Source organism: Alexandromys fortis, unplaced genomic scaffold (assembly GCF_014885135.2).
Source record: "Alexandromys fortis isolate MF-2015 unplaced genomic scaffold, M_Fortis_MF-2015_v1.1 scaffold_271, whole genome shotgun sequence".
In the NCBI taxonomy this organism is placed as follows: domain Eukaryota; kingdom Metazoa; phylum Chordata; class Mammalia; order Rodentia; family Cricetidae; genus Alexandromys; species Alexandromys fortis.
In genome coordinates, this window is record NW_026068156.1 from 1,076,945 (window position 1) to 1,149,033 (window position 72,089).

The 72,089-nt window shown below is 43.6% G+C and overlaps 1 protein-coding gene and 1 non-coding gene across 3 annotated transcripts; both read right to left on the reverse strand.

Annotated features, from left to right (window-relative positions):
• Positions 1-5,451: 5,451 nt before the first annotated feature.
• On the reverse strand, positions 5,452-51,268 carry Elavl1 (ELAV like RNA binding protein 1). 2 transcript variants are annotated; one of them, XM_050127367.1, is made up of 7 exons: positions 51,101-51,259; positions 32,666-32,766; positions 32,277-32,464; positions 22,940-23,043; positions 17,912-18,065; positions 12,535-12,760; positions 5,452-7,010 (listed from the first exon to the last, which is right to left on the reverse strand). In XM_050127367.1, the coding sequence occupies exons 3-7, from the start codon at positions 32,446-32,448 to the stop codon at positions 6,686-6,688; spliced, it is 981 nt and encodes a 326-aa protein (XP_049983324.1). In that variant the 5' UTR covers positions 32,449-32,464; positions 32,666-32,766; positions 51,101-51,259; the 3' UTR covers positions 5,452-6,685. The 2 variants fall into 2 exon arrangements, with proteins under 2 accessions (XP_049983324.1, XP_049983323.1); XM_050127366.1 differs by lacking the exon at positions 32,666-32,766 and having other exon boundaries at positions 51,101-51,268.
• Positions 44,563-44,733, reverse strand: LOC126491647 (U1 spliceosomal RNA). The gene has a single exon (XR_007589430.1). It is a non-coding gene; the product is annotated as a U1 spliceosomal RNA (small nuclear RNA).
• Positions 51,269-72,089: the final 20,821 nt, after the last annotated feature.

A 72,089-nucleotide genomic window follows, 5' to 3' on the forward strand; every position in this document is an offset into this window, starting at 1 on the left:
ACGAACGTGTCAACTGGGACCATTGTTTCCACAGCCAGTTTTTTTTTAAGATTTATTATGTATACAGTGTTCTGCCTGTATGTATCCCTGCATGCAGAAGAGGGCACCAGATCTCATTACAGATTGAACTCAGGACCTCTGGAAGGGCAGTCTGTGCTCTTAACCTCTGAGTCATCTCTCCAGCCCCAGCCAGGTATTCTTAAGAATTTAACTTTCCCACTCTTTTCAGTTTCTGTATCTCTGGATATCTTCAACTGACCATTTGTGTTTCCTTCCTGCTTACAAGGTATGTGGATTTCCTGTATACTTTTCTACATGACCAGAACTGAAGTTGAGAATCTACCATCTGTACCTCAGAGCGGGCCTTTTTATTTTGAAGACAAAGTATTACTAAGTAACCCTGGTTGGCCTGGAACTATATAGACCAGACTGGCCTCTTCCCCCCAGCCTTTTAATATATGTCTATGTAACCCTGGATGCCTTAGAACAATGCCTGGCTTTTTATTTTTTTTTAACTCAATTGTGTATGAGCATGTCTTTCATGGGAGCAGAGGCCAATTTGTGGGAGTGGGTTTCCTTCCATGTGGATCCTAGGAATTGAGCTCAGGTTACCAGTCTTAGCAAGACCTTTACACACCATCGTCTCACCAGCTCAGAAAGTCCTCTTCCTTGAGTTTTGGGAGTCTGAACTGCAGAGGTACTTACTCTCAGGTGCCCTGGCATCTCCTTTGAGCCCATGCATTCTGTTTATCTAACCAAGTCCCCTGTGTGTGACAACTCTGCAGCCTTCCTGAATGCTTTTTATGTGTATCTGAGTTTCTTGAGGCCTTTCAGTCCCTTGGTGGTTGTGGCATTTCCCTTTGAATGAACTTGGGTCCAGCCAGCCCTTCTACACTTGCGTGTAGCCAACCATTTAGAGTATGCAGTTCACACTGTTAACCCACAAGGTCTCTCTCCAGGAGGCCTGTCCCGACAAGAAACAACCTCCATGTGTATTCCACCAAACAAGCTTCCCACACCAACTCTCCACTCTTGAGTTTGTTCAACTGGGGAGGGTCTTCAACAGGCTTTTCTGAGTCTTCTTCCCAGTTCTCCAAGATACAATTTTTTTGTTTTTTTGAGACAGGGTTTCTCTGTGTAACAACCCTGGCTATCCCGGATTTTGCTTTGTAGACCAGGCTGGTCTCAAACTCCCAGAGATCCTCTTGCCTCTGCTCCCCCTCCATACTGAGTGCTGGGATTAACAGCATGCATAACCACCACCTGGCTACAATTTCTTTTCCAGACTTTAGATCCTTAACTCCCTCCAGAAAGCAGTACCCACTCCCAAACTCTGGAGGGCTTGGAGGTAATAAGGTCTCTCATATCCCAGCCTGGCCTTAAATCTGCTATGTAGTCAAGGTTGACCTTGTGTTACTGGTCCTCCCGTCTCTGCTTCTCAAGTATTTGGATTATAGCCTTACACTACCAGACTTGCTTTTTGTGGCACCAATCCAGAGGTCAGATCTTAGTGCACTCTAGACACTCTATCCAAAGAGCCACATCTCCAACCCACATGAGAGTCTGTGCTCCCAATCACATAATAAGATGGAGAGTTACACTTGCTTTCCTGTCCCCAAAGGAAACCGAGTCCCACTCCATCCCATGGCTCAAATGTGGCCATGTTCACCCCAAAAGTACGGGGAAGAGGCATTGACCATCAGGGCCCTGGGGTTCCTCAAGAGGAAGAAACATCTGGGTAGAAATGAGAAGGTGACGAAGAGACAGATACACATCATACCTGGGGTGTCCATGGGCTCCCTCTCTGCTAGGTCAAGGCTGTCGCCTGGTCCTGTCTCACGAAGGGAAGAAGTCACCTGGCACTTTATCCAGCTTTGGAATGCTGACAAGTCACACATGATCACCCCTACACGGTCGCATCTCAACGATCCCACTTCATTTATTACCAAAATATCACAGAATTCCAGTCACTGGTAACATACAGTGTTTAACACAAACCTGACACCTGCGAAGAACTGAGTATTCGGACAAACTGATTTCATTTGGAATCATCAGTTAACGCCCCGTACCTCCAAAATACGCTTTTGAAGAGCCTTGGAAACTGAATTAAAATGTCTACACAGCTATGAACAATTGTTTAATAAAACTTTTTTCATGTTTCCATTACATGTAAATATATCAATTTGGCATCTCTATAAAAACTCTGAAAATGGTGCAAAAGTTTCATTCTCTTTGAGAAAGCCATTGACAAAAAATATTCACACGTCACTAAAATTTCGAAAAATGGTTCTTTCAAAGCTTCATTAATCTGAAATCTTCTGGATTATCAAAATCTAGGTTTGCTTCTTCTTCCTAAAACACTGAAGAACATTTATTCACAAGGATTTAAAGTAGTGGGGAAAAAGGCAAACTGGGAAAAGGGAAACAGGTAAGGGCTTTGTCCCTACCTCTTTCTGAAAATTACTTTTAAAGGCTAGTTACATAAACATCCTCAAAAGAACACAATGGGATTCACTTTATTGTTGACTTTGGACAGCAGTGTCAGACTTTATTGAAAACAAACCCATGTAAAAACAAAGTTAAAATGAAAAAAAAAAGTACCTGAAAAATAAATTATTTCATATAAAACAAATCAATAACTTAAAACATACTAATATACAAAAATGTCTAGCCATCTAGTGTACAACACGGGAATCAGCTGGTAGAAGCCCTCCCCTCCCCCAAAGCAAGCCACTGTGAGGGAAAACAGCATGTGGGAAGAGAGGTGGCCTCCACCAACCAACCAGCCTTCTCTTCTGGGGGAGGGGAACAGAAAAGCACAGTCCTCTCAAAGTCTCCATCAGCCTAATGTGGATACTTGGCAGCTGGTGACTTACAAGTAATAAATAAATAAATAATAAATATTTTCATGACTGAGAAAAAGAAATTGAACCACATCAGCAAAAGGTTAGGGGAAAATGTAATACAATCATTATTAAAGGTCAAAGGCAGGTGTGGGAAGTGGCAAGTCCTTATCTAGGATGGAAATGCATGCTCTATTGCTCCCCTAAGAATGTGTCAAATCATCAATGTCATTCAACAATATGCGTTCATGACTTTGGGGTGTTCTAGGGAAGTTGGAAAACAGAATTCCTGACCTCTTGAGTGTGATAAACCACAGCTACCTCAGGTTCCAGTAGGTGAGGCAGCTCCTGGGGAGATGGGAAGGGATGGAGAAGGCAGAGGCCCCTTTCAGCTTATTCATATTGTCTTTCATCCAATAGAGGAAAGCTGGCTGCACAAAGCATCAAGAGATAAAATTGAGCTGAATCATGCTAACTGGAAGAGCTGTTATTTCAACTTTGATTCCCAAATATAACACCAGACTGGAGTAGGTCACATCCTTTCAACATGTTATGTTATAGACAAATGGCTTTTGTTTGGAGGCAAAGCTGGGCAGATAACTGCCACTGTCTTGGAGGTTCATCTATTTCTCTGACCCAGCAGGATTCCCCTCAAATCTCAGCTGGGAGACTTATCATAGCCCCTTATAGCCAGGAGGTCTAGTACCCAGCTGTGTAAGGTTCCTGAACTATTTACTGCCAAGCACAGACTCTTTAAAGGTTAAGGCAATTGCAAAGAAGACAGAACCCACTCATTACAGTGGCATCACCCCTTACCTCCCACCCCAGGGAAGTCTGGTTCTCAGTCAAGCAAGATGGTGAGCTGAGCAGAGCAACTAAGTATGGGGAGGAGGGACATACAGTCACAGTACTGCAACCAGAGGCACAGCCAAGATGGCTTGGTACATTACCTAGAAAAGTTTCAGTTAGGGGAGAGAATCACACCAGGAAGAAAACAGGTAACCCAACTAGAAGTAGGATGGCGGCTCAACAGATAGATAACCCACTACCAGGGTCAATCATACAGGTCAAGAGAACTCAGTCAAAGCCTCTTTGGTATTGGCTGAACCGTATTTCTGATGAATGAACATTACCTACTCTCTATTTTTTTTTCAACATCAGATTACCAAACAAAAGGAATGCCCTTATCCTGCTCAATAAAAACAAGATGGATTTCTGTGAAAAAGAAAAATTAAGAATAGTTTCTTGGGTAGTAACTTTTTCTCCATTGCTGGGATGGAACTCAGAGTTTCCTTTATGCTCTGCAAGCACTTTAATCACATACACCTCTGGATTCTGGGATGTCCCTTTTCTAGAGCCTATACAAGCCATCATGAACTCTGAGATGAGGCCCAGCACCTAGTCCCTTCATAGACTGAAAACTGCTTTCAGGAATGCCTTTTCAAAGCTAACTCCTTCTAGACACTGACAAAGAAAGCCTGTCAAGAAACGCACCGACTTTTATCTAGAACGCTGTTCAGACAGTGGAGACTACACACAATTTCACTCAACTTGAGGCCACCTGCAGAAGCTGGTATGATTTTCCCCTTCCCTCTCATGCTTCCGGTTGGAATGATCACTATGGAGTAAACAGGTGTTTGTGGGGTGGAGATGGTAGTGACTGAGGTGCTGGCTCTGAGCACCAGGTGCTTTAAAGACACAGTCCCTTTCAGGCCTGGGACACCTGTTATGGCTGTAGGAGTGAGGACGAAGCAGGGAAGGGTCAAATGGGCAATCCCACCTTCACTCAGAAGAATGTTGGCCTGAGAAACTGGAAATGCCTATTTTACCAGAACATTCTGGTACTATGGGGAGGAGCACTCTGTAGCAACAGAGCAGGTGACCCCTCTCTTTTTTTGGTCAGATCTGGGCGAATGGGCCTTTGGTTCTTGGCTTCAGGTTCTACAGGCTGGGAATTCTGGGAAAGAGTGAGTAGCACTTGGCTCCTGTCAGGTGGGACAAAGCCCTGGTAGATGAGGCAATGTCATCAATGGTGGGGAACACTATAGGGAAGACAGGGAAAGGAGGCACAGGGAGGGGATAGGCAGCCTCAAATTGTCCAAGGGTTTCTGACACGATGACATGCTTTAGAGATGGCTGTGCTTGTTGCTCAGTTTTCCACTTAAATAAATGAAGCAAAATAGCTAAATACGCAAATAAGTAAACAAATATATAAATGATGCCGTCATATCATGATATGATATCAAAAACTAAGTACTAGCCTGCTGTTACACACTCCAGGCTCATATCAAAGTGAAGAGCTGCCAGTTAACCGGGCTAGCCTGTTCTCATTCTCTCCACATGCTATTAAAAATCAGACCACGGTTCTGAGGGGTGCAGGGGTCAGGCCTTATCTGCTCCAAAGGCCTTCCCTCTGACTTTTCCTACCAGCTCCCAAGTTAAGAACCATTGATCCACAGCTGTGTTTCTACACCTTAGATCCAGAAATGCTTTTTAAATTTTCAGGCAAATGTTTAAGGTCTGACAGACTCCTCCCTGAATGCTGGTCTGTCTGTGCCTTCCCTAGCCAAAAAAGAAAGAAAAGGTAAAACAAAAAACAAAACAAAACTCGAGCAAAACAAAATCAAATTTAATGGTCTTAAATGCAAAAGTAAAAACAAACAAAAAACACAAAAAAGCAAAAGAAAATTAACAGAACAGAACCCCAAACGTCAAGGCAGTTATGAAGAGAACTTTGAGGGTTAATCCTTAAAACTACAAATCAAAGGTTTTTGTTAATAGATAACTGGCAAGAAGTACTTTTCTGCTGAGTGTCCATACAAAAGCAAAATTTCAAAACAAAATCTAAGATTGGAAAAAGTCTAGTGCTCACAAGGAGGGATGCGAGAAATACAATGCTCAAATGTTTCTGTGTCATTAAAAACAGAGCTGTCATTGTGCATTCAAGATAGGTTAAATGGTCTTCGAAACTCGAGAGGTTGCATGAACAACAGTATTTGATGTGTGGGCACCATGCATGCAATGTGTGGACAGACACTCAGGATGTCAGAGGAGTGGGACATCTTCAGGCATGCCTGGAGCTCAGGTCTGACTCTGGAATATACTGGAGCTGCCCTGAAACTCTTTGGTCCGTTCTCATTGGTGCCTGAGCTTATAAAACACCTTTGTGTCCTCTGGAGGGCCTGGCCAAGCCCAACATGTGGAACCCATTATCCTCCCTGGGGAGGGTCCATAGAGTATGGGCCCTGCTGCTGCTGCTCCCAACACCATAGAGCCAGGATTGAGTGGGCAGGAGGCAGCAGTGGGACCTGCTGAGGAGGGCAAATTTTCTGTCAACTAAAGCAGAAATTGCTTAAAATGGTGAGGCAGTTGAGGAAACACACTCTCCATCTGTCTAACATCTTTAGGTTAAGAACTAAAACTAAGAAGAAGAAAAAAAGATTTTTGTTTCGTTTTAAATCTGGTCTGTGGAGACATCAAATGAAACAGGTGTTAGACAGTCTTAGAAGTTAAAGCATGCTTCAGTTCCACCACCATCCAGAGGGACTGGTTAGTCAATGCAGTCTATTTAGGTTTCGGTTTAATATATACTTTAAAGGAAATAACTTAAGGAACTTAAAATTGGTCTAACATTTGTGGGATTTCAAGCATTTGAACATGTTGGTTGCATCCCAGAGTATAAAAACCTTTTGCACTTCTCATTTAGACTAAGACAAACACTTGTGAAAATTGGCGCAAAATGAGTTGTACACTAACAAAAAAGTTTCAACTTCTTCACTCTTAATTATCTATTCCGTACAAAAAAAGAAAAAAAGAAAAGAAAAAAGAAAAGCATGAGCGAGTTATTTGTGGGACTTGTTGGTTTTGAAGGAAACCTGTAAAATTTTGTCCCCCAGGCGGTAGCCGTTCAGACTTGCTATGGCCATTGCAGCTTCTTCATAGTTTGTCATGGTCACAAAACCAAACCCTTTGCACTTGTTGGTGTTGAAATCACGAATCACTTTCACATTGGTGACTGCACCAAAGGGGCCAAACATCTGCCAGAGGATCCCCTCATCAGCGTCTTGCCCAAGGTTGTAGATGAAGATGCACCAGCCCGAGGAAGCATTGCCGGGGACATTGACACCAGAAATCCCACTCATGTGATCTACACCCATAGGGGAGAACCTAGCAAACAGAGAGCACACGTTCAGGTCAAGGTTAAGGCCAGTAGTGTATCTGCACAGGAGGGGTAAGAGGGAGGAAGGATGGGCAGGCCAGGATGATGGTGCATTGATGTAAGGATACTGGGCCTCTCACTGCTCTACACAGCCAGCTCTTCCTCTAAGTTACAGATGCTCAAGGCTGGGGTACCACGAGAGTCAAAATAACTTAAAAACTTATTAGCTGTGTAAAGTAACAATGTTCACTGTGATATTTTCTCCTTTATTATCTTCTTGTCCCATCTTCTCAGATCCTGCCTTCTTCCCAAATAGCTCCTTCTACTTTCATATAATTCATCTGAATTTGTGCACCTAAGAGAAAAACATACACTGCACCTTTGGGTAACTCTAGAAAGGAATCCGGCAGGACCCGTTCTGTTAGGGTCTGACTCTGAGGTACCCAGCTACTGCCATCTGACAGCAGCAGCAGCAGCACTTCTGCTCTATGTGTGCAGCATATGTGGGGATGCCTTTAGTTGTTTCTGAGACTTTCCCCATTTTACTTTAGTTTTTGTGTGCTGGGAAAGGAACTGAAGGTGGGCACTGACCACAAGTCCAATCCCGTATCCCACACTGAAATTCTGTAAGTTTCTTCCACATGCTCCAGTGCAGCAGACAGCGCCCTTTGTGTATACAGTAGTCCATGTAGGGGAGAAAGGACACTCCCTGATTTCCCCAAGTTTAGTCCCTTTTCATTGCTTTCTTGTCCTTTTGTTTTTTCTATTTTTTCTTTCTCCCCAAGACAGGTTTTCTCTGTGTAACTCCTGGTTGTCCTGGAACTTACTCTGTAGACCAGGTTGGCCTTGAACTCAGATTTGCTTCTGCCTCCTGGGTGCTGGGATTAAAGGTATATGTCACCATGTCCAGTTTTAGTTCCTTCTCATAGTGATACTTCTGCCTGAGGCGTCAAAGTCCTGTACAGGACACAATAATTCCTTTCCCCTAGCTCTGAACTGGCTCAAACCACCCCACAAGGGTCAGGTCAAGCTCCCGAGGCCTATGAACTCAGTAGATAGGAGTATCAGTAACTTGACAAACACAGTGAGTTTTTCCCACAGTGAAATATCCACCACCACACCCATTCACATACCCACCTCCTCCCTCATCTCCCCACCATGTCCTCTATTTTTCTATTTCATTTATGTATTTATGTATTTATGTATTTATGTATTTATGTATGTATGTATGTATGTATGTATGTATGTATGTATGTATGTATGTATGTATGTATGTATGTATGTATGTATTTCAAGACAGGGTTTCTCTATAGCTTTGGAGCCTGTCCTGGAACTCTGCTCTGTAGAGCAGGATGGCCCCAAACTCACAGAGATCCACCTGCCTGTGAGTGCTGGGATTAAAGGCATGCGCCACCTCCATCCCATCTGCTATCTTACTCTACAGCTCACACTGGCTCAGGATTCGTGGTCCTCTTGCCTCAGCCTGAGTGTTAGGACAACAGGCATGTACACTATTCCTGGCCATAGTGAACTGTTAAAAAATGTGGATGAGAACATGTAGCTGCAGTGATGGATTAAGGAGAATAATAAAAGAGTAAGCTCTGTTGCCCCTCTGTAGGTATTTTTTGGGGGAAACAAACAAACAAACAAAAAATTCCCACAAACAGCTGGAGGAAAAGTTTAGGAATGTTTGAGGACATAGATAACATCTCTGGAGCAGCATACAACCAAAGAATCATCACCTGCTCCAAAATGATAACAGACTCTGGGCTGTGGGACCCCATGGCTACTTCACTTTCAATGTGATAAAAGAAGGCTTCAGGGCTAGTTTTAATATGGTGAGAAAGAACCAAAATACCGTATTTGTTTTGGTTTTAAAAACTGTGAGAGCCGGGCGATGGTGGTGCATGCCTTTAATCCCAGCACTCGGGAGGCAGAGGCAGGTGGATCTCTGTGAGTTCGAGACCAGCCTGGTCTACAGAGCTAGTTCCAGGACAGGCTCCAAAGCCACAGAGAAACCCTGTCTCGAAAAAAGCAAAAACAAAAACAAATAAAAACAAACAAACAAACAAACAAAAAACCTGTGAGAACTGGTTTCAATAGCCAGCAGTAGAATGTTGCAGTGGTCAGATGGCCTTCTGTGGTTCAGAGACAGTCTTAATGCATAAAGACTATGGTATTGTTGATGTGGGTGGTAGGATGGTACCCAGGTGCCTCTAACACACTAAGTTGAGTTGGCTTTCAATGAGAACTAGAAAATTGCACTCACTGTGGTTCCAAGTCACCTAGATTTTCATGTGGCAACTACAGTGGGCCTTTTATATCTATAGGTTCTCCATATGCATTTCATTTTGTTGTTAATTTTGTTTTTTTGTTTTTCAAGACAAGGTTTCTCTGTAGCTTTGGAGCCTGTCCTGGAAACTAGATCTTGTAGATCAGGCTGGCCTCAAACTTAAAAGAGATCTGCCTGCTTCTGTCTCCAGAGTGCTGGGATTAAAGGCATAGGCCACCACTGCCCAACTTGTTAATTTTGAGACAGGGTCTCACTATATGTAGATTTAGCTGGCCTGGAACTCACCACTATGTAGAACAGGCCTGGTTTGAACTCACAGAAAGCTATCTGTTCTGTTTCCTGAGTACTGGAACTAAGTACATGCCAGCAAACATAGCGTCCCCCCCCCTCCGGCCCCCAGCATGGTCTAATGTAGCCCAAGCTGGCCTCTGACTCCCTAGGTAACTAAGGATAATCCCGAACTTCAGATCCTTTTGCCTCCACCTTTCAAGTGCTAGAATGACAGATTTGTACTAAAACGCCTAGTTTATGTGGTGCCGGGAATGGAACACAGGGCTTCATACATACTGGGTAAGCATTCTTCCAATCAAATGATGTCTTTAGCATTCACATCTGCAACTCAACCAATTCTGAATCAAAAAAGATAATTGGGGGAGGAGGGATCCTTTGCAAAACTCCCCACAATTTTCTACCTGTTTTAACCATGGACAGACTTTTGGGTCACTACTGCCTGAACAGTATAGTATACTATAGTATACTGTTTCCATGGTAATCACAGAGTGTCAGGCATAAATCATGTGGAGATCTGCAGATGAGCTGATGTGTATGGGATCATTGCAAACATTGCTCTATTTTATATGTTGGATGATTCTGAAATGTGAGATTGGGATGTGAGGTGGTGTCCTAGAACCAGTCCTCTAATGAACCCCCCAAAATGACTATATACTGAAAACACCGAGGGGACTAGTTTACTGTCTTAAGATTCTCCTGCCTCAGCATTCCCAGTCCTGGGATTTCAGATAGGCATCTCTAGCTGAGTGCTTTTGGACACAAATACCCATCTTCATCATTCTCATTTCTTAAGGAGATCACCCTCATCATCTCTGATGGACAAAGAATCCTGTCCTGTCTGCCTGCTCTCTGTCCACCTGGGCCTGTCTTCCTTTCCTTATCTCTGTCCCATCCAAACCCTGTTCCTCTAGCATCCTCTGGTCTCGTCCCTGAGCAGCTCTTCATGTTACTGTCTGATTACTTAGTTGGAACCGCTCCACTGGCTTTAGACTCCTGAAATGGCCTGATTCTTTCCACATGCCTCCCCAGCCTGCTTTTAAACCAGGAGGTAGAGGCAGGTCAGCTTTGGAACCAGAGCCAGGCTGAGGACTCTACATGGCTATACTATGAAAACAATCTTCTCCAAGACAGTTTCTGTAGAAAGAGCAGGATCTACTCAGCCCCAATGCTTTGCTTAAAACAAAGATGAGAAATCTATAGAGTGAAGCAGAAAAAAAAAAAAACCAAAAAAACAAAAAACCCAAGCTTTTGATACCCTGACAAAAATGAAGAAAATGGCACCTAAATTTGTTTTTTTTTTTCATTGCTCCTAACGCAGTATTAACACTCTGAACTGATTCTAAGCTGGTTTTGTTCTAGCTGAGTCTGGCAACTGACATATTTTAGTAGAAGACAAAAGAATTGAGGAAAGCAGCTTTTCTTCAGGTCAGGGCCTTTAAGCAGCAGACACCTAACACTCAGCTATAAATATGACCAAGCAGCTTCAATACAGTACGGCAGCCCCAGCACATCACAAACAGGATGCAGCAGCAGCAGATTCATTTGCCAGAATTCAAGAGGTGGAGGCAGAAGGACCAGAAGTTTGAGGCTATTCTTTTTCTCTCCCCGGCCCCCAAGTTTCACTGTGTAGCTATTGCAGTTATTGACTCACTCAGGAGATCAGGCTAGCCTTCAACTCAGAGTGCCTGGAATTAATGGCATGGTCCACCAGGCCTGGCTCTAGGCTGTTCTTATCCATTAGCTACACGGTGAGTTCTAGGCCATCTTGGCCTATATTAAACCCTGTCTAAAAAGGAAAGAAAAATGGACAAGGAAGTCGCACAATCAAGGCTTGCCTTAAAGTCAGTGATCAAATGTATGAAACTTATAAATAGGTCTTGCCTAAGTACATGTTAACTGCCATCTTTTCTCACAGACACAGGTTTTTTTTTTAAACATAGTTTTAAAATATATGCATTTATCTATTTTTATATGTGTGTATGTTTTGCCTGCATGTATGTCTACACACTATGTGTGTGCCTGGTGTCCCCACAGATCAAAAGAAGGGATTGTATTCCCTGGTACTGGAGTGATACAACATCTGTGTGCTGGGAACTGAACCCACATCTTCTGGAAGAGTAGCAGTGTTCCTAACTGTTGAGCCATCTCTCCAGGTCCAAGATTAAAAAAAAAAAAAAAAAAGAAAAAAAAGAAAAAAGAAAAGAAAAAGAAAAAAAGGCACACTAAGGATCAAAGGATTGCAATTCCTGCTGAACTATTCCAGTAATATGACTTCATATTACAGGAACCAAGTCCTGGAGCACTACCAGAAGCCAGTGGAGTTGGTGCCACCTTTTCAACTCCGATGACAGACAATGCCTCAGTGGATGTACAGTTGGCCCCCTGCAGCCATGGGCTATCTGTGGACATGACTCACTATAGTCTGGATATACCTGGGAAAAAAAGAATCCATATTGTCTGGGTACAGACTTGCCATTATCCCACAGTTAACACATCACAGCAACTATTTTCACAGTACTTAGACTGAACTAGGTATTAAGAGTTATCCAGTCTATAGGAGGACATGTGTAGGTGATGTGCAAAGATCTTATAAGAGAGCTGTGCAACCTTGCACTTGGTGCCTACAGAGGACTTGGAACCCACTCTCTGACCACTGATATTAAGGGTCCATTGCAACATTTTCCTTTCCTTTGAAAATGGTTTTGCTTTGTAGTCCAAGTGGTCTTTAATTCTTGATTCTTCTGCCTATGTCTCTCTAGTGATGGAACTGCAGGTGCCTAGTGCAGACACACTTCTAATAGAGGTGAGGACAAAGCTAGAAAAATATGACTGGTAGGATAAGTCTAGCGTTCTCTGGGAAGTCCTCTCAACACAGGGCTATGTTTAGCTTGAAGGAGTAGTGTAACAGGCTATGAATAGCCTACCAGGATGTCAACCTCTGGACCCACCTGAATCTTTGCGCCTGGTGGTGCACAGGGCCTCCAAACCGCCTAGCAGGCGAGTGGTACAGCTGCGAGAGGAGAGCCATGTTTTTGTTCTGGTTGGGATTGGCTGCAAACTTCACTGTGATGGGCTCGGAGGAACCTGGGGGTTTATGACCATTGAAACTGGTAATTGCCTCTTCTGCTTCCGACCGTTTGTCAAACCGGATAAACGCAACCCCTCTGGATAAACCTTTTTAACAAACCAACAAAAATGGAGTTAGGGGGAAAAACCTTAAGGACAGAAAAATAAAACTGAGAAGCAAAAGTCAAGTCTATAGGCTGTGGTTCATTCAAACTAGGCACCTACATAATGAAATAAACTGAAAACAACTCCAAATATGCAAACAAATGAGTAAAGAAAACAATGACTAATCAAAGATTAAGATTTCAGACTCTCTTTCTAACTGAAGCAATGATTCCCTGGAGGAGCAAAGGGGTAAACTTTGCTCTGAAGTACATTCAGAAATGGGTGATGGCTGCAAACACTGAAGCGCTTGTTAAGAAAGTATCAAGGTGCCTGCCCATCTTAGTGACATCTTTGAACTGGATTTCTGAATGTGGTCTACAAGAGAAGGCTACTCCAATCTAACTAAATATTCTCATTCACATGACCAACTAAGGCTAACCTGGATGAGGATGATCCTTTTCTAGGCAGACATTTTTCAGTTTGAGGTAGGGCTGGCCTCAAACTCACATGTTGCCTATGATCTTGAACTCCTACTAATATTGTTTCTACCTCTCAAGTGCTTCAATTTCAGGTATGTGTCACTACACCTAGTATATGTGTGCTAGGGACTGAACTCGGATCCTTCTGCATGTCAGGCAACCACTCTACTAATGGCACTTTATTCCTGGTTTAGGCAAAGGCCCTTAGTGCACAGTTAACGAGTAACAATGATGGCCTAGAGTCTTCGGTGATCTGTGAAGTGAGCATGCTGTCAAATGTTCTCAAGTCTCTTCCCATATCTTGGTACTTCCCCTAATCACTTCTTAGAAGAACCCGAAATGCCATATAATTCATGTGCACAGCAGCCAGGGATCTTGTGTATTCTTTCTTCTGGGTTCAAAGGCAACATTGCAAACCCCAACAAAATTTAACCTCTACTTAAAATGCATAGCACACACTGATTTAGTGATTTCAGACCTAGCAATATGCCATGCTCTGATTCTGATATTTGAGCTCATTGCTCAACACCTGAAGGAATACCTGAAGACCAATCTTTGTCAGCAGGTGTTGTCTGTATTACTCTTACACAGCAAAATTGACAGCTTGGCTGATCCTGGAAAGCTGAACCCTGACCTAACTTCAGGCCAGTATGATTCAAAGTTGTGGTGGGTTGGTACAAGGTCACCTTTAGAATGACTGTCATTCTATTTCTTAGACCTGTGACCAAGCCGAGGAAAAGCCTGTGTCCAAGAATGGCTTCTTTAGTTTTATGCAATTGCTTTTAAATAAAAACTATCTGAAAGAAAAAGGGGATAATATCTTATGAAGGAGGTAAAAAAATTCATGTCTGATGAATTCATACTGCTGAAGATGACTGTGATTTGGGCTTTATTTTTAAATAAAAACAGATTTTTTTTCACACAGTTAGTTTTATTATGGTTTCCCCTCCCTGCTCCCTCATTCCCACTTGTAACTTCATGCTTGCTTTCTCTCATTTTAGAAAACAAACAGGGAAATAAAAACAAACAAACCATCAGGAAAAGAACAAGTATTATGAGACAAAAGTTTCAAAAATATCACTGAGTTAGTTTTCAGTTGGCTGTCTACTGTGAGGCATAGGGGCTGCCCTTAATTGTGGTTTATACAATGAGACTCCACTAGAGAAAACTAATTTTTCCTTAGTGAGATGACTGCTTGGTTAGGGATGGGAGATAATGTCCACTTCTCTCTCTCAGTTCCGACATCAGCCAGATTGGATCTGTGCAAGCTGCTACTATCTCTGAGTTCATATGTGCCTATGTCCTACGTGTCTGGAAAGCATTGCTTCCTTGGTGTCTTCCATCTCCACTGGCTCTTACTGTGACTCTTCTTCAGAAAGTTTCCTGAATTGGGCTTTCTTTTTGCTAATGTTTTCAGGATTAACAATAGAAACCAAGAACTGGCACAACTTCCAGATGTGTGAACTAATCACATTCACAATTATGAATAAAAAAACAAAAACAATAAAAAAAACCTAGTTCTAATGACTATGGATGTAAATACTTTTTTAAAAGATTTATTTATTTTATTTTATATATGTGAATGCTTTGCCTATGCATATGTATGTGTATCACTATGTGCTTGGTGCCTGTGGAGGTCAAATGAAGATATCCAATATCCTGGAAATGGCAGCTATGAACTGCCATGTGGATGCTGGGAATTGAAATTGGTTCTTTGGATGAGTAGCAACTACTCTTTAACAATTAAGCCATCTCTCCAGCCCTACATGAAGATTCTTCTTTTAGTTTCTCTGTGTAACAGCCCTGGCTGTCCTGGAACTTGCTCTGTAGACCAAGCTGGCCACAAACTTACAGAGATCTGCTTCCCTCTGAGACTAAAGGTGTGAGCTACCACTGTCTTCTATATGAAGGTTCTTAAAAGGAGATCCAGTTTTTCTTCTTTTTTTAAAGGCAGGGAGGGTCCTACCACGCAGTCCTGAGACCCATTTGCCTTGGCTTCCACAGTGTTGGGATTAAAAATTTGTGCCACCATCTTTGGTTTTGTGTGCTGTTGTTGTTGTTTTAAACATTGTATGCACACTGTATGCATACACATTCAAGTAGACGACACTCATATACATAAAATAAAAATGTATTTAAAAATAACTGTGGTGGTTTGAATGAGAATACCTCCACAGGTTCATATATTTGAATACTTAGTCCCTAGTTGTTTAAACTACCTGGGAAGGATTAGGAGGTATGACTTTCTTCAAGGAGGGGTGTCACTGGTGGAAGGCTCTTTGCCTTATGGCTATGGATCACAATCTAAGCTCTCAACTGTTCCTTCCCTCTGCCATCATGAGTTCTAACCCTTTGAAATCATAAGTCAAATTAAGTCGGAGGATAATGTAAGGAAGCTGGTTCTCTTCTTCCACCACATAGAGCCCATGGATTAAATTTTGTTTGTCAGATTTGTGGGCATGTACCCTCACCTACTTAGTCACCACGCCAGCCCCAAATGCTATTCTGTTAAGTACTTTATTTTTTTCCCCCAGTACTGGGAATGAGACCTGGGACCTTAATCATGGTATGCAGACTACCATTGGACCATGGTCCCACCCTTGCTTTTCTGAACTTTAAGTGCTTTTCATCCACAGAACATAACACAAGTCTTCCCTTTCCATACCCTTCCCTTCCCTGGGAATGTTGAGCCTCATACAGTCTTAGCAAGAGTAGCCTCTCTTTGCAGCAGAAACCCTGAAGAGCAAGTCATTATCTTTTTACATGGCTTCATCTGTGGAAGGAGGGCTAGGGAAGGGAGGGGGAGTCCCGCCACATTCTTCATGCTTAGATTGTAGTGTCCTTTGCTAAAGTGGCCGAGAAACAAAGTGAAGGCCAAGAGTAAAGTGTGAAATCATCTTGAGTTCATGGCTAATTAGGGAGAGGGGGTGATATTGTGGTATATCTCTTGGACAAAGGAAAGAGACAAAGTCCCTACAAACAGATGGGGGAGCTGACTGTAGAGGTGACACTTTCTGCATGGTGGGGCCAACTATGCCAAAGAAGCAGAGGCGGAGCCTCTAGGAAAAGTGGTATGTTCTTGGGGATGGGGTTCTGTTCCAGTTTCCCATACCCAGCAATGCTGGGTCATGACTGATATAGGAGCCATATGCGATCAAGGGAGGAGGCTCAGGGAGAGGAACCTGTGTTGGCTTGGTCACCCACAGGCCAGTGGCTCACTGCTTCTCTCAACAGGTACTTCAGGAACTACTGACAATGTTCAGTGCAAACTGGGGGTGGGAGTTTCTACTAAATAAATACTTAGTTTGCTGATCACCCAGAGAAAGGAGCAAACCTGTATGAGGGAAACTAGGCCTTTCTGCCATAGACTGCTCAGAGCAGTTGTTTATACCAGGCTATAGATCATACTCAGAGCTCCTGTGACATGTACCTGGGAAGTCTGCAGTGAGCCTGAGCTTGAGACAAAGTGAAACATCAACCCTGTGCAGTCATAAAATGTGCCACAAGTTGCTCAAACGACTGAGCCACCCAAAGCCAAGGCATGGGGCACAAAGTCTATGGAGAATGTGAAGGGGAGAAAGCAAGAAAACAAACAAGCAAATCCACACAGGTCTTGCTCAGTCTCGGAACAGACTCCTCCTTTCTGGTGCCAGCAAATTCCCATTCATATTGCGGAGATAATGGGTAATGATGCCCCCAGCTGGAGCTGTACTGGTAATGTTTTGGTTGGGTTGGGACGCAGCATGAGCGTATGTGGTAGTGCTCAGCATTTTTATGTCCAGTTTCTCCACACACAGTTTGGGGTCCAAGATATGGTCTGGGAGAGACCTGCCAAGAGGACAGGATGGCAGAGACAAGAATTTACTGCTTTCTCTGGAAAGGAGCACAACAATCATAAAGACTGAGGAAGTCCACCTGAAACAGCCAGTGGTGTTGGCTGCAGCTCACTACAAGGTGAGGTCTTGGGACTCTAAGAGGAGACACTGACACCATGTATTTGTAGTAAGAACTGCAGGTGACAGGTGAACAGCAACCTTTCCAACTATTCCCAGGGCAATGAAAGCTATCTGGGGTAGAGAGAAGACGCCAGAATTTTGATATTTCTCCTACAAATGCTAGCCTAATGCTGAGTGGCTTCTTCCTTTTATTTCTTTTTCATTTTTTCTGAGAGAGGGTTTCACTATGTCACCATGGCTGGCTTGACACTTGCTATATAAACCAGGCAGATCCCGAACTCAGATCTACCTGCTTTTGCTTCTCCAGTGCTGGGATTAAAGGTATGCACTATTAGCCCTGTCCCCCAGGACTCTTTGAATGCTGGCTCAATCCTCTAGCCAAATCATTTGAAAACTAATGTCCAATTTGCCCCCTTTTGGAGGCTAACTAATAATATCTCTCTCTCTCTCTCTCTCTCTCTCTCTCTCCCTCCCTCCCCCNCTTTTGGTTTTATGAGACAGGGTTTCTCTGTGGTTTTGGAGCCTGTCCTGGAACTAGCTCTTGTAGACCAGGCTGGTCTCAAACTCACAGAGATCCGCCTGCCTCTGCCTCCCGAGTGCTGGGATTAAAGGCGTGTGCCACCATCGCCTGGCTAATAATATCTTTCTATCTTCCCTAGAACACCTAGTTCTACACTCAGAGAGAAGCCTTTGCTGCCTATCCTAGCTCCTGTCTGTACCTGTGGTCTGATCCACAAGGACCCTGGAGTTGATGATTCGCCCAAACCGAGAGAACATGTCCTCCACATCCTTCTGAGTCATGGTCCTCGGGAGCCCGCTGATGTACAAGTTGGCATCTTTGATGACCTCTGAGCTTGGGCGGGCATAGGACACCTTAAAAATAAAACAAGTCAGAATTAGGGCTGGCATGTGGCCAAAGTACCATAGGAAGGAACCAAAATTTGGTGCTATGCAAAGCCAATGCTGTGGTATGTAATTGCACACAGGACAATATCATGCAATGGCATTTTCATGGCAGCTCACTACAGGCCAGCTGGGAGCTCAGACACCTTATAGCATTTTCTCAGTTGGTCCACAGCATCTCTAACAAGTAGAACATTATTCCTATTACACAAAGAAAAAGAGACCATAGGCCCACAGTAGTTGGGATTCAAGTTCATGTTATCTGCTGAAAACAGGATCTACGTCCCCACCTTCACAGAACTTGTGGTACTGCAGACAAAAGCTGAGACCCTCTTGGAAAGGCTGTATCAACCCTTGCCAACAAGGAAGGCACTACAAAAGCCTATATAAGAATGCTGCGCTGAGGGAGGCCCAGTGATCAGCATTTGAATGCTTGGTGCTGATGCTTGTGCTAGGAGAAAGAAAAGGAACCCTAAAGGCAAGCACCCAAAGGTTTTGGGCTTTTTCCCTGGTAGAGGCACTAGAGATAGTAGAGACCTCAAAGACCAGGGGCAGCCTTGATCTTCAGTGAGACAGTATGGTTAATAGGAGGCTTTTCTGCCAATAAAGGGCAGAATGGGACCTACAGCTGAGTCAGGAAGCTGGGTACAGAGTTGTGTTGTAAGACTTTAAGACAATTCTGAATCCTCTCAGCCTCCGTGCCATAGTGCTTCCCCTCCTCCCGTGGGAACCAAGGACCTAACAGCTACACATGCAATGTACTCAGTTCCTGAACAATTACCCATATACGTATGTTTTGATTTGGTCCCCTGGGAAACGGGGTCAAAATGACCTCTTACCCCATCTGATCTGACAACAGCTCTTCAGTCAATTATTGGTAATAGCCCTTTCGAATAAGCTAATCAGAATAGTCAAAGAACAATCCCCCTTGCTTCTGTGGCCCCTTTAAAAGTAGACTGTACCAGCTATTCAAGGTCTCTCGGCTTCCCGAATGCTGAGGGACCCTGTCATGACAGAATTAATAAAATCCTCATGCTTTTGCATCGGCTGTGGTGTGTGAGATGGTCTGTGGGGGTGACTCCTTCTCGTGTTTGGACGCTAGAGTCCCACACATACACTGTACACAGCTTTATTTCCTCAGAGACTGCTGCCCAGCTTCCCCATTACCAGGGCTGCCAGCTCTTCTAGGCTTTCCCAGGATTAGGCTAGATCAGCAGGGAGTTGCCATCTAGGACCCGTCTACCTTGCTTAGGCTGCATGCAGGATCATTTTCTCAGCTTCTGATGAAGAACACAGAGATACAGGCATTCTGAAATTGTGACTGGGCGTGCCACCAATAGGGCTGAGTTCAAGACGAGCACTATCTGTACTTTTCAGAGCCAAATGCTAAGGAAAACTTCAATGCTAATGTCAGACATTAACCACAAGAACTATTTGTCCTTTTTAGGCACTGTAAAGTTCAAAGTCAAAACTGAGTCAAATGGAGCAGCACTAGGGCATCTGGCACTGCTATGAGCACATGTCCCCTTTGAGTATATGGACACCACAAGGACCCTCTAAGTTCTCAGCAACACCTTTTCTTTAGTGTCAATCCAGTGCTTTCCTGTCCTCACCTTGAGAAATCTGTGGGTGAAATATCTATACATACATATATATACATATATTTTTGCATATTTTTTTCAGATTCATATGTTTAAGCCCTAATCCTCAGGATCATAGAATGTGACCTGGTTTGCATACAAACTTAGTTTAAGACAAGTCACACCTGGGAGGCTGAAACCCTAGTCTGATATAATTGTCCTTATAAAAAGGGAAAATCTGGGCTGGGCGGTGGTGGTGCACGCCTTTAATCCCAGCACTAGGGAGGGTTCGAGGCCAGCCTGGTCTACAAGAGCTAGTTCCAGGACAGGAACCAAAAAAGCTACGGAGAAACCCTGTCTCGAAAAATCAAAAAAAAAAAAAAAGGAAAATCTGGACCCAGGCACATACACAAAGGCACAATGTCATGTAGAGATGAAAGTAGTGAACAAGGGGATGCTTTTATAACCCAAGGAATGTCATGGATTGCCAACAAATGTTAGAATTTAGAGAAGCTTATGAAAGATCCTTTTCTAGGGTCCCTAGAAAAAAGCCAACTCCACTAACCTTGTTCTAAGACTTCAGAACAGTGAACCAGTTTCTGCTATTTAGGATATCTGGTCTGGGGTATTATATAAGCAAACTTAAAACTCACCTGAGCAAGTGGTTGTCACAGAACTGTTATCTACTTAATGCACAGCTCCCTTTCTCTCTATACTATATGTACTACATTTACCACAGACTCACAAACTGTGATTTTATCCAATTAACTCCATGAGAGTAAAACTTAGATGATCACCGTTTCTCCTTCAGCACCTGCAACAGTCAGGGGCAATAGTGGCATTCAATAAACACCTACTGAATGACTCAACCACAGTCACTGGTGATAAAAACACACATAATGAATCACAGTGCTCCAGAGATGGGGGCTGGGGATAACAAGTTCAAGGTCAGTACTGGTTATATAGTAAAATCCTGACTCAAAAAACCTAAAAAACAAAAACACAAGATAACACAATGGGTGACCAAAATGAATGTTCCATTTCCTTAGAGCTGTGTGCTGTAACTTAAGTTTCAGGCACTTATCTTCCACCAAGTGCTGGGAAGGTGCTAAACTGGTGTTAAATGCCAGGTGCCACAACATCCAATTTCAAGCCTTGGCCTTCATCCCTCCTCTCTCTCTCTCTGCCACATCCTGGGAAAACCATTTCACTTATGGGGGGGGGGGGGCGCTGGAAAGGAAAAAAAGGCAGCTTCTCATACTCTATGGGGCTGTGGTGAAGACCCTGAGATACCATGTGGAAGAATCTGGCCTTCGATCATCCTGTTAAGTGTGAGTTGTATGACTCACACACCGCTGGCAGGCCTGTAGAGCTGCACCCAAGCCTGATCAGTCTGTTTCTTCACTATAGTTGCCAGGCTGTCACAGAGAAAAGGTGGTTAGGCATAGAGGAACAGAACCCGTCACTCTGACCTCTACAACCAGAGTACAACATCAGGACCAATTAGGACACAAGAGACAATTTAGCCATAAAGAGCTGTAATCTGAGGCTGGTCAGATATAAGGTTTTAGCTTTAGGGACAGAGTATGTCTGGCTTCTGGTTTTCTTCCAGTACAGCTGCTCTTGCATGGTGCCCCATCTATGAATGACACACCTAGCATCTATAGGTCCTGAGTATGGAATACTTTTATCCCCGATTCTGGCTTGGTTAAGGCTTTTTCTCCCGATCAACAGTGGAAATCTTGGAGGATCTCCTATGGTACAGCCTGAGTGGCAGGTAGGAGCCTACTGGTACAGGCTCCCTCAGTCCAACCTGGGCAGTCACATGGGCTCTTGGGTTGGTGTTAATATGCATCATGGACATATGTCCATCTGGGACAGGCCACAGAAGACCAGGCAATGACACAATGGGTCTTGTTCTTCATCTTTATTTGTATAATAATTGGTCTGGTCTTTTTCTTGGGTTCCTCTTGAGAAATTTCTACAACTATTTAAATAGCTTGTTATTCAGAAGTCTATGGCTTACATCTGGATTTATGCTAAAAGATGGACAAGATGAAGGTCAAGGTATCAGAAAGACCATGTTAGTGGCTACAAGGTTGGGACTTTTGAGTCAAAACAGTATCACGTCACATTTGTATGTTGGGGCAGGTGGAGGGGTAATAAATGATGCTTATATTATATGACAAAAACTAAGTCAGCCCCATATATAGAATAAGACCTCCATAGAAACTTAAGACATGGGTCTGGGGAGATGTCTCAGTGGTTAAGAGCATTGGCTGCTCTTGCAGGGGTCCTGAGTTCAATTCCCAGCAACCACATGGTGGTTGCTGTAATGAGATCTTGTGCCTTCCTCTGGCATGCAGGTATACACAGAGGCAGAATGTTGTATACATAATAAATAAATCAATCTAAAAAAAAAAAAAAAAGAAATAAACTTAAGACATGATGCACAATGGAATACCTTTCATGGCTAAAACATTGTTCTTTTCCTTGACTCTAGGGCAGGGACATGCGTGCTCTATGTACTGTGTCTCTCTGCTTAGTAAGTCCTGACTTTAGGCACAGCAGAACAGGAACTATAAATTCTGGGAACCATTTTAGTGGCTTAGGATCTGAAGAGGTCAAGGGAGCTCCAAAATTTCAGCCAACTGGGTTAGAACTGCAGGTGTAGTTGGTAACACAGAATTGCATCTGCCATGAAAAGACAGCCTTATTGGGAAGAGTGCTCTTAAATTTGTGGGGGTTGTGGTGACCACGGGTGGCTGTTAAGACAGAATTGTGAGACATCAGTTGGTATCATGCTGTATGGACATACCACCCTTGAACTCACAAGGGCAGTAGGGCAGGAGATAGAAGTCACCCAGATCTTCATTCCTGACAGCCAGCCCTGACTGGAGGCTCAGAAAAGGTTTGCTTGGTGAAGAGGAATTCTCTGAAGACAAAGGGCTCCAGAGATCATTGAGGAGCTGTTATATAAATCTGGCAGTGCAGTCTCAAGGATGACAAAGGAATAATTCAGGCTGAAGGTCATCATATCTGCCTAAAAGGGGACCTAAGGGATGCCATAGGCAGGGGGTGAGGACTGACTTGGTATACACTCCTTTCCTAAAACTTTTCATAGTGAGACTGAAGAGGTTACCAGTCACTTTGGGATAGTTACTCAAGTGTACATGGACTCCCCAAGATGCTCTAGAAGCACCAGGCCTCAGAATGACTCCGGTTCAGCACAGGAATGGATGAAGTGGGACCACACCTCTTTACCTTAATAGTTTTGGACTGCAGTCTCAAGCCATTCAGCGTGCTGATTGCTCTCTCTGCATCCTTTGCAGTCACATAGTTCACAAAGCCGTAACCCAAGCTGTGTCCTATGGAGAGAACATGACATTGGTAAACTAGCTGCCAATGAGAATGAAGGGGAGGTATAAGGGCAAGGTCAGAAGACAACATAGCACAGCAAAATTCCAAGTGAGGTACCCTGGGAAACTATTGTTGAGATGATGGCAAACCTTGTCATCTTTGCAATTAACAAAGGCAACCTGTAATTAAAAAGTACTTCAAAACTGACCCAGTGAGAAGGCTCAGCCAGTAAACAGTCTGATGACTTGGGACCAATCCCTAAAGTCACACGGTAGAATTGAATCAAAATATTCTCTGACTTCCTAATGTGAGCTATAAGTGCATGAGCATATACAAAACAGAAATATAATGTTTCTTAAAAAAATAAAAATAAAAATAATAATGTGTTACTGATTGCATCCTGAGAAAGGCTGCCCAGCAGTCCCAAAGGTGCTGGCTGCATTATGGGGCCTGACAAGAGGAGGTGATGATGTCCAGTGGCCAGAGCCTGTTGATTCTCTGAAACCTGAATTGCCGGAGCGTAAAGGCCTTCTGGGTTCTGGCACCATCTAGTACTGGTTCCCTTTCTTTCCTGAGTCTGGGGAAACTAAACCCAGTGAAAGGATGAAAGAAACTAAACTGAGAGAATCCTAGGCCTGCCAAGTGGTCCTGGCCAAACTCCTTCAGCTTCTCCTGGCAACAGAGTCCACTATAACAATGTAATCAGCACACATCTGGAAATGAGAGGTCAGAGGAATGACAACTAAGGCAGCAGCAAAGGATCCCAATGTCCTCTTTGTGAAATATTTAGGACATTTAGGAACACCTACCTGTCCACCTAGGAAGGAATACAGCATGTAAGGAGAGGCCCAGGAAGATGAAGCTACTGGAGTGATAGTCAGGAAGGAGCCTTACCTAAGACCTCTTACTGAGGGAGATTTGAACTTGACTCACATATTGCTAGTTCATGCAAGCACTTTTTATTCTGGTTCCTGAGAGAACAGCTGTATGACAAGCCCATTGGATGCAGAGACGAGCGATCTCTGTATTGTGAGTCTGATGCAATCAGAACCCAGGAAGTCACCCCCTTTGCTGACAACAAGACCTGAACCAAGTAGAGAACCTAAAGCATGCTTACTATTTTTTGTTTTATTGGCACTTTCCAATACTCAATTTTAAAAATTATTTTACTGTATTTGTGTATTTACTGTATTCGTGTGCATGTGTAATCATGTGTACCCACGCCACAACAAACATTTGGAAAATAAACACATTCCAAGAATCAGTTTTTTCCTTCCACCATGTTGGTCACAGGTACAAAATTCAGGCTATCACAGTTAGTGGCAAGCACTTTTACCTGCTGAGCTTACCAATCCAACCTCCTCAGAAAATACATTTTTTAATAACCAATTTTAAATTTACAGAAAAACTAAACAAAGTAAGAGTTACCAGCTCACCCTTAGCCTTCTCTATCAGAAATATCTTCCATTACCATGGCATATTTTGTACAGTAAGTGAACCAATACTTGTTCAATGTTAATCAAATATTCATACTTGATTCCCATGTCCTTAGTTTTCAGTAAGCCCCCTCATTCTTCCTTTTAAAGTTAAAATTTAAAATTTCATTTTATGAGGCTGGAGATGGCTCAGTGGTTAAGAGTACCAGCTGCACTGGATGCTTTTCTAAAAGACTCGGGTTCAATTCCCAGCACCCACATGGCAGCTTACAACTGTCTGCAACTCCAGTTCCAGGGGATTCAACATCTTCACATAAATATAGATGTAGGCAAAACAAAACAAAACACCCAAAAAACTAAAACACACTAATGCACATGAAATAAACGTACATGCGTTGACACCTCCCACTCATTCCCATACCTTCAATTCTTCCTCATCCCTTTTCCCTTTCCCTCCTATCTATATACACTCAATTAAAAACAAATAAACAAACCCACAAATCACTAAGTCCACTTAATGCTGCACAAATGAAGTTGCCATTTATTGGAGCAAGGCAGCCCCTCATCAGGAGCTGTACCCACAAAGGAAATTTACTTTCCTTTCCCCAACAATAATCAATTGCTAAGACCTTTTTAGCTAGGGATAGAACCTCATGAGTCTCTCCTGTTATCCCCATCTATGCTGGGATTCAGACTGCTTTGATCTTGTGTATGTCTTGTGCACAAAGTCACAATTTTACAACAGCAGCACAAGCACTATATAATAGACCACTTTCTGTTTGATTTAAAGCTTTGTTCACACCCTTGAAAACTCAAGCCTACTAACATTAACCAGGTATCAAACCTGTAGCTATGCCCTAGGTCTTAGAGATCTTAAAAACTGTTTCCTATTGTGTAAAATAATCCTTATATTATCTCATCAACATCAAGAAGTTGAGCTAGTGCCTACCTGGAACCTTCAACCCTATTGACTTAGTATTCATGGTACCGGAGGGTACTCTGCATTGTACAACAGGAGAAAAGTAATCACCAATCTAGTTGTAAACCCAGTGATCTATAATGATGACCTGCTGCGAGATATGCTGTACAATAGTGGCACAAATATCAGAGTAAACGACAACTCTGACTGGATTTAAGACACACTCCATGAGATGGAACCCATACCTGGTATTGCTTGAGTCGCCAAGAACCCAACACTGGAAAGGACAAGGGCCCAGAAAAAACCAATTGTACCATTGTTCTCCTAAAGGAATATTGCAATGCAATGACTCCTAATGATATTCTGTTAAATCCAGAGATCAGTGCTTCACTCAGACTTCATCGGAGAAGTTTCCTCTTGGAGTAACGAACTAAGAGATCAACAAATAGACAATGTACAGAATGAGAGATTTTGGAGCACTCAATCCTAGATGGGATGTCTCCACCAAACTCCTTTCCTTGAGGCTTAGGAAGCAAATGCAGAAGAGGAGGTGGAAAGATTAAGAGCCAAAGGGGATGGAAAACTACAAGGAAGCAGGGTTCTCCAGACACGACAGGACTGATGAACATATGAACTCACAGAGACTATATAGCAGCACACACAGAGCCTGTGCAGATTCAAGCCAGATTTGGGGAGGAGTGTCTCAGTATTTAGAGTCGGAAGTGTACATGGGATCCCGCCCCTAAGAAACAAACTATCTGTAACTGATACTTGCAAAGGAAAAAATTAGCTTTCTCTAATGGAGTCTCACTGGGTGTATTAACAACACTTCCGTGCCAGCCTCATGCTCAGGATTAGTTGGCCAACACAAAATGAACTTTTTGTCTCTTCGCTTGTTTGGGCATTTGTGTTTGTTCTCTGTTTTTAAAAAGGAAGAGAGAGAGAGAGAGAGAGAGAGAGAGACACACACACGACATGGAGTTAGGTGGGTGGGTAGGACCTAGGAGGAGTTGAAGTAGGGGAAAAAGTGTAACCAAAATTAAAACAAAAGAAAACAAAAACAATCCCCCCTTAAACTCTGCTCCCTAAGTTCCTATCTTTCTACCCATAGATCAGTATGTCTCTCAACCCTCATCAGAGAAGCTTTTTTGCAGCAGATGATGATCAATGCAAAGACCCATAACTGGTTGACACACAGAGAATAAGAGAATGAAATGGTCAACATCTTATTCTTTGAGACAATCTCTCTCACTGCAGCTAGAGTGTACTGATTTAGATAGGCAGACCAGCTGGCCAAAGAGTTTCAGTGATCCACCTATCTCCCCCTCCCATTCCATGTCCCAATAATGAGATTCAGAGACTTAAAAAAAGATGTATTATGCATTTATTCATTTATTTATAGTGTTCTGCCTGCATATATGCCTGCATGCCAGAAAAGGACACCAGATCTCATCATGTTGTGAGTCACCATGTGGTTTCTGGGAATTGAACTGAGGACCTCTAAAAGAGCAGCAAGTGCTCTTAACCTCTGAGCCATCTTTCCAGTTTGATTACAGAGACTTTTTAATGTGGAGAGTCTGACTTTTTCCCAACTCAGGTCCTTAAGCCTGCATAGTAGGCACTTTAAAAAAGTTATCTCTAGTTTGTTTCCCATTTCTAACAAAGAACTCCTAGAGGCTTGGCATTATAGCTCTAGACAAAGAGAGCATCCGCACAGCAGGGCTGTAGGGCTAAAACTATCATCTAGTAGTCACACTACAGAATACCACCAAGAGTGCTAAATCGGGGACATAAAAGATCTCAACTGCAATATATCTGGGCTACACATCTCCACCTATCTCTGCAGAGTGGCTAGGCTATTTGTACCTCTCTCAGCAATTACCGTTTAATGCATCTCTACCAATCCCCTACCATGCTCAAGCAACACAGCCCATCTGATTTACCCTGACCCCAGGAATGGAGCACTTCTTTTTCTCTTGTAGGCACCACTGCTTTTGGGCTTGCTTGTGTTTCTTCCATACTCATGAGGCTGGACCACCTGTCTCTTTTACCATCAGTTCTTCTGATACACTATTTGTAGCATAGGGGTAGTAAGATTGCAGAAGAACTTTACTATGGGCAGCTGAGTAAACAGCTGGTAGGAGGCTTAAAGATGAGGCAAGGGCAGTAGTCCCCAAATGACTGTGTATATCGCAGTGGAGATGATGGGCTCCACTTAAAATACAGGTCAGCTGGCAGAGGAGGAATCTTGCAGGGCTCAGGGCATTGATTGCAAGCAAACATTGGTGGAAGGAAGGGCCAGTTAGCTACTGGAACCATGGGGGTTCTTAGAAGGAACATTCTTATTTGCTGATTTACTACTTCCAGGAAGGTTCTATGGAAATAGCAAGTGAGCAGAGTGATGCAAGGTAGTCATCTCTGTGGCGCTTATAAACATGGGATACAGAATTCTAGACAACCACTGTGATGATGGGATAATACGACGCCCAGTAGGGATGGAACATGTCCAGACAGGAAGAACAGTTTGCTATATAGCTCACAGTACCACAATTACTTATAGTGGATATATAATAGGGTTTGAAAGAAAATGTATCTAACGGCAAATTATGTGTAATTTGAGTTTTATTTTCTATTTGTAATGTCTATTGTTTCTGTTGCTTTTTGTTGTTGCTGTTGTTTATTTGTTTTTGAGAGAGGGTCTTACTATGTAGCCTGATTCTGCCTCTAAAGTGCTGACATTCAAGGTATGGGCCATCACATCTGGTCAGTTTTTTTTTTTTTCTTTTTTAATGAAGAGCAAAGATAAATCATGTCAATGGAAAAGTTGGCAAAGTGTAGAAAGGCATTCTTTTTTTTTTTTTCGAGACAGGGTTTCTCTGTGGCTTTGGAGCCTGTCCTGGAACTAGCTCTGTAGACCAGGCTGGTCTCAAACTCACAGAGATCCGCCTGCCTCTGCCTCCCGAGTGCTGGGATTAAAGGCGTGCTCCACCACCACCCGGCCTTAGAAAGGCATTCTTGTAGAAGGAACATTGTTCAGCAGTCCTGAGAGCCAGAGTAGGCATGTTGTGGAAATAAGCAACTCAGTGCAGGCTGAAGGTGGGTATTGGGCACAAGCAGATGATGAAGGCTATGGATTCAATCCTGAGTACATGGCAACAAGATGACAGAGAGACAGGAAACCATGAGGGTTGAGGACTGACTGTGATCCCTCAAGGGTCATACAAAATAGCTATAGGTGGCATGGTAAACTATGATATCAGATAGATGCTGTGGTGACACCCTGTATGTAGCGTTTGTTGATAGAAATACCAATAGTAAACACAGTGTCTTCAACAAAAGGACCTATACCTGGCTGGCCAGAAATACCAGAAGCTTCCTAGTCAACAAAGTGAGCGTTCTTTTCATCCTAGTCACCCTGTCCCTTTTTCTGCTGTCATTCGTGCCTAGTTGACCCATAGTAAAAAACTGTAAAATGAATGTATCAGATTTGAAAGTGTCCACCTCAGTGCAGTATAGGTTGCTATAAAAACCCACAAGGCAGGATCTTAGGATGACTAGCTAGAGCCAGGAAAGGTACTCTTAAACCAACAGAGATCAGAACCTGAAGAGTTTAGGAGGAAGGGAGTAATTGGGCCTCTGGAAAACTAAAGCAGTCCCTTTGCTGTACTGAGGAAGTCTGGAAGAAGGAAAGGCTTGGGTGACCAGTGAAGAGGTCACAGCAACAAAGCAGATAATGGTGTCCTAGTCTAGGATGACTCTCGGGGTAAAAGGCAAACAGGGAAAGTCTACAGAAACACTGAGGAAAATAAATTTAATAAAAAAAAAAAAAAAAAAAAAGAAACACTGAGGAGAATGAATTCTGAGACCTGTACTTCTGAGTGGAGTTACTTTGCAGACAGTGGTTCCATCAGCTAAGACAAAGACAGAACAGTATGGATACACTGGTTGTGGTGCAGAAGTGCCTAAAGCTCAGGAGAGCTGTTTGGTAAGGAGAGATAGCAAACTAAACTCACCCTGATTATCAGCTCTGGAAAAGAAAGAGGGCCATGGAATAATCTGAACTGCAAGGCTGGGGAAAGGAAAAGTTGTAATAGACAGAGTGTGGCCTTGAAGGCAGCCAGCCAGCCAGAGGAAGAGGTTATTTCTAGAAGTACAGAGAGGGAATTTGATATCGACAGTCTATACACGGGAAGACAACGTACAGAGCACTCCCGTTGTCATGCCAGAATCTCATCTTTTTTGCCTCCTACAATCACTCAGAACAGTGTCTAGAGACATATATTAATGTTCACAACTCAAAAGGTGCTACCAGTTTCAAGTGGATAGAGGAATGACGCTCAAAATACCTCAGTGTGTAATCAAGCATCAGGCTGCAGCATCTAGCTCCAAATTTCAGAGTGCTAGAGGACATCAGGGAACTCAGGAAGGACTCTGTGGAGCCCTGGCTGGATGATCTTCAAGAAACCCAAGTAAAAGTGCATGCTTGGATAGCTCATGGGTCATAAGTAGCCAGAGAGGGAAGGGGCCCAGGGAAGAGAGAGGGAAGATGTTAGTTCTACTGTGAAATAGTAGGTGACCATCTGCTCTAACTGAGGACCAGTTGAGGGCTGGAGGAGAAAGAGCACACATAAAGGCTATGAAGGATGAGACTATCCACCATGCCAATCAGTAGGTCTGGGACTGACCCTAGCAGCATGCCTAGCTAGAGAGATATAAAGGACTCTCTTGCTGGGGTGGGCAGGCTGAGCTCCAGCTGGGGGAAAAGGAGACATGAGACTAGGCAGAGTGAGGTCACTAAAAAACAGATGAACAGTAAAATTTAAGGCCACAGTCCCAGAATCAGTAAGCAAAAACGTTTTGACAGCAGGAGTAAAATAAGGGTAGAGCGAGTGTCTCAAATGTGCCATTCATTGAATAGGAATGAAAGGCTGCTAACTAAGAAGTTGCTGAGCTAAACAGGTACCTACTCCACAACACCCAACACTGCCTACAGTTCAGAGAGAAGCCTTATATCTGGGAACCCAACTCACTTTTTAATTCTACTTCCGCTGCCTCTAATGTTCCCAATTCCCCAAGACTAGTTCTTTCAGGACTAACCCTGCACAATCTAAGTGTTCCTAAATATAGCCCACATTCCTCTGAAGTCCAGAGAAAGAAATCAGAGTATGAGAACCAAGAGCTAGACTCCAAAGCCCAGAACTGAAGATACTGCTGAGAACCCCTTCCAGCAAAACACAAGCCAGAGAAAGGGATCCAAAAGCCCTTTGGGAATGACTCTTATGCAGAACAAAGTCCTGAACCATCTAAAATATTCAATCTGTGTTTGGCTTTTTTGTTGTTGTTGTGTGCATGTTTTTTCGAGATAGGGTTTCTCTGTTTAACAGTCCTAGCTGTCCTGGAACTTGTTCTGCAGAGAAAGCTGGCCTCAAACTCAGAGATGCACCTGTCTCTGCCTTCTAAGTGCTGAGATGCAAAGGAATGCACCACAACTGCCTGGCTTCAGTTTGTGTATTATCTAAGGTTCTTTTTAGATGGCAGTAAACCAGCCTTGGGATTGAAAGGGGAAAGGGGCTTTAGTTTAAGAACCTCATCTGATGAGTGGTTTCTCTGGACAGTGATCAGACAGGCTGTACAAGGTTATACAGGGATCAGTATATTTGGGTTACTAGAAACATGTTGAAGGTTGAGGAAGCAAGACAATGAATATACCAGATGTAATATACATTTTTTTGTTCACACATACTTGAAGTTTTCCATAATAAAAGAGTATGTTTTAAAAAAGTCTTTTAAATTAGTTTCCAAGATGAATCCAGATACCTAGAAACTAAATAGCTGGATGCCTCAAAGTACTAGTTTCGCAGTCAGGCAAAGTAGAGAAGGGAAGGCGGGCAGGGAGGGCGAAAAGGGCAGTGACTCCTAAGAACAACACTGCACCCAAAAGGGAAAGAAATGAAGCAGGACTTTGCAGCACTGAGTTCCTGAAGCCACAGTCTCAGAACTATGAGGCCAAGCCTGAGGAGGTTGTAACAGGAACCTGGCCTTTTACAAACACCTATGAGGTAGGTATAATCAGGACTTATAAGTACCACTGGCTACTGAATAGATGGGTGCCCAAAAGTCTGGAGTCACACTAAGAGAGTATACAAGGCTTTCAGGCATCTTGCTCCTGACTCAGAGATCCAGCTGAAGGGTTCATTTATGCATGAAGGTTTGCATTCACAGAAACGGACTTGTCAGTGCTTGGCCCAACAGGGTCTCTTTTACATGATGGAAGTTATCAATCTGAGCAGAATTATTTGGCGCCATACAGTTTTCAGAGCATTCCATTTCTTGTGCCCCATTTTTCTCCTTTCACGTCTTATTTTGTACATGTGGGTTTTGTTGTTAAGTGAGGGTTTCTCTACCTAGCACTGGCTGTCCTGGAATAAAACAGATTGTTCTGGAACTCAGAGATCCACCTGTCTCTGTCTTCTGAGTACTGGGATTAAAAGTGTTTACCACTACACCTGGCATGAATGTTCCATCTCACAAAATACCCAAGCTCTTTCTGGGGAAACTTACTTTCAGATTTTATCAAGATGTACTTGATTTTTAATTATGGTATCTGTGTGTACGGTATGGTGGTGGTGTTATGTGCATATGAATGTGTGTCTGTGGAGGTCAGCAGAGAGCATAAGCTCCCTTAGAGCTGGAGTTACCAATGCAGACAACTTCCTGAAGGGGATGCAGGAACCAAACTCTGCCCTTCTGCAAGAGTGGAAAGTGCTCTTAACTGCTGAACCATCTCTTCGCAGTTACTCTGTACTAATGAAGTTAGCAGAAGGGGAGCCAGCACTTAATTGGACAGCAACCATGACCCCTTGCAGAAATCTCTCAGGCTCTTTACCTGCTACTTTATCCCGAATAAGTTTTGCAGATTCAACCTCGCCAATGCTGCTGAATAGACTCCGTAATTCCTCCTGGGTCATGTTCTGAGGGAGGTAGTTGACAATTAAATTCGTTCTCCCAATATCATCCCTGCAGTCTTCGGCCATGTGGTCTTCATAACCATTAGACATTGTATTATTTAAAAGCCTGCAAAGAAAAATAGGATCAGGTAAATTCTAAATGTTTATCTGCGTATGTGAAGGCAATTGATAACATTTGCACTTTCTGCACTAGAAGATCAATTACTGGGGAGATGGTTCAGTTTGTAAAGAGCCTACTGGCACAAACATGGAGACTTGAGTTCATATCCCTGGTACCCATATATAAGTTCGATAAATTGGCACATACCTGTAATCCCAGTTTAGGGAGCTGGGAACATGACAGAGAGACCCGTGGAACTCTTTGGCCAGCCTAGCTGAATCAATGAGCTTCAGGTTCAGTGAGAGACCCTGTCTCAAAAAATAAGGTGAAAAGTGTGTGGTGGACACTACCATACACCTCTCCTCACCACAGCCAATGTGTTCCACAATGATCTTGTCCTGTCTTACTGATAGTACTGCCATTTACAGAGTAGCTCTTCTTAGTAGCACCCAGGTTTCAGAGAATGAGAACAAGAGACATTTTTCACATGTTCAAGCATTTGAATACTTGGTTCCCAGATATGGTACTGTTTGGGGAGGTGTGGAACCTTTAGGAGGTGAAGCTTTGCTAGAGGAAGCTGCTGGGGGTAGGCTTTGCATTTGCATTTACTCTTGCCCCATATCCACTTTGTTTTCTGTGGTTTCTGAGTGTCGATGGAGAAGTGATTTCACACCTTACTATTCCTGGCTGCCTGCTGCCACATCTCCTTCACCATTAGTCTCTCTCTGGAACTGTAAGCTCAAATAAACTTCCTTCTGTAAGCTATCTCTGGTCATGGCATTTTAATACAATGTGATAGAATTCACTCACTATTGACCTCTAGCTTCCACATAAACTTGTAACCCCATACACACACAAGCAAGTACCCATACAAACACACATCATATCCACCCACCTATACCCATACAAAGAGATCAACTGTGGTTACAAACAGCTGCTTTATCAATAATGACCTAAAAAGAAATGAGCTATTGTCTTAGTTAAGGTTTCTATTGCTGTGAAGAGACACTATGACCATGGCAACTCTTATAAAGGAAAACGTTTAATTTGTACTGGCTTACATACAGGTCAGAAGTTTAGTATGTTATCATCATGGTGGGAAGTATGACAGCATGCAGGCAGACATGACACTACAGAAGGAGCTGAGAGTTCTACATCTTGATCCACAGGCAGCAAAAGACTGTGCCACACTGGGCATAGCTTGAGCATGAGACCTCAAATAAGAACATACCTCCTAAATAGTGCCGCCACCTATGGGCCAACCATTCAAACATGTGAGTCTATGGGGGTCATACCTATTCAAACCACCACCACAACTATTAAGCCACAATAAGACAAGGAGAAACTTTCATTTTCTAACACTGACCTATGCCCCCAGCCTTAATTTTTCTATCTTTTACCTGGTGTTGGAAAGCAAACCCACGATCTTGCGATTAACAGGTAGTATTCTACCACTGACCTAACCTCCCAAAGTTCCTAGTCCTTATTTTATTTAAAAACAATTATTTGTGGGGTAGGGTTAGGCTCTGGGATCAAACCTAGGACATTGAGCATGCTAGGTAAGCACTCTGCCACTAAGTTACATCCCTCTCAGCCCAGTAAGCAAGAACTTTAAACGCATATTATTAAGTTAAAGAAAACAGTCTGAAATATCATACTGTATGATTCCAATTGTATGACAGAAAAGGCAAAACTGTGGGAACAGTACCAGGTATGGTAGCCCATGCCTATAATCCCGACACTTGAGAAGGCAAAATTTCAAGGCTATCCTCGGCTACACATTAAGTTGAAGACCATCATAAGATATGAGATCCCAACAATAAAAACACCCTCTACCGAAACAAACAAAAATAGGGCCTGCAGAGATAGCTCATAACTTTCTGTTCTTAAACAGGATCCAAGTTTGGTTCCCAGCACCCACATGGTAGCTCACAATAATTTGTAACTCTAGATCCAGGAGACCTGGATGTCAGAGGACAACCTGTAAAAGTCAGTTCTCCCTTCCTTTAAACTCAGGTCATCAATTAGACGTAACAACAATCACCTTTATCAACTGAGCCATCTTACTAGCTCCTCACTAGCATCTTTATAATCTTTTTATAAAACTAAAATTACCCCACAAAATAATTCTATTATCACAAAATAACAATTCCAAGTTCAACCATGTTCACCAACAGTGCCTTTTCTTTTCTTTTTGAAATGCAGTCTCACTTTTAAGCCAGGCTGGCCTGGAATGAACTATTAGCTCAGAGTGGCCTCAAACATGAAGATTCTCCTGCTTCAGCTGTCACATTTGGATAAGAAGACGTGGGGGGGGGGGCTCACAGTTCACTATGTAGCTGAGACTAGACTTAAACTTCTGATCCTCCTGCCTTTCTTAAGTGCTAGGATTATAGGTATGTTGCCACCTGGCCTGGCTCAGTAAGGACCTTTGAAGAGTCCTGGAGATGCAGCTCAGTAACAGAACATGCACAAAACCTTGGGTTCTATCCCTAGTGGGTAAGCATGACTATCCACAAACATGGTGATGTGGGAGTGATTTCTTATTAATAAAGAAACTGCCTAGGCCCCTTGATAGGCCAACCCTTAGGTGGGTGGAGAAAACAGAAGAGAATTCTGGGAGAAAGAAGCTTAGTGGAGGAGTCGCCATGATTCTCCCGCTCCAGACAGATGCAGGTTAAGATCCTCCCTGGTAAGCCAGCTCGTGGGCTACACAGAATATTAGAAATGGGTTAGAACAATATGTAAGAGCTAGCCAATAAGAAGCTGGAACTAGCCGGGCCAGGCAGTGTTTGAAAGAATACAGTTTCTGTGTAATTATTTCGAGGCATAACCTAGCCATGTGGGAGCCAGGGCTGCGGGGACGCAGCCCCGCCGCTCCTATTTCAACAGATGGCGCCCAGACGTGATGGGCTAAATCCACTTAAAAACCTAAGAAGGCTTAAAAATAAGGGAGAGAGAGTTTAACACAGATTTTTGCTGTTTTGTTGGTGGCGTGCTGTAGAGAGATTCCTGATTCAGCAACAGCAGCAGAAAAAAAAGCTGCGTCATTTTAAAGCGCTACTTCCTGGGGACTGTGCTGCCAGCGTGAACTCTGGCTTTAAAGCATTTCAAGGCTTTTATGGGACTGGATGTTTGTGTTCCCGCTTGGGAACAGAGGAGAGTGCTCTGAGACCATGCAGATGGCACCTGGGCAGAAGGCCGAATCAGGCTTAGGCAGGCGGAAGAGCATGGCGGATTCCTGAGGCCACACAGACTGTTTTCAGACTGCGCAGTGCTCTGCGTGTCAGATTTTGCTGTAACTTGGATTAAAAAGAGTTTCTGTGCTGCACACTCAGTCTCAGAATTAAACTGCTGACTGCTGTGCCAATGTGGACTTGCTGTGTGCCTTGAACTGTGCTCAGCTCAGGGGCACCAAATGGCTCTGAGGCAGGAGCGGCTGCTCCGTGCTGAACTGTGCTGACCTCAGGCAGGAACTACCATAATTACTGTGATAACAGCGCAGTTAAAGTTTAGACTGGGCAGGACACAGGCCGTACCGTATTACCTGTACATGGTGCAACTTAAGTTTTTAAGAACTGCTTAACATTTTAAAAAATGCTCCTGGATAGTGAAAAAAAAAATTACAGATTCACAGTAAAACAGATTCAGACACTGTTGGATGAATGTACGTAGGCTTGGAAAAGAGCTAGCCAATAAGAAGCTGGAACTAGCCGGGCCAGGCAGTGTTTGAAAGAATACAGTTTCTGTGTAATTATTTTGGGGCATAACCTAGCCATGCGGGCGGCTGGGTGCCTGGGACGCAGCCCTGCCGCTCCAATTTCAACAACATGGCTTTAAAGAACCATATAAAGGAACCCAAATGCCATCCCAGTAAAACAGCTCATGCCCCTAAGAGAAAAAAGTCTGTGTCTCAAGAGCTTACCACTCCTAGCTGCCTTTTCTTATCCCCATTTTTAAAGGATAATAAGGAACCTATGTTCCCTATTGTATGTGCCCCCTTTTTCCCCAACGACACAGCAATGGAGCGAGAGTGAGAGAGAAAGAGAGAGAGAGAGAGAGAGAGAGAGAGAGAGAGAGAGAGAGAGAGAGAGAGAGAGAGAGAGAGAGAGATCACAGTCGCAGTCTCTGGAAAATTCACTTTCAGAGGCAAACCGCCCAGGACAGCTTGGGAGCAACATCTACATAGATGCAGCTAATAGCATCAAAATCACTCCTTTGAAAACAGAGCCCACACCTGGTTTGCTCACAGACATTGTGGTGCAGTGGTCTATCTAGGAGGCCCTTCGACCTTACTTCTAAATTTCTAGCCAACACTTCACGTATGCTTACCTGTCTGAAGGTCTCAGTGGGCAGTCCACCCTTTCCTCCAGATGTGTAGCTCTATATTAGTTGAAAATTCAGCACCCAGACGATATAAGTCTTTGCCTATCTTTAAAAACACCTTTGCAGAGGTTGGATGTGGGCACACACCTGTAATTCCAGTACTTAAGCAGTAGAGGCAACAGGATCAGGAATTTAAGGCCGTGTAGCAAGTTCAAGGCCAGTCTGGGCTATATTTAACTCTATTTCAAGAGAAAATAAAAACAAAGAAAAGCTTTTTAGATCTAAGTAGCAGAACATGTGCCTAGTACACAGGAGGCACTAGGTTCCATGTCTAGCACCTTAAGAAAAAAAAGGGCTTTGCCAGAGTCTACATAAAATTGAACACAACTCTCGCACAGACATTTTTCTCTTACTCTTTGAATCACTTAGAGAAGGGGAATTAATGAGGCCTGGTTCCTATAAATGTTCAGGTTCTCTCCTAACTTTCAACCATGTAAACAGAAAGAACTCCTCAGTGTTTGTTACTCACTTAAAACTGTGCAAGTTTGGGCTGGAGAAATGGCTCAGAGGTTAAGAGCATTGCCTGCTCTTCCAAAGGTCCTGAGTTCAATTCCCAGCAACTACATGGTGGCTCACAACCATCTGTAATGGAGTCTGGTGCCCTCTTCTGGCCTGACAGAATATTGTATTCATAATAAATAAAAAAAACTGTGCAAGTTTCTTCCTCTCTATAAGGTATGTTAACATCAAAAAAGAGAAGCCTGGCAAACCAAGTATCATAAAATTAAAAAGCTTTATGGCTAAAATCACAAGAAACAAAGACAAGCAGTAAGAGACTGGAAGAATGCATCTGCTATGTATCATTTTGATCAGTGATTGTCATGCTAAGAAATTCACCCATCAGGGAGGGGACAGGATGTGATGATGTGTGCAAGCATTCTTGGTTAGCACCAGTGTGTACTTGCCCACACACTACCAGTGTCTAGTGAGCAGATTTCAGGATGCTGTTAATTAAATACTCTGCAAGGCACAGGATGATGCCAATCAAGATGTACCTAGCCTAAATGTCAACATTGCTAAGGCTAAGTAAGTTGATTCAATGCATCTACAAATTAATAATTAAAATCCAAAACATCAACAGAAAGGCAGAAAATCATATAAATTACAACTTCATGATGACAGCCATTCAGAGATGAGAAACTCATGAAAAAAAGCTCAACCTCATGAATAACAGAAAAAATGCAAATAACGCTGGGGAAGTTAACTCAGCTGGGAGAGCACTTGCCTAGCATGTACTAAGTCCTGGCCTAACCCTGACACCATGCAAGTTGGGCACAATGGCACACTGATATCATTCTGGCATCTGGGAGGTGAAGCATAACCACATTCACCTTCACAGTTTGAAATCATCTGGGACAATGGTTCCCAATCTTCCTAATACTGTGACCCTTTAATACAGTTCCTCATATAGTGACACCCAACCATAAAATTATTTTCGTTGCTGTTATAAATATCTGATATGTAACCCCTGTGAAAGGGTCATTTGTTCCCCCAAAGGGGTTGTGACCCACAGGTTGAGAACCACTGGTCTAGGCTAATATGAGACACTCCACCATCCCCCCCTAAAAAGCCGGCAGGATGAAATGACAGACTATTTTTACTGGTCTTATAGGATGGATAAAATCCTTTAAGTAGGGAGAAGAGACTGATATGCACATAAGACACCTTTTTGGAGAAGTTTAGAGCTCCTACCAATCCCAAGACTCAGGACATGTGAAACCAACCTCCAAAAACAGAACACAGGAATCTGTCCTGCAGCAATGACCACACAGATGCAGGTTAGTAATCAGGAGACACACACTACCCTTTTGCTTGTAAAAAGTACAAAACAGGTACAACATTTACATGTGTATTAATAGAAGATAGCTCAGCATCAATTTTTAGTAGAAAACATTAAAGTTTAATCACAAAAAACTGTGGTCAATTTGCTAAACTGTCTGTGGTCATGAGAGTTTTAAATAGATCATTTAGCTCAAAACAAACAAATGAACAAAAGCATCTGCCGAAGATGAGAGCACAGAGGTTAATGCTAATAAATTAGTATGTGTTGGGCCAGTGGTGGCACATGCCTTTAATCCCAGGAAAGCAGAGGCAGGCAGATCTCTGAATTTGAGGTCAGCCTCATCTATAGAACCAGTTCCAGGACAGGCAGGACTGGCTACACAGGAAAACCCTGCCTTGAAGAAACAAAACAAAATTACTATGCAAGTTCAAGCTTGCTGAAGATGACATTCAAAACAAACATTTCTTTTTCCTTTCCCTTTTATTTCTTTTTTCTCTTTCTCTTCCCTCCCCTACTCCTCCTTCCTTTTCACGTGCTGGTGATGGAATCTACTGTCTTGCATACACTAGGCCAGTGGTCTACCACTGAGTCACATCCCAAGCCTTTCTTCTCTTCACTCCTTCTCTAAGAGTTGTGCATCTACTCTTCTCTATTCATTCTGCTTTTATAGCTAATGAACTGATAGTGATTACCTTCTTACAAGATGAGCACAGCTCATCACCTTTTATCAAGTTTTACTTTATAGTGCTATCTACTGTCTAAGGTTGATTAAAAAAAGAAACTACAATGACAAGAGTAGTAGCAAACTAGTAACAAACACATGGCCCATAGAGCCTAAAAGATTCACTATCTGGCATTTTGCAGAAAAAATTTTTTATCATTATTTCCTTCTTCTCTCCTCCCCCTCCTTTATCCACTCTGAAGTTTCCAAAGATCCTTCCCAGGGTCTCAGGCCAGTAACAAATTAGGAACATAGCTCAGTGATTGCCTCACATGTGTGGTGAAAGCCCTGGGTTTGATTCCTAAAACTGCTGGTAGTCAAATTCCATGTAGTCCAGGTTGAATTCAAACCTGAGATTCTTCTTTCTGTCTCAGCTTCTCCCAAGTGCTGGGATTATGACATGTGCCACCATGCCAGTTTTTTTTTTTTTTAATTTTTATTTTATGAGCACTGGTGTTTTGCCATGGGTGTTGGAAATTGAACCCTGTGGAAGAGCGTCAGTGCTCTTAACTGCTGAGCCATCTCTCCAGCCTTGTCAGTCTTTTTTTATGAATATAAACATTTTTTAACATTGGGCTAGACAAAGATTTTAGATATACCACCAAAAGCTGTTTTCATTAAAAAATGAATAGATGTCATTAAAATGTAATACTGATGCTTTGCAAGACAATGCTGGAAAAACTAACACACCCAACACTGAGGAAAGTATTTGCAAAGAATTGAAAACACTTAAAATATTCTTTAGTTATTCTTTAAAAAGAAGTATATGGGTATTTTGCCTACATATATGTCTGTTCATCATGCGTGTGCCTGGTGTCTGTGGAAGTCAGAAGAGGACATCAAATCCCTTGGAATTAGAGTTACAGATGACTCTCAGGTAGGTGTTGGGAATTGAACCCAGGTCCTTTGGAAGAGCAGCAAGTGCTCTTAACCACCAAGCCATCTATCCAGCTCCTAGAACGCATTTTTTAAAAAGCTCTCAAGACTAGAACAAGTTATTTTGTTACTCACTTGTCCACTGCTTTTTCAGTGTACTAAGTATATGGTTCTTTTTACTCTGGTCCACCATCTTAGCCTCCCCATCTCCCCTATTCTTAATTAACTACTGGGAAATGGACTGGTGATATACATAAATTGTGTTTATTAGAAGTAAGTATATGTTCACAGTTTGATGTGAACAATTACAAACACATACAGTCACATTTCACTTAAAGGGAAAAGAGGGGGATGGGGCAAGAGGTTGAAGCAATGGCTTAATGAGAATCTAAATTCAAATCCCAAGAATGTACATAAAAAGACATACATGGCTAGGATTATCTATATAATCCCAGCACTATAAAGAGGACAGGAAGATTGATGGGTCTTGCTGTCTTCCAAACTAGCTTCAGGTCTGGTGAGACCCTTTCTCAAAGAATAAGGCAAAAAGTGACAGAGCACACCTACCTTAAAACATGAGCAATGTGCACTTGCACATACATGCACACATAAATAAATAAATCTGAGTATGGTGGTATACTTTTGATATCCAAGTACTTAAGAGGTACTTGCAGATCAGGAGTTCTAAGTCATCTTCAACAAAAACGTATTGTATCAAAAACAAACAGGAACTGGGGAGATGGCTTAGAGAATAAAAATATTTGGCTATTTGGACATGTAAGCTTGACAACTTGAGTTTGATACCCAGAACCCAAGAATGAATCTAGATGTCATGGTCAGCTGTGTAGCAAACACAAAAGAAATCTTTGGAGTGGAAAGACCCCTAGACATGGAGGCCAAAGATCAATCCATTCTCATTTTCACAGGTTGTTCTTTGACATCCACACATGTACAGTGGCATGCCAGACCACTCAAATACAAAAATACACAAATAACTCAATTTTCAAAATAAGCCAATTCCCAAACTTTAAAACAAAACAAAAAGACTTTGGAGGTACACCAAAGCAAATATGTACATGACCAATGAACATATGGAAAGAGGCTCAACATCATTAGTTAGGCAGAGGCCATGTCCACCTACTAAACGGCCAAAACAAAACATAACAAGACAATGTCAAGCGCTGAGGAGGATGTGAAAGAAGTCAGGCTTTCTGCACACAGCAATGGTAGTAATGCTAAAATGTAATGGCTACTTGATATACAAACTGACAGCCTCTGAGCTGAACGCACATAGTATGTGACCTGGTGATCACATTCCTACTACTGTTTTGTTCTTTTCTTTCATTTCATCCTTTCTTTCTAAGTTAGAGAGATACCCTGTTAGTCTAACCCCGAAATTCACCATGTGGCCCAAACAAGCCTCAAACTTAACAGCAACCCCCTTCCTTAGCCTCTGAAATGCTGAGATTATAGGTGTAAGCCACATCAGTGCAGGAGAAATGAAAATCCATGTGCATATAAAAAAATATACACAACTGAGTGGTGGTGATACACACCTTTAATCCCAGCACTCAGGAGGCACAGGCAGGTGGATGTCTTTGAGTTCAAGGCTAGCCTGGTCTAAAGGGTGAGTTCCAGGGACAGGCTCCAAACGACACAGAAAAGAAACCCTGTCCCGAAAAACAAAAATCCAAAATCAAACCAAACCAAAAAAACAAACAAACAAACAAACAAAAAAAAAAAACAAAAAAAAACCCCCTATATACAAATGCATACAGCATCCTTTATTCACAATCACTGTAAGTCTGAACAACTGAAACAAGTCATTCACAGGGAAATTAAGGTATGATCTATAACAAAAACACTACTAGGACATTCTGGAAAGGATCAAACTACAGACAGCCTCCAAAGGATGATTCATCTTAAAACTTTTCCCCATGGTGTTTGCAACAGGACCAGTGTGTGTAACCCAGGTTGACCCTCTAACTCATGACTCTAAATAAATAAATAAATTTTAAGACGCTCTACTTAGTTTTATGTGTATGGATGTTTTGCCTGTTTGTACATATGTATGTATGTATGTGCAAAATGTGTGCCTGGTACCCTAAGAGGTCAGAGGGCACTGGATCCCCTGGAACTGAAGTTAGGATGATTATGAGTCACCACATGGGATCTGGGAATCAAATCTGAGTTCTCTGTAAGAGTAATGAAAGCTCTAAAGCACTGAGCCATCAGCTATCTCTCCAGCTCCATGCTTCCGACTCTAACTACTAAGATTATAGGTATGTGTCATCAAATGTAGAAACGCACAACTTTTTTGAAGGTTCAGGAGCAATGCCATTTCACAGAAATTATATTTCAAAATTTAGACCTTTGCCTAATAATGTGGTATGATAGCCTTATGATGTTAAACATCATCAGCTCCCAGGTACCCCGCAAACATGAGATAGCAAACCACTGAAACTATATAGTAGATCATGGTCTGCAAAATGGCTCAATGGAAAAAGATGTTTGCTATGCAAGCCTGGAGACCTGAGTTTGATCTCTCAAATCCACATAAAAGGGGAGGACCAACTCCACAAAGTTGTTCTCTGATGGCCATACTGTGGGATGTGGTAGCACATGCCTTTAATCCCAGTACTCAAGATGCACAGATAGGTAGACCTCTGTGAGCTTGAGGCCAGCCTGGTCCACAGAGTTCTAGGCCAACCAGGGTTACACAGTGAGACCTTTTAAATCAAAACAAAACAAGCCTCAAATAATGGGGCTAAGATGTAGCTCAGTTAGAATTCTCACCTAGCATGCATGAGGCCCTGGGTTCCATCCCCAGCACCACATACAAGTGGTGGTGGACAACTATAATCCCAGAATTTGGGAGGTGGAGGCAAAGGTTCAGAAATTCAAAATCATCTTCAGATATACAGCAAGTCTGAAGACCAACCTGAGCTACTCAGACCCTTTCTCAAAACAAAACAGAAAACAAAACCCTTCTTTAAACAATCCTACAAAAGATGAGTAAAGTTTTCTATAATGCAAATTAAAAACTAAATTCAAATTAAGATTTAAACAAAGAACATGTCACACTGCTCCACAACATGGTCACAGACAGCCAGGGCTGAGCACCTCTTGGAGGTCAAGTCTGTAGCCAACAAGCAACAATGGAGCCAGTTTCACGGTACATTAGAAGGCAGCTACTCTGCTCAATCTTCTAGTATGCCTCCCTTGACACTTTCCAAATCTGTGCGGACCAACCTGGGTACAACTGGTCCTATGTCCACAAGCTCTAACCATAATAGGTCTTGTGACTATACAATTATTAATGACCACTATCAAGCCACTGCCACTTCCTGCTACCTCTAAGTCAATTCCCTTCACTTCTAGGCTTTCCCTGTCATCACCACTAAAGCTCAGTGGTCACACTATTTTTATTTTGCTAATGGTCAGTCAGGCTGTTAATAAATGACAAGGCTTGGCCTTGAGGTGTCACTAAATAGTGATGCTCCAGCATGAATCCTAATACCTTTGTGATGGTGCCCTATTGAATTTTCCAGCTGGTGTCCCCAACCTGGCTTTGCTCTATGCAGGATAACAAGTTGCTTTATTTTTCAATTCTTCTCCACCATCGACATAGCCTTTATTAGTTCCTCAATTATTCTGACTTAAAATTATTTACTTTTTTGAGATACTGGCTGGGAAGATGGCCCAATGGGTGAATGCTGTGGGAGCCCCTTCAGCCAATAGCCTTTAAGATACCAGCCCACTTGGGCGTGGTCTCTTTTGCTTTAAAAAGCAGTGGTAGGGCTGGAGAGATGGCTCAGAGGTTAAGAGCACTGATTGTTCTTCCAGAGGTCCTGAGTCCAATTCCCAGCAACCACATGGTGGCTCACAACCATCTGTAATGAAATCTGGTGCCCTCTTCTGGCCTGCAGGCATAATGCACTGTAAACACTATAAACAAAATAAATAAATAAATAAATCTTTAAAAAATAAAAAGCAGTGGTAGCCCTGCTCTCTCTCTCTTGCTTCGGGTTCCTCTTCCGGCTACTAGACTATGTTCCTGGTTGCACAGAGGGCTATTGTCTAGGACAGTGATCTATAAGTTTTCCCCTTAAATAAATAACTCTTTTATTAATCATAATTTCAAACTGGTGTGGGATTGTTTTGTGATTTAAGTCTACAGGTGAAGAAATTTATTTTGCTAGTCTGAAAATCTGAGTTTGATACCCAAAACATACATAAAAGTAGAAAGAACCACCCCCAACAAGTTGTATTCTGAACTCCGCATGTGCCCCACACCAAAATAAATAACATAAATACAGCAAGGACTTTTGAGTCAAGGTTAGACCTACACACATACATGGCCAAAGTCCCAACTATCACAAATTATGCAGTCAAATTTCTAGCATTTGGGGAAATTCACAGGAGTTAACACATCCCAAGGGCAATGGATGAGTCTCATCCTGGGAAAATGACCTTTTGATCATGGCATTTCCCCTATCAGTTAAGGATAGACCATTGTTATCTAAAGGCCCCCAAACTCAGGGTTTCAGGCAACCCTGGTGTCTTACATAGTAGCAAAGAGTTACTGGCTTTCAAACTTCACCTAAAGTATTACATGTGTGGAACATTTCTTTGATGTTAAAGAACAGCAGTCAGAAGCTGTTCTGTCATCTTATCAACCTATTCAGTTCCTTCCTTTTAAAAGTATCAAAAAAAAGTATCTAAGATTGATGATTTTTAATTAAGTTTATGTATCTACATGTGGCTATGTACATGAGAGAGGAGGCCAAAAGTGTTGGATCCCCTGGAAATGGAGTTACTGGTTGTTGTAAGTTGTCTGATGTGGAATATTGTGTGCAAACTCAGGACCTCAGCAAGAGCAGAACACACGTTTAACAGTTGAACCATCTCTTCGGCCCTAAAATAATTGTTAAGTTAACATACAAAATAATGGGTATCATAATGGCATTTTCATGTCCACCCTCTCCCAGGTGGTAAGGACAGAACCTGGAGCCTTGAAGGCAACAATTCTATCACTCAGCCACATACAACACAGTATCTTATTTTCTCAAGATCATTATTAATAAGCACCACCCCAAAGAATAAGAGCCAACTGCAAGGAGCAAAAGATGGAAACTTCAAATGTGACAAAATGATCTTCTTATTATTTGGAACCACTTCAAGTACTGGATATACCAAGGAGAATCCTTGTTTAAAAGGATCTTGGAATTTTTGATCCTACTGCACCTTTCAAACTGTCTTATAGTTGTGTTGTGTGACATCTACCATGGTGTTCTCACCAGCGGCATATGTACTGCATATGCGGGAGAGCAATGTAGACGCCTTTATATATGACATAAAAACATACACGGGTGGTGTTATCAGTGCAGCTAGTATTCATTAGGCATACATGAGAGCCAAACTTTTCAATGGTAGGGCAGGCCTTTGTAAAGGACAAATGCTAGATTGAAGACAAACAGTCAAAACTCTTCATCAGGCCTGACCAGTACTACTACCACTTCTTCTAATGAGGCTTATACTCAAATATTTCTATTTTAAAATTTTGTTTTATGGGGCTGGAGAGATGGCTCAGTGGTTAAGAGCACTGCCTGCTCTTCCAAAGGTCCTGAGTTCAATTCCCAGCAACCACATGGTGGCTCACAACCATCTGTAATGAGATCTGGTGCCCTCTTCTGGCCTGCAGGCATACATGCAGAATACTAAGAATACTGTATACATAGTAAATATTTTAAAAAATAAATAAATTAAAAAAATTTAGTTTTATGTGTATGAGTGTTTTGCCTGCATACGTCTGTGCATTGGTGCCCACAGAGGTCAAAAGAGGGTGTCAAGATCCCCTGGAACTGGAGTTACAGGTACTTGTGAGTCACCATGTGGGTGCTGGGAACAGAACCCAAGTCCTTTGCAAGAGCAGCAAGTGTTCTAACTGCCAAGCCTTCTCTCCAGTCCCTTAATTATTTCCGCGGTTCTTTCTAAATATAAAACTCTTGAGTGTTCAAGGTGGGTGGTGGGGGTGGGGAACAAATCACCCAGGAAATGCTTTCCTGCTAGAAAAAACTGAAGGTGCCACTTGACCCCATTACAACTGCTACCCATTGAGGGTTCAGGTAGATGGGGCACATAGAGATCCTTAATGGTCCCTGTCTACAGTCAAGAAGAAGGCCACGTGGCTTGGCCAGCTCTAGTCAGCAAGTTCACAGTAGGTCAGGTGCAGAGAGCTGGGTGCCCAGTCCAAGTGTTCTACAGGCCCTAGGGACTTGGCCAGCTCCAGAGTCCTGCTAAAAGTGCCAGAGACTTGAAGTTGGTGAAGCTCTTGCACAGTCATGCACAGCAACACATTAAGGCACAAAAGCCTGTGGTTCTACTTCACTTCCAAAATGAATCTGTCAGCAACATCTGAAAGAGAGTGGGGGTTAGTCACTTCATTTTCTCACTGTGGATGTTACCAACTGCTACACAACACCTGTTAGCTGATAAATGTGGGTACCCTTACTCCTGAAACCAAGGTGTAACTCAGCCTGTCTCTTGTCTCACTCTTATCCAAACTTTTCCCTAACCTTGACTTACTTGCTACATTAGAACTACCACACCTCTCCTCCAATTCATGTCTTTCTATTCCCTCTACTAAATGAAACTGCAAGTTCTGCCTGAGTAACACCTGAAGACATCTCTAACTCTCCCTCCTTTCTCAATCAGGGCTCTGTCCCCTCAATCCTAGCCCAACTTCTAAACATGTCTCTAAACACAATTTAACCTTTCCCTCTAAATGACTCATTTTCCAACGTCTCCAGGCCTCTGTCTATGGTGACATGAGCCTTGCCACCAAGTTGCTATGCACTATTCTCCTGTTAATCTTTCCTCTGGCATAAAGGTTTCTTTGATGTGTGGCTGAAGCCAGTCACTTCTGAGCTTGCCATTAACTCTTTTTTCTCCAGGCATGGATGCCAACCATGTGCCAGGCACAGGAACACAAAACAGAAGCAATCCCAATATCAACAGATCAGGATAATAATTCTTGAACTAGTTGGTCCTCTTCTCTCCACAATCAATCTTCTGGAACCCCCTTGACAAGGCCCAGAAACCTAAGCCCAGCATAATTTTCTAGTTTTTATCTCCACGCTGACCCTGACTGACTCTTTTGGTCTGGCTTAACTGGTACACTCAGGCCTGGTAGCTTCTTGATGCCTTTTCTCTTACTGTGGCCATTTGCTGATTCGGGAAAGCCCTCTGTTTCTTTTATTGCAATCTGGTTAAATAAAAACAAACTCTCAGTAACCGATAATCATTCCATTCAATATACTGTATGTAAAGACTAACCCTCTTTTTTTGTCTCATACATTGAGTACTCTTCTCAAATCAGATTGACTTTCATTTTGAGACAGAGTTTCAGTGTAGCCTAGGCTAGCTTCAACCTCCATAGATAGCCAATATGTTCCCCTATAACCTGAGCACTAGGATTATAAGCATGAGACACTATTCCTGGTTTATGTGGTGCTGGGTGTTAAAATTAGGTTTCATGAATATAAGGCAAGCATCCTACCAACTGACCTACCCTCAGCTCTGGAAAGGTCATTTCTTCCCAGTAATAGAGAACAGGTCCTGGTAATTCATACCAACTTTCTTGAAGATAGAAAGGGGGTTTTAAACCACTGAGCACTGGAATAAGTACCCCCATGTGTGGACATGGATATTCTGTCACCATCCTATTTCCTGCATTTTGCCTCGGCCATGTGCTTGCTCTCTTGTCTCCAGTTATACATTAAACTGCTCTCTCTTCCTTCTCAAGTTCTCTGTGGTCACTCATTTTTGTGGCACTCAAGTGTTGGGCAGGATCGAGCCACCACTGCTCTTTCTCATGTCCAAATTCCAAGCCATGGGACTTTTGACCCTCTAATTGTGTTTCAATGCTCCCTGTCTCTACAACTGATATTCAGGGTCATATTAGCAATACTTCTAAATTGAAGGAAAGCCCGTAACTGGTTTTCTGGCTGCCAGTCAGCTCCTCCTGTGCAAATGTGACTCCCTCTGTCAATTAACATGGATCTGGAGAGGGTCCTCATAATAGCTGAGCTCTCTTCCCAAAGGATCTGCTACTCACTTCATTCTACTTTTCCAGAGTTCCATACCTGCATGGTTTCCCAAACAAATGGATGACCTGACCTCTTCTACTCACCAAGTTCTTGAGGAGCCTTTCCCACTTGGTCTTTTACCTAACTACTTCCTCCCAGTCCTCCTGCATCAACAACTCCAGGGAACATTCTGAAGTCCCCTAAGTTGAGTAACAGTTCCCTTTTCTGTGTTTCCACATCAGTTATATTACTATTGCTCACCAGCCAGGCTGAAATCATCTACACACAAGTCATATACACCATGGTCTCTCTAGAGGCTAGCCTCTGGGCTAGAACACAGCTTGGGGGAGAGGGTTGCAAAGGCTCACTTCCCTCTTGTTGACCAATTTCCTTAGGGCTTCTCTTAGCCAGTACCACTGTTGAGCTACTGCCACCTAGGGACAAAAGGCTGGCATTGCATCTCTCACCGCTGGGCAGTTAACTAGATTGAACACACTGAATGCGATTGGAACACAAACCAGGGAACAGTTGATTCTGGAGATGGAGAAGCCTTGGCAGTTGGAGGCAGCTTCAAGCGATGTTTGTGTTCTGAATCAGGCCACACAATATAAGAAAGAGATCTTCTTCCAAGAAAAGAACAGACAGGGTTAGAGATGGTGTGTGTGGGGTGTCACCCCATGCTAAGGGCTTCTGATTTAAATCTTTAGAGCTATTCAAAAAGCCCAGCACAATTGTTGTCTCCCTGCCCAAAGACTTCTAATCAGGAGAAACATTATCAGATCTGCATCTTCAAAAGTCAACTCCTGCTGGCGTGCAAAGGCAGAAAGAAAAGCAGTGAGTGTGGGAAGCAACTGAGTAAGCACAGGAAAAAGTATGTTCTTCCATCTTGCCCTTTCTACTATTGCCCGGTGACCTATTCCTGAACACATCCAAATTTGTTTCCCTCAAACCAATGCTAACTGAAACAGAAACATTTCCTATTTCTTTCAGCTTCTTCACAGACTTCAAAGTCACAGCATTAAAATTATTTTTAGTACAAAACCAATTAAAACGGACCAAAGACCTTAACTTAAAAACAAAAAAAAATTATTTTTAGATTTGTGTTTTGTCTGTACATATATGAGAACCACATGCCTGTTTGGTGCCTGCAAGGTCAGAAGACATCATAGGATCCCTTAGAATGGGAGTTATTGACGGTTGTGTGCCATCGTTCAGGTGCTAAGCACTGAACACACGGGTCCTCTGCAAGAGCAACAAGTGCTCTTGTCTGCCGAGCCATCATCTCTCTAGCCCCACAGCATTTTAAAAATCAGATCTCAGCAGTTTTGTACACACATGTTCAGCGGCAATCCACTGGGTTAGCTCGGACCTGTGCTCAAATCCTGCACTGGTCACTTCAATGCATGAGACTATCCTAAGTTTCACTTTCTTCTCTAAAATGGATATTGTAACATCTAGCTTAGGGGTTGGAGACATGCCTGCTGAGTATTAAACACATGGAACACTGCTGATAAATTCGGGTGATTATTTGTAACATCATACAACATACATGTAACATACATGTAACATACATGTAACGGGTGGCACGCACAACACTGAGGTTTTCCTCACACATGCTTTCACCCTGCTACTCTGCAGGTAATTCAACACTGCTTACTCAAAATCTTAAGAGCTTCCCACAGAACATCAGAACCAGACTGGAAGAACTTCCCAGAAAGAGTATTCAAGGAGTTCTCACCTCTGTGTGTGTGTGTGTTTGGTGGTGGGGAGAGTGAGAAAGACCCCTAGCAACACTTGAATTTATTTTTGGTCCTTACAACTGGGAAAAGTGGGAGGCAGAGATGCTAATACTTAGTGGGCAGAGAAGCCAGGCATGCCATCCAACTTCCTACCATGCACAGAGCAGCCAGGTCCCCACAACCAACCATTATCTGACCTTAACTGTCTGCAGCAAGGAGGTTAGAAAAACTTTATCATCCGATCTTGCCCCCTTCTAGAGCACTGGCCATCGGTACCCCACATGAACACTTTCGACAATGGAAGTTCTGTCCAGTGAAACAAAGTTCTTTCAGCTGTCCTGCACATAGTAGGTGTCAAAACCCATTTGACAGGCTTTAGCAGCAGAAGACAACAGAAAAGGGGGGACTCTCCTTCACTCCCCATTGTTCAACTGCGTGCTACTAGACTTTCACTATTTATACATTATTTTACAAATGCAAACGTCCCGAGAACAGCTTTGTTAGAGATGGCGATCAATTTTTTTCCTTTTATTTTCTAGGACTTCCATTCATACAGAAGAAAGGTCTGCACACTTTTAAACGGACCTCCCGATCCGTCGCGCAGTATCCTGAAAATCGGTCACAAAAGAAATTTGTGGGATTTCCCGAGGGAGCGAGTCCGTGGGCCGTGACCTCTGGGCGCCCAAGGCCCTCGCTCCTCTCTTCCGCCCCCGGATCACCGGGCTTCCGAGACTGACTGTGCAGGGCCCCCCGAAGCCTCGGAGCCCGGCCCCCCAAAGCGCGTGCCCACGCCGTGTCCTTCTCCCGCCTCTCTCGCGGGAGCCCAGAGAGGAATCTGGACCGGGGGAGGCTTGTCGCCGACCAGAATCAAACCGAGTCGGTTTCCCTCCGCCTAGCCACGGCCTACACGCGCGTCTCCGTACCCAGGCCTTGCGCGGCCTGGGGCCTTCGGCCGGTGCAGGCCCGGCGGGAGCCCGCGGGACTAGGCGAGCTCAGGCTCTAGCGCGGCCTACTCTTTCGGAAGTCACCGGAGCCACCCGGCCTCACCTGAACAAGGGCGGGAAGGCCCGGGGCTCTGCTCCGGGACGGGCGGCGCGGCGATAACGGCTCCGCACGGCCTCGGTAGCGGTGGTGGTGGCGGCAGAGCGGCTACAGCGGCGGCGACGGCGGCGGCTCCTCCTCAGCGCGCACGACCCGCTCCCTGGCCCCGCGGCCAGACACGCCCCCTTCTCAGCGCGCTCGTCTATTGGTCGGCGTCTTCGAAGAGACGGCTCTCATTGGTTGGGATGGCTGTCGCGGTACGCTGGTGCGTGCGGCGGAGGCAGGACTTCCTGTCGGCGCCGCCTGCGAAGGGCTAAAGCGGCCGGTGGAGACGCGGAGTGGCTAACGATGGCCGTGGAGGGCTCTAGCTGGGGCTTGGCTAGCTGCAGACACTGATTGAGCGCGGAGGCCGAGGACTGGCTCTCTTTGTACCACGCACACCATGTGGTCCGCACCTGACGGGCTGTGCAAAGTAAGAAGTGTGGTCACCGGGAGCCCAGGCTAGGAGCTAGGATCACTAGTTCGAATCCCGGTTCCGACGGACTTTTCCGCTCTGGCTGCGGTTGAGCACCAGCTGACGTCATTACACCTGGCCTCATTTTCTTATCTAGTGAAGTGAATTAAGGGATGTGGTCAGCATGGCATTTCCAGAGGCTCTCACGTCAAAATTTTTGGTTTTAAGATTTTTTTTTTAAAATGTGTTTGGGATGGTTTTCTGCCTGTTCACCACATGCGTGCAGTGCTTACGGAAGTCGTAAAAGAATGTCGTAGGCTCTGGAACTGGAGTTACAGGCTATTGTTAGTTGCCATGGGGGTACTGGGAACCGAACCCAGGTCCTCTGCAAGAGCAGCCAGTGCTCTTAATTACTGAATTACCTTTCCAGCCCCTCTTCCTTTGAGATTTTAAGTGCAAGCTATGTGCCAGCCAGCCAGGCAGTGACTGGAAAACAACTGCCTGTCCCTTTGGGGACTGCTGTTCTGGGCTAGTGCGATCAGAAAAGAATATGCAAATTGCATGATTTAGAAAATTCTGTTTCTCTGTTTTTAGCATGTTTTTTTTTTTTTTTTTTTTTTTTTTTTTTTTTTTTTTTTTTAGTCAGGGTCTTCCTAAGTAGAACTGACTTGGAATTGTAGATCAGACCGACTTTGCCTCACAGAGATCTGCCTGTCTGCTTCCTGAGTGCTGAGTTTAAAGATGATATGTATGTTTTTGAGACAGAGTCTCATGTGGTCCAGGTTGGCCTTAAACTCTCTATGGCACTAAGGATGTTGAGGAAATGATCCTTCTTCCATTTCTCAAATTCTAACTTTACAGGCCTGCAACTCCACAACTGGTTATGTGGTTTTTAAAGATAGTTTTATGGAATTTGAAAATACATTATATTTTAACATTCTGTATGTATGTGTTTATATGAACATGTATGTAACAATCAAATGAAAGCTTGCAGGAGTCAGTTCTCTCCTTCAGTCTTGTGGGGTCTGGGGATTGAACTCAGGTTGTCACATTCAGCAGCCAGTGTCTATCAGCTGAGCCATTTCTACAGCCCTGTGACATTCTTAACCAGCTCTGCATAGTAAAAAAGTTATTTTAATATTATGTATAAGTAGAGGCTTGTTAAATTATGGCCCATGTAGTTTAATGGTAAAATACTTTCATAGCTCATTCAAGGTGTCTCACAAAAGAAAGGCTAAACGGGTTGCCAGGCGGTGGTGGTGCACGCCTTTAATCCCAGCACTCAGGAGGCAGGCAAAGCTCTGGGAGTTCAAGGCTGGCCTGGTCTACAAGAGCTAGTCCCAGGACAGGCTCCAAAGCTACAGAGAAACCCTGTCTCAAAAAACTTAAAAAAAAAAAAAAAAAAAAAAGGAAAAGAAAGAAGTTCACTCTTAGCTAGGCGGTGGTGGCACACACCTTTAACCCCAGCACTTAGGAGGCAGAAACAGGTGAATCTCTGTTGAGTTCAAGGCCAACCTGGTCTACAGAACTAGCTAGGTCTGTTACACAAAGAAACACTGTCTAGGAAAAAAAAATTCATTCTTGACTACATAGCAAATTTCAAGACCAACCTCAGCTACATGGGACTATATTTCAAAAAAAGTAAGTTATTAGTTGTATTATAAAGGTAAAAATTAGGAGTCTGCAAGATGGCTCAACAGGATGAAGCACCACCTAAATTCAATCTCCAGAACCCACATGGAGAGAACAGACTCCTGCAAGTTGTCCTCTGACTTTCATATCCACACGTGAGCACACACAGTACCTTTTAGAAAATATAAAAACCAGATATTTTAATAATTTTACTTAACCAATTATATACAAAATATTTCAATATATAATCAAAGTTAAAAGTTATGAGATCTTCTGGGCAGTGGTGGCTCACGCCTTTAATCCTAGCACTCGGGAGGCAGAGGCAGGCGGATCTCTGGGAATTAAAAATGTTATGAGATCTTTTACATTCTGATTTTTCTTCCTTTTGCTTTTGAAATTTAGTGTATATTTTACATATCAAATTAGACTAATTCCATTTCAAGAACTCAGAAGTCCCACATTACCAATGGACCATGAGGTGTTGTAGGAGGAAACAGAAATCAAATGGGTTCTATATGAAGTAGTTTTTAAAGGGGTAAGAAGAAAAGTAAACTGGGAAAAGGGTACAGGGAAGGTAGGGATTGAAATTCAAAGAGGGTAGCCAGGGAGATGGAATATGAAAAAGAATCAGAAGAGTTGAAAAAATTATGTAAGCAGAGTTTTTCTGTCTCTACTGCCTGTTCCCATATAACTGGCAGTTCCTTTCCAAATGTAAATGCTCAGCCAATAGCTCAGGCTTATTACTAACTAGCTCTTACATTTTAAGTTAACCCATATTCCTTATTTATGCTCTGCCATATGGCAGTACCTTTATTAATTAGCATGGCACATTCATCTCCAGCTATCTGCATCTGGCTAGTGACTCTGCCCTTCTCTTTCCCAGCATTCTCAGTTTGGCTCGCCTACTTAACCTTCTTCTGTTCAACTATTGGCCAGTCAGCTTGTTTATTAAACCAGTCACAGCTACTTTTAAACTGCTAAGCAGTGTGACTTCTGCTTTGGCAGCTGGATTCCTGCTGCTTTGTTCCCCAAGCATGGTGGAGGTGCCAGTGGGAACCACATTTACCACCCCAACTTTGGGGGAATTTTTGGGTCCATGCTGCCACTGAGTAGTGTGTTGCCCACTGCTCATAAACCCCATTTAAATGTTAGGTTCTTAGAAGAGCTGCTGTTTTTGGCCACTAGCACTGAGCCAGGAAGTCATCTCTTAAAGGAGCTACACCTTTGCTTGCCACTAGCTAACAGCCTACCTAAGAAAAGATGGTTACCAAGAAGTCATGCTTGACTCTGTTTTTGTGTGTTTGCAATCCCTTTTTAAACTTTCTCAGGCTTTATGTGACCCTGAACATTGGGCACTGTTTGTAGATGGGATTTTCCTATCCCAACTGCCTGCTTCCCAAATAACTGACTTGGAAACTTAATATAAATTGTAAATGCTTTGCCAGTAGCTCTGGCTTATTAGTATCTAGCTCTTACATTTTAAGTCAACTCATATTCCTTATTTATGGTCTGCCATGTGACAATACCTTTATTAGTATGACATGTTCATCTCCTGTTCCCTCTGCATTTGGCTGGTAACTCCTGACTCTGCCCTTCTCTTTCCCAGCATTCTCAGTTTGACTCTTCCACCTAATCTTATTTTGTTCAACTTTTGGCCAGTCAGCTTGTTTATTAAACCAATTATAGCTGCAAGTCTTCACATTGTACAAAGGGATTATTCCATAACAAAATCACATTCTTTATTGTTTAGTATTATCCTGTAGACAATGTAGAAATTATGGGTGTGGGACTGGGAGATAATAGGTAAGAGGTTTGCTGTGCAAGCATGAGGACGTGAGTCTAGAAGCTGGTGCACACATCAAAAGCCACCTGTTGTTGGAGACAGATGGAAAAATCGATGGGGTCTTGCTGTCTGCCAATATAACTTAAGGTTTGGGGAGACTCAGCTTCAAATGAATAAATAAGTTAGCCAGTGATAGAGAACAAGATATCCATTGCCCTCCTCTGGCCTCTACATTTGTGCACACATGTGGGTATACACTATACTTGCACACAAAAATTAATGTGTCCCCTATCAACACTTCCCTATTGAAACTTGATGTTGGACACTTGGCAGTAACTAGTTAACTGAAGATCTGAATTTTTAATTATATTTATGTATATATGCAGGTGTGTATAGATGGAGTCTTCCTGTGTTGTAGCCGCTCCCAAATAATCACTCAGAAACTTAATTTTAAATGCTTGACTGATAGCTCAGGCTTATTACTAGCTTACTCTTCTAACTTAGCCCATTTCTATTAATGTAGATATTGCCACATGGCTTGTGGCTTTACCTGCCCTCCAGCATGTCTTGTTCCTTCTGTGTTTCCTGGTGACTCTACTCTTTGCCTTTCTTCTTCCCAGCATTCTCAGTTTGGCTGTCCCATGAATACTTCCCTGTCTGCTGGCTACCTGCTAGTCAGTTCTTTATTAACCAATGAGACTAATTTATTTTCACAGTATACAAAGGGATTATTTCACAGCAGGTGTGTGTGTGTGTGTGGTCACGTGCATGTAGAGGACAGAGCCCTCTGGTGTATTTATTTATTTTTGGATAGGGTTTCTCTGTGGAGCCTTTGCTGTCCTGGGACTTGCTCTACTGTAAACCAGGCTGGTCTGAAACTCACAGAGCTCTGTCTACCTCTGCCTTCCAAGTGCTAGGATTACAGGTGTATGCCACCACTGCCCGGCTCACATGGTCTACCTTGTTTTTCTGAGACAAAGTGTCTTCATTGACCTGGCCAATTAGGCTAGGGTGGAAGACCAGGGAACCCCAGGGATCTACTTGTGTCTTGATTAAGATTTCTGTTGCTGTGAAAAGACATGACATGGCAACTTTTTTTTTTAAGATTTTGTTATTTATTTATTACGTATACAGTGTTCTGCATGTATGTCTGCCTGCAGGTCAGAAGAGGGCACCAGATCTCATTACAGATGGATGGTTTTGAGCCACCACCATATGGTTGCTGGAACTTGAACTCAGGACCTCTGGAAGAGCAGCCAATGCTTTTAACCATTGAGCCATCTCTCCAGCACCATAAAATTAATTTTTTTTTCAAAACAGGATTTCTGTGTAGTTTTTGAAGCCTGTCCTGGAATTCATTCTAAACTCACATAGATCCACCTGCCTCTGCCTCCTGGGTGCCGGAATTAAATGTGTATGGCACCACCACCCGGCATCCATGGCAACTCTTATAACGGAAAACATTTAACTGGGGCTGACTTACAGCCCAGCAGGTTAGTCCATTATCATGGTGGGACTTAGTACTGGAGAGGTAGCTAAAAGCTCTACATCTGGATCCACAGGCAACAAGAAGAGAAGGCCATACTAGATGTGGCTTGAGCATCTGAGACCTCAAAACCACCCCCACTGACAACAGTTTATATTCCGGCAAGGCCACATCTGATGGTGCCGCTCCCAAAGAACCTGTGGGGACCACTTTCATTCAGACCACTGCAGTCTGTCTGCTCCTCCAAGTGTGTGCTACTGTGCCTAGCCCTTTTTCATTTTTTGACATGAGTTCTGGGGTCAAACTTGGGTTTTCTTATTTATGACAAACATTTTGCCAACTGAGCTATCTCTCTAATCCAAATTGTATTTAATTTTTTTTTTTTTTATCAAATAGCCACATAGGACTAGGGCTCCTGCAGTGGACAGCAGGGGTTTAGTAAATGGCAGTGAGTGCTCTGGATTTACTGTGTCCCTTCATGCTACCTGCATCTGTACCTTCCCCAGGGAAATAGCTCTCTAAATTGTAATGGGATTACAACTGTAATCCTAACCCTGGGGTTAGGGATATGGAGGCAGGAATGTCAGGGTCATTCAAGGTCATTCTTAGGTACACACCAAGTCGAAGGCCAGGTTGGGCTATGAGATTCTCTCTCAAATAAAAACCAAAAACCCAGAAAGAAATGGAGATAAAAACTATTATTGCCAGTTTAAAGAATGAAGTGTTTAGAGGAAGCCCAGTAATACTCAACCTGTAGTCTCAGCTACTCAGAAAACTGACAGGAGAATCATACACCAGCCTTGGTCACAGCTAGTTCCTATTTCAATCAGGAAAAAGTGAAATCATTTATTCATCTTTTAAAAATTTAAGTTGGGTGGTAGTGATGCAAACCTTTAATCATTAAGGCAGAGGCAAGAGATCTCTGTGAGTTCAAGGGCAGCCTGGTCTACAGAGCGAGTTTAGGAAAGCTAGGGCTACACAATGAAATACATATACATATTTTACATGTATGGGTATTGTCTTAGTCATGTTCTATTGCTGTGAGGAGACAGGACCATGGCAACTCTTTTTTTTAAGATTTATTTGTTTATTTTATGTGTACAGTATTCTGCCTGCGTATGTGCTTGCCGCACCAGATCTCATTACTGATGGTTGTGAGCCACCATGTGGTTGCTGGGAATTGAACTCAGGACCTTCGGAAGAGCAGGCAGTGCTCTTAAGCACTGAGCCATCTCTCCAGCCCCAGTGGCAACTCTTATAAAGGAAAGCATTTAATTGAGGCTTGCTTATAGTCTCAGGTTTAGTCCATTATCAGCATGCTAGCTTGCAGGCAGACATGGTGCTGGAGAAGAGCTGAGAGTTCTACTTCTGGATCCCCAGGCAGCAGCAAGAGAGAGCCATTAGGCCTAGCTTTGGGCTTTTGAAACCTCAAACCTAGTGACACACTTCCTCCAACAAGGGTATATACTTCCTAATAGTGCCTTCTTTGGTGTCCAAGCATTCAACTCTCTGACCCTATGGAGGCCATTTTTATTGAAACCCTCACAAACCACTTCCTGGGCCTCATAGGCTTGTAGCCATATTATAATTCAAAATTGCATTCAGTTCTACTTCAAAACTTCCCATAGTCTGTAATAGGCTACTCTGTTTAAAAGTTCAGTCTCATCTGAGATACATGACAATCTCTTAACTGTATCATCTCCTATAAAATCAATATAAAAAAGCATATTTCATACTTTCAACATACAATGTCAGAGAATATACATTACTATTCCTAAAGGGAGCATTCTGAGGAAATATGAAATCAAAACAAGACTGAAACCCAGCTGGACAAACTCCAGACTCTGCATTTCCATGTCTGATGTCTTCAGCTCTCCAACTGCTTTCAGCTTTGTTGATTGCAACACACTTCTCTGTCTTGGGCTTGTTCCCTTCCTTGCTAGCAACTTTCCTCAGCAGGTATCCCACAACTCTGACATTTCCAACATCTTGGGTGGTCTCCAAGGCAATCCAGGCTTCACCTTCACAGCATCACCCGATGTGGGCGTCTGTGCAGGGACCCCTGACACAAGCCTGGCATAAGTAGCTTTCCTTAGTATCAGAGGGAGATTTCCATAACCCCTTTTTTGTATCCTTGATTTTAAAAGTCGGAACCAGGAGGCCCAAACTGCCAAGTTTTGCTGCTTGTTGGAGTTAGAACGTAGCCTCCTTGTTCAATGATATCTTCACAAGCTTTCTGTTTTTTGATGGTTTCCTTTATTCCTTTTCACAGGTTGGAAGCATAGCTGGGTGAGATCTTGCCCTTAGGCTGCCACTCTCTTTATTCCATTTAGCATCAGACTTTAATTTCTTTATCTCTCTGAACTCAGGCCTTAGCTCTGTTATACTTCCTGGTGCCCCCTTTCTCCTCAAACTATACTTTTTGTATTTTTCCTTGTGCAGCATTTTCCTTTTCATTATAAAGCTGCATAAGACTGACCACTAATAACCACATGATAGGGTCAATATAAAGCTACTTTGAAATCTCCTCTGCCAGCCCCATTAATCCAAAACTCTTCAGTTTAACCCCAGGCAGACTTCTTAGAAATGAGCAAAAAGCAGCCACAGTCTCTAGGCCTCATACTAATACTCTTTGCCTCTGAAACTTCTTGAGCAGGACCCCCGCATTTCAAGTAACCCTCAGCACTGGCTTCCATGCTGTTGTAGTTCAGCCCCGCTTAAACTGTCCTGTTGCTCTTCTAGCTCAGAGCTCCATAGCGTTCCATATTCCTCTAAACAAAAGCATGGTCAGGCCTATCACAGCCATGCCCTAGTTCCTGGTACCAACTCACTTCTGTCTTAGCCATTGTTCTATTGCTGGGAAGAGACACCATGAAATTTCATTGGGACTGGCTTACAGTTTCAGAGGCTTAGTGCATTATCAATCACGGCAACATGCAGGCAAACATACTGCTGGAGATGAGCTGAGAATCCTACCTCTGGATTCCTCAGACAGCAGGAAGAGAGAGTCACTGGTTCTGGCTTTGGCTTTTGAAACCTCACAGTCCGCCCCAATGGCATACTTCCTCCAACAAAGGCACACTCCTAATAGTGTGGCTTCCTGGTGACCAGCCTTCTAATCTATGAACCCTTCTTATTCAAACAACCACAGGTGTTTCAGCTCTATGTGCGTCTGTGTGTTACATGCATGTCTGGTACCCATGGAGACTAGAAGAATGTGTGTGATCCACTGGTACTAGAGTTAGGCAGAACTGTGAACCACTGTGTAGGTGCTGGGAATCAAATTCAGGTCCTCAGGAAGAACAGCCAGTGCTCTTAATCAACAAGCCACTTCTCACCCACCCCGACCCCCTTTGTAAAACATGGTGTCTGTGTAGCCCAAACTGGCCTCAGACTTGGTGTGTGGCTGAAGATGACCTTGGATTCACGGTACTCCTGCCTCCACCTCCTTAGGGCTGGGATTACAGGTGTATCACCACGCCTGGTTTTCCTTTATTTATATTTTGTTAATACCTGACTTTAAAATTTGTATTTTTAGCTGGGCGGTGGTGGCACACACCTTTAATCCCAGCACTCGGGAGGCAGAGGCAGGCAGATCTCTGTGAGTTAGAAGCCAGCCTGGTCTACAAGAGCTAGTTCCAGGACGGCCAGGGCTGTTAAACAGAGAAAACTTGTCTAGAAAAACAAATAAAATTACATTTTTAAAAAAATTTTAATTTTTGTTTTTTATTTGTGTGTGAAACTTGAGGGAGTTGATTTGCTTCTTTCACCACAGAGGGTCAAACTTAGATTGTCTGATTTGGCACCTTTATCCTCTGAGCCATCTTGATATTAGATGATAGACCATTATTCCCCATACCTGGTTCCCTAATTAGTTAATTTTTTATTAATATACTCGCTTTAGCTCTGGCTGGCCTGGAATTTAATGTATAGACCAGGCTAGGCTTGAACTCACAGAGATCTGCCTGTCTTTGCTTCCCGAGTGGAGAGGAATGGTGAGAGGACACTGAAGAGCGCCAGCTGCCTGCTTTGAAGGATCACAGGGAAGCTGGAGAAGTTAGCATGATTCTGAAGACTGGGAAAGAGTAGGCTGTACATTCGTTTTTTAAAGGTGAGACAGGTGGCAGTGGCGCGCGCCTTTAATCCCAGCACTCAGAGGCAGAAGCAGGCGGGGGATCTCCCTGAATTCAAGGCCAACCTGGTCTACGGAGCTAGTCACAGGACAGCCAGGGCTACACAAAGAAACCCTGACTTGTAAAACAAAACAGAAACAGACAAAAACTGAGTTTGCATGTGTGAATGTGCATGTGTGCAGGTGCTGGAGGACAGCAGAGGGTGTCCACTGGAACTGGGGCTATGAGTGGTTGTAGCCACCTGATGTGGGTGCTGGAAACTGAGCTCTGGGCTTCTGTAGGGGCAGCAAGTCCTCTTAACCACTAAGCCAGCCATCTCTTCAACTCTAGATCCTACAGTTTTCTAAGTCGTGTAGTTGCCCTAGCAACAGAGAATATGTGCCCACAAAGCCTCCAATGTTTGCTGTAAAGCCCTTTCAAGGAAGCTTGTGGATATCTGTTTGTGTTCGTTTTCTGTCACTGACAAATGCCTGAGGTGAAGACTATATAGAAGAAAGGCTTATTTTGGCTCTTGGGTTTCAGTCAGTGGTCACTTGGCTCCATTGCTTGTGGCCGTTGATGGGGCAGAAGGTCACTGTGGAAAGCATAAATTGGAGCACAGCTGCCACCTCATGGCAGCCAGGATGGGGAGAGATTGAGAACAAAGAAACAGGCACAAGATAGCCACTCCTAGTGACCTGCTTCCTCCAACTAGGTCCTACCTCCTAGGACAGCCCCATCTCCTTCTCATGGTTCATTCAGCTGTGAACCTATCAATGAAGTCAGAGCCCCCATGGTCTGTTGTGTTCTGAAGATAGGAACTGGGGGGGGGGCATTTATTATCCAAGCCATAAGGGACCATGGAGATGACTCAGTTGGGAAAGTGTTCAGTAAGCAAGCATGAGGATTAGAGTTAGATCCCCGGTGTCTAAAAAAAAAAAAAAAGTAAAAAAGTCAGGTGCAAGCTGGGCATGCTGGCCTATGCTTATGATCTCAACATTCAGAAGGTAGAGACATGAGGATTGCTGGCAGTTTGGGCTAGTCTAGGCTACATAAGTTCTAGGCCATGCAGGGGTTCATAGTGAGATTCTGTGGTTAAAGGGTAAGAAAAAAAAAGATAAAACCAACCAAACAACAACAGCAACAAAAAACCCAGGTGCAGCCGCCAGGTACTGCACACCTGAAGTCAGTATTGGGAAGATAGAAAGGTCCCTGTGGCTTGCTATCCAAGCAGGGTAGCCAGCCAAACAGTGAAAAGCTCTTTCAAAAAGCAAAACAAAAACCAGTGGCTGAGCATGATGATGGCTCATGTTTTTAACACAAACACTTGGGAGGAAGAAGCAAACGGATCTCTGAAGTTCAATGCTATCCTAGTATACACAGGGAGTTCCAGGCCATCTAGGGATACACAGTGAGACTGTCTCAAAAACCAAAAAACAAGGTTGAGAGTGATTGGGGAAGATGCCCAATATTGACTTGTGGCCTCCACATACATTTGCACATATACACAGTGCTGGAATGCAGGGGAATAAGAAAGTTTGCAGCTGGTACAAGGTAGCCAACCAGAAAGAGGAAGGGAAGCTCTAATAAAAAGCCAGACTGCGCTGGGCAGTGATGGTGCACGCCTTTAATCCCAGCACTCGGGAGGCAGAGGCAGGCAGATCTCTGTGATTTTGAGGCCAGCCTGGTCTACAAGACCTAGTTCCAGGACAGGCCCCAAAGCTACAGAGAAACCCTGTCTCGGGAAGAAAGAAAAAAGCCAGACTGCAAGTTCCAGCTGGCTCCCATAGAGGTCCCCCCCCACCTCCCCCACAGGAGCACACACAAGGTACCTTTGCTCTTTCTCAGCAGCTGGGAGTACTTACACCCTCAGCATATTTGTGGATCTAATTGTTACAGTCTGAATTATGGGTATGTACAGCTTCTGAGAAAGCCTCTTCCTGTTCCTGAAAGATAGTAGACTGTGCCAGTGGTGAGCCAGGGGAGGAGGGATGCAGGACCCAGACCTGTCTGTCAGATGCTATGTACCTTCTGTTGCTGTTGATTGGCTTGGTCCACCCTCCATTCAGAGGAGATTATTCTGCTTATGCTTTTTAAAAATTTAAATTTAGTTATGTGTATGCTTGCCACAGTACACATACTGAAGTCAGAGGACAACTCAGGGTACTCAGTTCTCTCCTAATGTGTGTCCTGGGGATCAAACTGGAATCATCAGATTTGGTGGTAAGTACCTAATCTTACATTGGCTTTTTTAACCTGAATAATAAACTTTGAAAATTTGGCTTGCTCTACCCATTCCTGGCTGAGTACTTCAGGGACACAACTTTGTTGCCACAGCTGGAATCTGAGAGAATGTGGGAGGCACGTCCTCATCTATGACTGTCACCACAGCACCCCCCTAAAAGGGAAGCTAGAGAACAGGGCCAGAAAGACTGGGAAAAGCTTTGCTGCCAGCCCTGAAGATGGGGACTGAGCTTTGGACCAGGGGTGAAGGACCCGTGGAAGCCAGAAAAGGAATACTGTCAAGAGCCTGCAGAAGGATCAGCCCTTCAGCACCTTGATTTAGCCTGTTGTATGACATTATTCCTGGGGTTCAGACATTAAGAAATTTCTACTTAGCCCAAGAAGGGAACCAGCAAGAGACCGGAATGAAGATGCCACCAAAGTCCAACTTAGTAAACCAGTAAGTTTTATGGTGGTTACTTATAGGGGCAGGAATGACTTAGTCAGCTGGATCACCAAAATGTCCCACCTCCACATGGGTGACAATAAAAAAAAAAAACCGCAAACCTGGAGCAGACTACACGACCTGCAGGCAGTTCCATAGATTGGAGACTGCCCCTTTTCTAGGCAGCTAGGTAGGTCTCTGTTCCTTCCAAGCTGCTGTGTTGGTCTGAGAGCATCTCTTAGTAGTCCTTATAGCGTGTGCCTGGTGGGGGAAGGAAGGGCTTGGCAAATCTGGTCAGTCTCAAGGACTTCCCAAAGGCCTTGAGTTATTTACTTCCTGCAGGATGGAATGTTTGCCTCCCCACAGCACGGCTAATGTCGTGATTTCCTCCAAAGTGGAAAATTAACCTGAGAGGAAACTGCTATAAACAGTCTGATAATACGTAATTTGAGATTTATGATGCTTATTTATTATTGTTGTAAGATAATAAAGACCTATTGGAATCCTCCATGATTATAATTTATGATAACACATGTGAAAATTCCATGAAATACAAATTTCAGTGTGCACAAACCAGTCAACAGTGATTATCTTAAAGAAAAACTGTCAAGCCAGGAATGGTGGTGCAGGTCCAGAATCTTGGCTCTTAAGAGGTAGAGGTGAGAGGCTCAGTAACTTAAGGTCATTCTGGGCTGTGTAGTCAATTTGAAGCCAGCCTGGACTACATGAAATTCTCTCCAAGAATTAAAAACAACAAAACATTAAAACTTAAAAATTGCCTTTTGGCTGAGAAAAAAATTGTAAAACAGGAGGCTTAAACTAGGGAGATGGTCCAGGTGGTAAATAGTTTGTCATAAAACCTTGAGGCACTGAGCTCAGATCCAACTGCACCTGTGCAAAGAGCAGATACTGTAGTACATGAGGAGGCTGAGTCAGGGAGCAACCTGGAACTCAGTAGTCTAGCTTCCGCTTCAGCAAGAGACCCTGCATCAAAAAAGCAGGTGAAGATCAATTAAGGCACCTGACATACACTCCACACAAAAGTAATTGGAGGGGGCAGTTATGGAAAGATGGCTGAGCAGTTAAGAGCAAGTACTGCTCAACCATCAGAGTTCAGATCCCAGCACCCTGCTGTCTGATGCTCTTTTCTCGCCTCCAAACATGTACATACATGGTCCACATACATGTACATACACGCATAAAAACATGCACATAAAAAGGGGGATGTTAATTTGTTTGCAGTCAGGGTCTCCTGAATCCAAGGCTTTATCAAAGTCTCTGTAATAAGGAGGACTTTGAACACTGATCCTGCTCACTTCTCAGAGCTGAGATCACAGGCAAGTATTACCACGCTCAACGTGAAGGATTTTTTTTCCCCAGTCAGGAAACCAGAGTTGTAAAGGCTAACTGTGGTTGTCAGCAACACACCTGGGAGATGGAGCCTCAACTGAAGAACTGCTTCCATCAGATTAGCCTGTGGGTACATGTGTGTGTCATTTTCTTGATTCATAATGTGGAAGAGCCCAGCCTGCTGTGGTCAGTACCATCCCTGGGCAGGTGGACTTGTGGTGTAGAAGAGTAGCGAAGTGTAATGAGAATAAGTCTTAAACTGGTGTCTTGAGGGTCTTTCCTGGGATCTAGCTAGTGAAGAAAAGATTGCCCAGACCCAGAGACAGGTGAGTTCCTGGGTTGCCAAAAAGGACTAAAATTCTATCCTCCCCTGTTTTTATTGTCAGCTAGAGTCACCTGGGAAGGAAAGAGGGAGCCTCAGCAAAAGAACTGCCTTAAAGTGACCTGTGGCCATAGCTGTGAGAGATTTTCTTAACTGATGATTGATGTGGGAAGGCCCTGCTCACTGTGGGCAGCATCATCCCTAGGCAAGTAGGCAAGGACTGCGTTCAAAACAAAACAAACAAACAAACAAACAAAAAGTAGGAAGCAAGCCAGACATCAGTGTTCCTCCATGATTTCTATTTCAGTTTCTGCCTGGGCTTCCATCTAGAAGTGTAAGAGAGATAAATCCTTTCTTCTCCCAATTGTTTTTGGTTGGAGTATTTTATCAAAGCCACCTAGAAAAAGTAAAGTAAAACATGAGTCAAGCAGAGAACTCTGCCTAAAGAGGAGGGAGGTTGGGAGCAGGGACTATGCAAACCAGACAAGGATGTCAAAAACAGGGGAAGTGGTGGTTAAGCAAGATGGCTTATCTGATAAAGGTGCCTGACAGCCCAGGTTCGATCCCTGGAGTCGATGTAAAGTGGGGGTAAGGGAATTTTTCTATGACTTCACCATATGGCTACAAACACATCTTTTTTTTTTTTAAAAATGAGGGGAGGCAGGAGCTCTGGACTTAGGTTACCACACTGAAGACTGTGCCAATGCCCTGAGTTGGGGCTGCCACCTGGGGCCATAGTGACATCTGGGCCTAGTCTGCTGCCAAGGGCCATGTCTGTGCCCTTGGCGCTACAGCAGCCAGGGCCCGTGTTGATGTCTGTGGCTCCTGTTACCACCAAAGGCCATGCCAATGTCAGTGTCTGGGGCTTGGGCTGCCGCCTGTGGCCACATTACTGTCTGAGGGCCATGCAGATCAGAGTGGCCTGGGCTGCCACCTGGGGCCATGGTGACATCTAGTGGTCCAGGTTGCTGCAGAGAACCATGACTGGGTCTGTGGTCATACCAAAACCAGGGTCTCTGTGGCCTGTGTTGCTGCCAAAGGTCACATGGATACACAGGGCCTGGGCTGCCACCTGTGGCCACATTGGTGTCTGAGGGTCCATTTTGCTAAGGCCGTACTGATCTGGATGGCCTGTACTGCCACCTGGGGCCATGGTGACTTCTGGGCCTGAGCTGTTGCCAAGGACTGTGGCTGGGTCCATGGCCCTACAGTAGCCAGAGTCTGCGTTGGTGCCCATGGCTCCTATTACTATCAATGGTCATATGGATACCTGAGTTCTGGTCAACCTGAGAGCATGTTGGTGTCCTAGGCCATGCTGTCACTATGGCCATACTGATCAAGATGGCCTGTGCTGCCACTGGGGCCATGGTGATGTCCAGGTCTGTGGTCCTGCTGCAGCTAGAGTCTGTGTTCATCTCCGTGGCCCCTCTTACCACAGGGGACATAGGAACCATGCACATTGAAATCTAGGGCTATGTTGAGCCAGCATCGTCCTTCAATGGCCTGAGAGAGTTGGTCCCGCCCCTTGCTGGCCACTACAGCAGAACTGGTCCTACCTCTCATGGGAGAGCTGGCTCCACACTTAGAAGAGATGGCCCCAGCCCTCACCACAAGCATGAGAGAGTGCCTGATGGCATGGGTGTAGAAGAGCTGACTCTGCCCCCTTAAGGTGTGGGGGAAGGGTGGGAGGCCCAGGGGCCTGGACTGACCAAATCAGTTACCTCCCTGGCACACATTCAGGGCTTTGAGTTGGTCCTTCCTTCCCACATCTACCCCATCTATGACCTGCTGAAGCATGTGAAAGGACTGGTCCTGCAGAACCATAGCTGCAGGACCTCCATGACTCAGGGCAACAGTAGGGCATCTAAGAAGAGTTTCCATGATGGTGTACCAGGGGCCAGAGGCACCCCCACAGCCTGCTTGGTCCTGGCAGGCTAGAGTCGGCCAACCAGAAAAGGGCAGATCCTGAAAGTTGTGCGCCCTTTTCTGATACAGGGCTAGGCTTATCCTGATTTAGCCAAAGGTGCCACAGCCAATCAAATTTAAACTAATGTAACCATTGCTTGCTTAACCAATTGTGTTTGCTGGAGATGACATAACTCCGAGCTTCTCTCCGGACCGCTGCCATTTTATGTGGCTGATCCTTGCGTGCTGGAATTTGCTCTCGAGAAATAAATGATCTTGTAGATTGTATGTGTGAGTGGTAGACTTTTGCAGTGATCTGTGGACCCTAACAATGGGAAAGACATAGGAGTGAAGAGTTTTTTGTTTCGTTTTTAATTATTATTTGAAAATTTTTCTTTTGTGGGGAACATTACTGGGGTGAATGAGGGACTGAGAAATGAGCAGGATTTGGGTGCAACATGTGAAATTCCAAAAAAAATCAATAAAAAAATTATATTAAAAAAACAAAAACAAGGGCCTGGAGAGATGGTTCAGCGGTGAAGAGCAGCTCCAGAGGACCCAGGTTCAATTCCCAGCAATCGCATGGCAGCTCACCACTGTCTGAAAAAAAAATTAAAATACAGTCATAATATGTGTTCATCGGGCAGGATACATTGGACTTGGTGACTGACCAGTCTATAGGGAGAAGGCAGAAACCAGATATGGAGATGTCATTCCATCTGAACTGTTTGTGGAACTCCATATGTGAGCAGGCTAATGTGAATCTTCAAGAAGGCTGGGGGATGGCTCATTTAGTAAAGTGGGAGAGTGAGGACCTGAGTTTAGAGCTCCAGAGCCCAAACCAAATTGGGTGCAGTCATGCCTATCTGTAATACCAGCTCTTCCATACAGATATGGCAGGCAGACCGAGCAAATGCCCAAAGCTCTTGGGCCAGCCAGCCTAATGTAGGGTTTTGTATGACAATGTCCCTCCAATGGGCCCCTGTATTTGAACACTGGGTCCCCAGTTGGTGGTGCTATATGGGGAGGCTTTGGAACTTTTGGGAAGTCGAGTCTTGAACTCCAAGCTTCCTGCTCTTCTGCTTATGCCTTCCCCGTCTTTATGGACACCTAGCCCTCTCATTATAAGCCAGAGCATTTTATTATAGCAGCAGAAAAGTAACCGTTATACTTGCTATATGCAGCAATGAACAAAGGACCCTGTCTCAAACAAGGTGGGAAGAGAGAACCAACATCCAAGGTTGCCATTTGACTTCTGTACTTAAACATACACACGCACATAAAGGTTTTTAAAAGTGTGTGTGAGGAGCTGCTGAGACGGCTCATCAGGTAAGATGGCTGCCGAGCCTGGTCACCTGAGCTTTATCCCCTGAACCCACATGTTAGAAGGAAAGAACTGGCTTGGGCGAGCTGTCCTCAGACCTCCTTATGTGGATATGTGGACACACAAAAAATAAATGTAATAGGAAAATATTATTTCAGCTAGAAGGTAAACCTAGGTCACTGAACTGAGCCACCTTGGTGAGCCTAAGTCTACAGACTGCCCTCTGGACCCACCCCCTAATACCCGTTCCAGTATTTCTCAAGCACAATCATGGACATTTTATATTTTATCTCTTTGGGGTCAAGATTGGCAAAGACCCACAACTTTTGTTTCCTGGGTCACAAAGTGACCCATGTTGTCCTGGACCTTAAGGACAGTGACCCCATTCATTCTTGGCCACTCCAGAGTACACCATAAATCAATAAATCACACTTTTACCCTCCCCACATCTGTGCAGACTCACTCTGTAGAAGGGGCTGCCACCACTTTCTCAGAGTCCAGCCAACTAACTATTATATGACAGGACCTTACTATCACTTTCTCTTTCAGATTTCTGTTTGATTTTGTACCCAACTCTTCTTTTTGTGTTCTTGTGTATATGAAGGTGCCCAAGTATATGTGTACACATGGAGACCAGAGATCAAAAATTGGTGCACACCTTATTTACTGAGACATGGTCTCTTATTGGGCCCTGGGGGTCATGGGATAGATTAGGGTGGCTTGCAACCAAGCCCGAAGGATCTTCCTGTCACTGTCTCGCTGGTACCCACCTCCATGCCTGGCTTTTTATATGGGTTCTACAGGCCCTCATGCTTGTATAGCAAGCATTTTGCCAACCGAGTTATTTTTTCTCTTCTAAAATTTTATTGTTATTATTTATAATTATGTGTATGTATGGGGATAGGATATGTACATGGGATTGCAGGTGCCTACAAAGGCCAAAAGTGTTGGGTCGCCCTGAAGCTGGAGTTATAGGTGATTATGAGCTTCCTGATTTGAAAGCTGGGAATCAAATTTGGGTCCTCTGTGAGAGCAGTATGAGCTCTTAACTACCAAGTCATCTTCCAGTCCCCACCCATCATTTTAAAAAATTGCCTTGTGATATTTGGAGGTATCTCACTATGTAGCCTAGGTTGGCCTGGAACTTGTCAGATAGGTCAGACTAGCCTCTATTTAGCCATGTTCCCTCTTCTGCTTCCCAAGACCTGGAATTACACACACACGCGCGCGCACACACACACACACACACACACACACACACACACACTCATAGTCAATTCGTCCATCTTGTTCTCATTTAGTATTCAAGTAAAACCGCCACCATAGTCATTAGATTAACTATGCTGGTTTACAAAAGAGTCCAGCTGCTCCTTCCAGCCATCTCTATGCAGTTCTGCCCTAGTGCCAAATAACATCGTGTCTCAGGAGGTGCTAGTGAACATAGGATGGGGTAGATTCATTGAGGATGGCATGATCCATGTAGCTTGGCTATGGGGAAGCCATCATCCATGTTAGCTGAAGGTCTTTTCAGGGTCTGCTTCAGAGTCACCCATGTTCTGACTATAACCCCTCACTCATGCTTTGTAAATCAGCCCAGTAAACATGCTGTGTAGCTGAGGCTGCGCTGTTGCTCTTGACCTGATATTTCTGCTTTCATCTCCTAAGTACTGGGATTATAGGCATCACATGCTACTACTCCTGGCTTTTGGGGACTGTACCTTATGCTCAGGCTCTTTCTATAATTTCTCCCTCCTTCTCTCCTCTCCGATGACCCTGAACTGAGCAGCTTTGCTCCTCACCCTGCTCTTCTGAGTCACAGTAGCCTTAAGCAACAAAACAAAGTGGGCTCTTCATCCTTTCAGAAGGGTGAAACCTCTGAAAGGGAATCAGAATGCCCCCTTACCCCTCTCAGTTCATTTCTCAAGTATTTTGTCACAGCAACATGTAGATGACTAATGCAGTGTTTGGAAGGGGCGGAGGCAGAGACTGGGATCAGTACATCACAGAACTTGAGCAGGCTCTCTTGAGACTTCATGACACAGGGTGGTGGAGAGGAGAGCAGATTCTCTAGCTAATAGAGTCCTTTCAAGCATGCATGTAGTCCTGGGTTCCAACTGCAGCACTGTAATCAACCAAGCATGGTGGAGAATGTGTGTGGTTCCTAGCACTTGTGAGGCAAGAGGATCAAAAGTTCAAGGCTATTTTTGGGTACACAGTGAGTTCAAAGCTCAAAGCCATCTTTTCTGTGTAGAGAGTTTGAGGCCAGCTTGAGGTGTGTAGTAACGAATCTTGGCTGTGAACTACATCTGGAACCAATAAGAACCCAGGCTGACCACACTGGTGAGTCTTTTTTTTTTTTATTATTGGAAAGACGCTAAACCATGTTCTGGTGGCAGCCCATATAAAAGGACATGGAAGAATGTCAGAGGCCTGGGAAGTATACAGCATATGTCAATTGACAATTTGGGTATCAACCCACCAGACTCTGGTGGAGATTCGGACCACTGACTCTGAAAACTGGTTGCCTGTATCTGTAATTCTTTCCTATGCCGTTTCATTTCTTCCTCAAGCTTTGGGTGCATTCTCACTGCTAGCGTGTTTATCTCATGAAAATAGTATTGGGCACATATATCTGTGGGTAGTCAGGAAGATTACTTTTCATTTATCATATAATTTTGACATATAGAAAATATACTAGGACATGCTTCATAACTAGATCTATTGTCCCAAAGGACTGTAGACACTTAAAAGCCTACTTTGTTTCTTTTACTCAGACTAACATCAGAAAACAACAATTTCTCATCAGTCTAACATAAACTACACACAATTATCTTACTTCTTACCTCCAAGCAAGTTCAAGCTAGACTAAAGGCTTTTTGTAAACAGATCATAAATTTGAAACGTTACAGCTATACACAAGGTCAGAGTCACAGATGTCCCACCAAGGTTGCTACACAAAGCACCCTAAGGAAGGCATGCCAATTCTTTGTTTGCCAAGAATAGCTGGCAACAGACCTATGTCGCAAAGTTTGTCACTGGACTCTGTGCACCCCAAACTGGTCACAGTCTTAGTCCTATAACCTTGGAAACTTGTGTTGCCATGGCAACGGCTCAGCTATGTGTCTCTGGCCCTAGGAACGTGCTTTTGACTAAAGAGAAGCAACTCTTGCAGTTTTTTCAATCACTTCAAGGCATCTGTGAGAAGGGGAGTTTTGAGGGTAGAGGAGAAGAATCCAGAAGAAATTAGAATCAGGACAAGAGAATTAGAATGGAAGCAGAAGGATAAAGAGATTTATTTAGAACAGCATGTGTGAGAGAGTTCATTTGCCCTCAGCTATCCTAAGAAAAAAGTGCCTTTCACTTGCTGTACCATCCGATCTGAACCCTGAAGAGGATCTTGGGGCTGGGCCTCAAAGGCCCCATTAGAAGAAGGAAGCTTTTGCTTTTTGCCTGAGTGTTCTCACTCTTGTAAGTTTACCTGTCCTGTTGCTGAGGCATTACTTCCCTGGTATTAGACTAAAGACCCTCGGCTCTCTAGGAATCCTTCAAGACTCCAGCACCAGACTGGGACTGCTGAGTCTTGTGAACTGAACAACTACCAGACTCTTGGCCTTTCTGCCAGGAGACAGCTATTGTGGGACTACCCAGACTACCTCCCGGAAACTGTTCTAATAATTCCCATACATATATTTCGTATAAGCAGTTAGGTACACTTTATTCATATCCTCAGAGTCTGATAAAATGAATTTATATGTGTATAATATATATGTTCCTGGCGGTGGTGGCGCACGCCTTTAATCCCAGCACTCGGGAGGCAGAGGCAGGCGGATCTCTGTGAGTTCGAGACCAGCCTGGTCTACAAGAGCTAGTGCCAGGACAGGCTCCAAAGCCACAGAGAAACCCTGTCTTGAAAAAACAACAACAAAAAATATGTTCATATACTATACATATATTCATAT

Excerpts from the sequence above, each read along its gene's own strand:
- Elavl1 (XM_050127366.1), bottom strand. The coding sequence starts at position 32,448 with ATGTCTAATGGTTATGAAGACCACATGGCCGAAGACTGCAGGGATGAT. Across the intron at positions 23,044-32,276 it reads TATTCGGGATAAAGTAGCAG|GACACAGCTTGGGTTACGGC; the intron begins GTAAAGAGCCTG and ends TTCTCTCCATAG. Across the intron at positions 18,066-22,939 it reads TGCAGTCCAAAACTATTAAG|GTGTCCTATGCCCGCCCAAG; the intron begins GTAAAGAGGTGT and ends TTTATTTTTAAG.